Below are 70,072 nucleotides of genomic sequence, written 5' to 3'. Positions count from 1 at the left end.
GAAGTTTTGTAATAACCATCTAAATAACCAGCTTGAGTAATAGAATAGCCGTTCGACGTCAAAAAAAAAAAACCATCTAAATAACCAAAATAGTATAGAACTCATTTTTTATTGTTAAAAATATAATAAAATAAATCAACAATATTTATGTCATTCAATAAATTTGATTTGGATATTTTTATACTTATTTAAATATCATATAAACCATTACATGATTTGGCTTTTTTATATATTTTAAAAGAAATTGTAAAGTTGTCAAATTTAAAAGTTTGGTTAATGATTATTTGAAAAAGTTAAAATTAATATTTTTGTTTTTGTTTATTTTACCATGTGAGCAATTTTTACTATTTTAATATTTCTTAGGCAGAATCATTTTATTTTTAATTGTTTAGGGAAGTTGTTACTGGCACGGCACTGCATAAGTCCGAACACTTTATGTTTGACTGTAGAACCGAGCCTTGAGACATTTCTTTGTCCAATCTTTTTTTTGTTGTCCAATTACTTTTTATGCAAAAAGAAAAGAAAATTAGAGCCCAAAACGACGTTTCTTGGAAGTTTACAGCTAAAGTGCTTGTAAACTAAGTAGCTCTGAATAATTAATTGAACTCTCTCTAAGCTTTAGAGTAAAAAATCTAAGCTTCGTAGAATAAATAAAGACCATAATGAAAGGCATGTCAAGAAAGGTCTTCTTTTGGATAATACATAATTTTTTCTCTTTATCTCTCAGAAGAAACTTTATGGTTCGTTTCTTTGCTTCATAGATTTTGCTAGATTCTGATTCCGAGTATTACTTCGACTCTAGACACTAAACCACCGGTTGATTCTTCCGCATTTTCATATAGAACATTCATCTTGTTGCCTTCTTCTGCCTCAAGAAATCGAAAAAAATGAACATTTTTCTTAGGTGCTTCAAACCCAAGTTCTACAAGAAAAGGTTAGCCTCTTTGTTTTTGAATGTTTTGAATATTTCTGATGTGGTTATTCATTATTGTTGTTGAAATGAAATGCAGCAAGTCTACAACCAGTTACATGAAGATTCGGCTGGATATAGTGAGGAAAAAAAGGATTGCGATGGTTAATTTCTTGGAAATGGACATTGTGGATTTTCTCAAGAATGGCCTAGAGTATAATGCTTATACAAGAGTAAGACTCCTTTCTCTAACTACAGTTTACGGTCCTAATCCAGTCAATCCATCAAAAGAATTTAACAGAAATTTGCCTCAAAATATATCCGCATAACATGTCTTAAATTTGAGTTCCAACAAAATTCTAAGGTTCCTATGAATTAAAGTTTTTTTTTTAATCTGCCAATAACTTGTTGTTGCAGGCAGAAATGTTACTCGAAGAACTTAGGATTATATCATGTTATGATATCATTGAACGATTTTGTGACTCTATATCTGAAAATCTCTCACTAATGCTGAAGAAAAGGTTCTTATATGTTTCCCTTTAATCTATTGTTTTCATTCCAAAGGCTCTCAACGTTTACTTTACTTATGTATTATTTCTTTTGTTTCCTTCACTTATTTAGGGAATGTCCTGAAGAATGCAAAGAAGCTGTTTCATCTTTGATACATGCAGCTGCATGGGTTCCTGATGTTCCTGAACTTAAGGATCTTAGAGCCGTGTTTACGAAGAGATTTGGGAGTTTCATTCATTCATCTGTAAATCATGAGGTTGGTTTATTGATTTTAATAAACCTACTATTTGCCTTGCACTGCCAATATCTCGTCTTTCTTGAAATTTTGCAGCTCGTTGAGAAAACTGAATTGCGAAGTAGACCATCACGTGAACTGAAGATTCAGACAGTGAAAGATATTGCTAAAGAGTTTTCGATTGATTGGGATCCTACAGCTCTGAATCTGTTTCTGCTTGGACAAACTTCATCTTCGCAAGTAAACTTGTATTCCAAGTTTTTAATATATAGAGAGAAAACACCAATCTCTCAGCCTTGTTTTGTTCTAATGTATGAAAAAACAAATGTGTAGATTGATGATAAGGTAGAGACAGGAACTGATGATTCGAAGATTAGGGAAGAGAAAAGTATAGTAAATGATCAAAGCGAGAATGAATCGGTTCTTTCAGAGAGCTGGACAAGGGATTCATTGTCTAAAGGTAGTTTGAGTTCTAGTTCGAGCTCGAGTCTTAGTTCTCCAAGAAGAGACTCTGAAAAGAAGAAGATTCTGCCTTACGGACTAATCTCTCCTCCACGCACGAAACCAGGAGGTAGAAACAATTGAGAAATCACAAGAGGAGAAAGAAGTAGACATATAAAATATAAATATGTCTATAAATACAAAAATCTAAGTTAACATATAAAATAGGGTATAATGGAAACCGGTCCAAAAAATAGTTAGCGTACCGTTTGATGTAAACCGGATTCAGGATTTCGGGCCGGTTGGTGAATCCGAATCTAATCCCCTATATATTAATTGAGGAACATTTGAAAAGATGTAACCTCAATTTTGTATTAATTAAAAGAGGCTCCAATGCATAGGTGGCACTCAATTAGATAGTCAATTACATTCAATTGAAAAATAAGTAGGTCCACATTCGATTTTTATATGTTGTTAGATACATAAGTTGGTCAAACTATATGATATAATGATATGATATGTTATTTTCTTTCCTTAAATAAAACCTACGGAATTACCATAAATGACTAATATATATATGACAATTAATGCTTTTAATAATAAAGATTTGATAACAATTTATATCTCCTCCATCATTTTTTGTTTAATTTTATATTATTAAAATAAATTAAACAATCAAATTAGCTATAAAAATAAAATTTAGATTTTTTCGTATATGTTATATTTTGAATTTTTAAAAACGACAATAAATGACTAAAACTATTAAAATTATTATGTTAAAAATTAATGATCAATGGTTTAACATTTTTATTATAAGAAGATACATATGATTTTAAAACCATATGAGTAAAAAATATCATTTAATAATAAATAAATATATATATAGATTAAACACTATATACCATAAGATTACATAAATATTTTAATATTAAAACTTTCAATGAATTTTCAAGAACATTTATAAATTATAAAATTATTAAAGATTTCAGATTGAAAATTTTGTTATCGATGATTTAAATATTTTGTTATAAAACGATATGAATGATCACAGAACCGTATGATTATAAATTCTTATTTAATAAATAACTATACAAAATATACTATTCTTAGAAAAATAGGTTGGTCCATCTTAACTTATATTACACTTTTTATAAAACTAACTATCGAATTGATAAATAACGTACCAAAAAATGTTTTGCACTTTCCTTAAATAACAGCTACGAAATTACCTAATATGATTAACGTATATGTGAAAATTAATTATTATGAATAATAAATATTTGATAACAATTTTTGTATCTTAGTTCTTTTTTTAATTTTATATTATTAAAATATATTTAAAAATCACATTAAATATATAATAAAAACATTTATATTTTTTCTTATATGTTATATTTTGAATTTTTCAAAACGTCTATAAATTATTAGAAATTTGAAGATCCCCACTCTGAAAATTTTGTGATCAATAGATTATTTTTTGTCATAATAAGTTACAAATAATCATAAAATTGTATTAATATGAACTTTTATTTAATATTATAAGAAGATACACATGATTTTAAAACCATATGAGTAAAAAATATCATTTAAAAATAAAACACATATATATATATATAGATTATACTATATACCATAAGATTACATAAATATTTTAATATTAAAACTTTCAATGAATTTTCAAAAACATTTATAAATTATAAACTTATTAAAGATTTCACACTGAAAATTTTGGTTATCGATGATTTAAATATTCAGTTATAAAATGATATGAATGATCATAGAACTGTATGATTATAAATTCTCATTTAATAAATGACTATATAAAATATACTATTTTTAGAAAAATAGGTTGAAGTATCTTAACTTACATTATATTTTTATTAAACTAACTATCGAATTGATAAATAATCTATCAAATTTGTTTTTGCACTTTCCTTAATTAGAAACTACGAAATTACCTAATATGATTAACGTATATATGAAAATTAATTATTATGAATAATAAATATTTGATAACAATTTTGGTATCTTAGTTTTTTTTTTAATTTTATATTATTGAAAGATATTAAAAAATCACATTAAATATATAATAAAAATTTTATATTTTTTCTTATATGTTATATTTTGAATTTTTCAAAACGTTTATATATTATTAGAAATTTGAATATTCCCACTTTGAAAATTTTTTGATCAATAGATTTTTTTTTGTTATAATAAGTTACAAAAGATCATAAAATATAACGCATATGAATTTTTATTTAATAAATATTCAAACTAAATAATATATATATATATATATATATAAATACTAATGATCTAAAGCAACAAGATTAGCTGATCAATTTAGTCGTCCAGTTGAAATCTTTCAAAAGTATGTGAAAGACTAAAGTCAAAGTAAATATGGTTTTAGAATAGTAATTATATTTTACTAACCGAAATACCGAAAAAACCGAACCGAACCGAAACCAATCCGATATTCGGATTGAACACCCCTAATCCAAATGAAGCCAAACTATTGTTTCATTCTCCAAAATATAATAAAAAGAATAACTTAATCCCGCGCAAGGCGCGGATCTTATTCTAGTTTAAAAGTAAAAAGTAAAAACTTCTAACCCCTTCAGAAGTCAAATATGAAGATGATGTTCTTCCACATAATCAATGATTAACTAGTTTAATAATAAAGTTTAATCATACACTCAACTAAAAAATAAACAACATGGCATCTATATGATGTTATACATCGAACCTTACCAAACATCTCATCTCTCATGAGCCATGGCCGGAGATTATGATCCTGAAGCAACTCCGTCTTCGCCGGAATATAAGCCCTTACCTTCATCCAGCCGCGATCTAGACGGCGCCGTTCTGATATCACATCCTTCTTCGATCAGACGACGTCGTTTCATCATCTCTTTATTTCTCATATCTTTTGCCTCGATCCTCAGCTACATCTTCTGGCCGTCAGATCCACGCATCAAAATCGAACGGGTCAAAGTTTCCCACGTGCACGTCCACCGTCGACCGGTGCCGTCTATAGACATGACGATGCTCGTTACGCTCAAAGTATCCAATGCTGACGTGTACTCTTTTGACTTCACGGCGCTTGACGTTGCGATTGGTTACAGAGGGAAAACGTTAGGTCACGTGAGTTCGGATGGCGGGCACGTGAGAGCTATGGGTTCGTCTTATCTTGAAGCGGAGACCCAGCTTGACGGCGTCTCGGTGTTTGCTGACGTCATTAACCTGATACATGATTTGGCTAAGGGCTCCATCGAGTTTGACACCGTTACCGAGACAAACGGGAAACTTGGCGTTTTCTTCTTCCGTTTCCCTTTAAAGGTACTTCAGCTCAAGTTTTACGCAATTATTCGGTTTATTAATAACAACGAAGAATACCTTTATTTGATTCTTTTCATTAACGGCTTCTTCTTTAATTGATGAACAGGCGAAAGTGGCATGTGGAATTCTAATAAATACAGTTAATCAGACAATTTCTCGTCAGAGCTGTAGATCTATCTGATTCAAGAGACATCATCTGATATTTTGTAAGATTTTTTAGTTCTTTTACCTTTATAGTTTAATTTATAATGCAACAAATGAGTAATCAGCCAAAATTTTAAAGTACTATAATTTTCAACTACGCTGAATCATCGCATTTAATAATAATAACATTTTTTATGTATTTATATATTTTTGTTACTATTAGAATGACACCATAGTTGTTTCATGATAACTTTTGTGTTGTAATTTGAACCCTTAAGCGCTTAACAGATATTGAGAAAACCTATTTAAGATACACGACGACACATTAATACGATAAACAATATCCATTAGCAAAGAAAAAAATGATCACCTGAAATAATAAAACCAAATATAAAATAAAATTCAAAGGTAGGGCTGTTCAATATGGTAAAACCGAACCGTACCGAACCGAACCGAACCGAAATAGACAATATGGTTTGGTTTTGGTATATACCATATAAACCGAATGCATATAATTTTATAAAAACCGTAAGATTTGGATATTGTTTGGTATATAACCGATTAAACCGAATAAACCGAACAAAACCGATTAAAAGTAGAAACATGTAAATATGTATCTATTTTATAACAATACATGAAAATATATTTGTTACATAAGTTAAATTTGTGTTAATAACTATTACCATAATTTTATAATAATAAAAAACCTTAATTTGTAAAACATTTGAACTATAACTAAATAACAATACATCGTAATTCAAACATCTTATTTTCTAAGTCTTTTTTGATCTTTTTGCTTTTTTTAGTCTTCACTAAATTAATATGAAGATTATAAATTTGATGGACAATAATTAATGGAAAACTTTCAATTGAAAAAGCATGACTTTAATGAACATTAAATATGAAAGAGTGGAAAAACTTTTCTTTCATGTTTTTGTTTTGTTTCATATTTTTATTTTCAAAATTTCAAGCTTTGATTTTAGTTATAGATTTGATTATTTTATTTGATGTTAGAAGCATTTTTAATTTTTTGTTCATTTATTTGAACATGTAATATATTTTTAATAAATAACGGTGTTGACAATATGACTCTAAAATTCATATAATATGATCTCAAACAAAATAATTATGTTTTTTGGTATAAAACCGAATAAACCGAAAACCGACGGTATATAAACCGAACCGAACCGAAGTAAATATGGATTTAGAATGGTAGTTATATTTTACTAACCGAAATACCGAAAACCGAAAAAAACCGAACCGAAACCGAACCGATATCCGGATTGAACACCCCTAAATCAAAGGTTTCTTAGTGTGAATAAAAAAATAAACATTTAGTAGTAAAAGTGAAGAAAAAATAAAAGATAACTAACAAAAATAATATTTCTATTCTGATTTGAAAAATTATTTAAAAGGAAAAAGAGAGTCAGAGCCCAGGTTTTAGCGGCCTCTCGTGCTGTCCAAGCCCATCTGCAACGCTCCTAGTCAAGCCTAGAAAAGAGTGATTGGAAGTTGGAACCAACATATGAATGTGGACAGTGGACCAATGCTTACAAAGACACTAGTGACCATTTCTTAACTATGATCATTATCCCCGAGCCGCGTGTTTCATTCATGGCTACGAAAGCTCCTTAAATGTTCACCCCAAAGATCAATTTTAAATCAGTCAAAACTGTTCTTGATATCGGAACATGATGCTCCGCATAGTTGATAAGTATGTCAAGCTTCCCGAATCGTTTGACTACAAAATCAACCGCATTGATAATATCGTCTTCTTCTGCTCTAACATCACTATGCATGAAACAAAATATGATGGATTTTATGTCAATCCGTGTAGACATTACGTCTTTTATTAGGATCAATTTTGGATAATTTTTTGCTTAGTTTGGACCGACATATTAAAATTAAATTCCGTTATTACATCAAAGTTCATGTGCTTCCATGTTTTTCTAAAAAAGAAAACTGAGTGATCGTAAGTAAATCCAATTACATCGATTAATTGTTGCTTTTTCATAACTCGGTAACTTGGTGATTAGTTAAGAGTTCTTAATCAGTCATGTGACATCATTTTTTCATCTTTCTTTTGTAATTAAGATAATAATAATTTTTCAAAGATAATAATAATTAAAAAGTTAATTATACAGGAGCCATAGTAACCGCTTATTTGTATTCCCGTTGTCGGCTTGTAAATCTTTGGGAAACAACATCCTTTTATAATGATTCAAAGATAGTCTATAAAAGATCACAACATGCACGATTTGCACTTTGATTAAATTAACAAATAACCACTAATCTAAAACTATATTTACTGATGATTATAAGTTGAAAACCACAAAATGCAAGATTTATACTTCGATTAAATCGACAAATTAGCCATGAATATAAACTATGGTTATTGATTATGAATAAAAATCACAACATGCACGATTTATACTTTAATTAAATTAACAAATACCCATGAATATAAAACTATAGTTATTGATTACATATTGATGTGTCATTTTTGGAGTGAAGAAGAAGAAGACGGAGAGGAAGAAGAAGAAGAAGAAGAAGAAGAAGGAAGCCATTGATATTCATGATGATGATACCTACACTTGAACGATCTTGGATGCTTCGACGGTGAACATACACACACCTTCTTTTCACCGCCGTCGTCACGGACACTCGCGATGGCTACCACCTCCGTCGTCACCGTCACTTCTGCCGCCGGTAACTTTGGCGGTGGAATAACAGGTGGGAGAATCTTTTTGTAGCACATTTTTGTTCGTTTCAGACTTTAGTTAAAACTACAGATTCTTCCTTTTTAAGATTTTGTGTTTGTGGTTTTACCAAAAGAAAGAGAAGTCGACTATAAATACTAGTCATGCTTAAAATATTATTAATTACATATTTATCCTTTAGTATTGTGTAGATGATACGTCGCCAGACAAAAAAACTTGAAACGTCACACGTGGTTAATGGTTTTGGTGCACGTCTTGATATTTGTACAAAAACCATGAGGTCAGAAATTTATTCTAGGATATATCCTGATCTTTATAATTAATAAAAGGAAAATGTAAAGGAAGTATTTGATTTGATATTTTAAAGAACTACTCCTTTCGGTTCCTTAATGATAAACTTTTTTAAAAAAATATTTATTTCAAAAAGATATATTTTTGTATTTTCTATAAAAAAATTATAAACTTCAAGAAAATTAATTGGTTTTATTGAATTATTATTGGTTTAAAGTTATTAAAAATTGAAAATTGAAAATTATAGAAAACGATATACTGTATTTATTATGATAGTTTAATATATTTTTTTAATATATGTGAAAATACTAAAAAAATTTATCTTTTAAGAACGGATGGAATAAATATTTATTGAAAAAAACATTCCAGGACTTGAATTCGTATCAATTTGATCATTAGCTGGTGGTAAGTGTTTCTATTACAATGCCAAGCATATGATTAAGCATTATAGATACTAATGAATGACAATTGACAAAAAATACTTGACCATTCACGAGTTTTGGTTCGAGATTCTCCATATATAAAGAAAAATACTTGACCATTCACGAGTTTTGGTACGAGATTCTCCATATATAAAGAAAAAGATGTTTTGTTTTAGCTGAAAAATGTGAGCCCATATGAAATGGTGGACCATACTCTCGTATGAAACAAAACGGGATTATATGGTAAAGATGAATTGAGAGAGAAGTGATTGGAGACGATATTGCGGTGGGAGTGGGCCGACTACGACATCACTTCGTCTCCCTTTGAGCTTCTCGTTGTCACTCATCTTCTTTGGATAAGCTTACCTTTTTGAGGTTATATATCACAACGAAATTAACTATTTATAGTGTTTTACTTCTTATTTTGATATACTTTATCTTTTTCTTTCTTAATTTTGGATATGGTTTTAAAATTTTTGGCCTATTTTAGTTTCAATAATCTTACCAAAAATCATTTTGTCATCGTTATACGTCTTTGTAGTACAACGAATAAATCATAAAAATATAAAACGTGATCCAAGTAGGAATGCAGTATACAACTTTAATCTACTTTATAAAAATATGAACATTGTGTTGGACCTAACTTTTAATCATGTGTTATATTTAATTAAATGTTATTTATGATTAATGAAAATATAAGAACTACATTAAGATAATTACAAAAATAACATTATATTACTATCTATGTGTCCAAACAATATAAAATATTAAGTCCTACCTTTTTAATAACTTTTATTAATCACTAGATCCTTTCTCCGCGCTACGCGCGGATAATATATTTAAATTTGTTACATTTATCATTTTTATTTGTATGCAAATTTTTCTATATTAAATTATATATAACTAATTTTTAAATTTGATTTTTTTTTATATTTTTAGTTTGAAGTAAATATTTCTATTATATGTAACATAATTAACTAAGAAAATATGAAAAATCAAGTCCGAGATTTTAGAGTTATGTAAAAAAAATATAATTATGTATAGAACACAAATTATCTTAGTTTAAAAGATCGGAATCTCATCTCGAATAAATTTACGAAAAGAAAAAGTACTCCAGTAACCTACTTAAAATATAAAACCTCCTTTTAAAAAAAAGCGTACTTAATAATATTTTTTTACGTGTAATAGTTGAAAACTGACAATTGAATATCGATCTAGAATATTATTTTAATATATCTAATGTAAAATATTAATTGTAATAAACAAATTTTGAATTTTGTAATATTACATGAATTAGAAGTCTTTAAAATCTAAAATCTATTTTATTAACATACTATATATTTTATTCATTTATTATTTTTACGTTACAAAATATTGCTTTAGTTTTATTTGTATATTATTTTTTTAATAATTTAGATTATTTTTAAGTAATTTTAAAATTATCAAGAATATAATATATTTAAAATTATTTATTTAAATATATCCAAATATGATGTCTCATTTTTATGTGTGTTTGCGTTGAGCATATTTAATTTGTAATTTGTATATTTAATAACACCTTATTGCGTGTCGTTCTATGGTTTTAATAAATATGTTGTCATCTCATTTTTATTACTACTAACATGATTTTTTAGTGATCAGTGATAATGTATTTTTAACGTTATGTATTATATTTTATTGTATATTTTTTAACTCTTCGTGCTGGCACTTTTTTTAGAATCATTTTAATTATATAATAGGTTTCAAGATGTAAATAAAACTGTGTATGTTGTAAATTTAGATTTTTTAGTGTAGCTGAGCACTATAAATTATAGAAATTATATTATGATTTTATTCTACTAAATCTTTCAATCTGTGTATTTTTTTGTTTTATTTTGTATTTTTACAATTTTATTGCATTATTCTTTAAATACAGAGAATTGATATTTCCAATTTTTGTTTCATATACCTTAAAAGTCTTCGGTTGATTTTTGCTTGTTTTCTTTCTCTAATTATAATGTACAGTTCGACCGTTTCTTCTTTTTTTTGGATCAAACTACTAATATCATCAGATAGAAAAGCTTAAACTCTAAGAATTGAGTGAGTATTTGTGCTAGAGAAAACTGATTTAACCAATAATATAGTGAGATATTATAATATTAGAAGGTATGGAAAGTCTTCTATGTTGTCCTACGCTGGACATAATTAAGTTATTGCCAATTGATTATATATTTGTGATAACTGGAAATACATCTTTATGTCTTCCTTACATCATCCTTAATTGATTTATGGTTTGACTATTTCTAATATACTTAGAGTAACATAAAATTAGATGTTGATTATCTCCTCCCAATTAAGAATGTACAGAATGAGAGAAATTCAAGATGAGATCAGTTTACAATTTTGTCTTCATATCTATATAGAGTTAGTTTATAGATTACTCTATATGTTTCAAAATGTAATCAATTTTAATTAAAATATGTAATATTTAAAAGTTATTACTTTAGAAATCTGTTATTTAATATATAAATTTAATCAATTACACAGTAATTTACATAATTTAATTGGCTACACAATATCTAATAAATATAAAGTTACATTGAAATATAAAAACAATTTATATAGTGAAAAAAAAAATATTTTTAAACCATTATGTTATAAAACAAAGAGAATATTCAAATTATATTGAACATTAGAATAGTAAAAATCAGAAAAGCTGAAATCTCAACGTCGATCATTTACGTTGGCTATGTTATTAACTTTGAAGATAACGTGAATGATCAAGAACAAAAATATTAATTTTAGCTTCAGTCTTTTTTTTAATCAGATTAATTTTAGCTTCAGTCTTTTTTTCAATCATTTTACCAAAAAGAAAAAAATAACAAAAAGATGACTAATAAAAAAAGATACAAACAAAGTACTGCAAAAAGGTGTTGATCACAATAGCAAACATTATAGTCTCAAAAATAGTCAACTTTATATTAAATATTAGTCAAAAATAATAAAATATATAATATTAATAAATTTCATTTTAAATATAATTTAACTTTAAAAAAATTTATCATTGTACATGGTGCAGAAAAACACCTAGTATTATTTGAATTTCAAAAACTATATGATGCACTAACTTTTTGTGACAAATCAAATTTAAGGAACTGGGCAAGAGATTGAGAAGAGGGATGCGGAGAGGTACAAAGAGTCTTCACTTGATGAGTTATAATGGAGCATTGAAGTGTCATTGTTGTAGTCGTAGAAGTTATACCGGTGAAGTTGGGTAGACGAACAGATTTGGAGTCGCTGGAGATGTCTGAGGCAAGTTGGCTAAAGAAAAGGAAGCTATAAGTTATACAATGGGCTGGCTATTTTGACGGGTTTGGATGGTTCGAGACCCATCATCTAAACATTCGCGATGACGTGGCAGTTTGATTGGTAGAGAATATTTTATCCTATGTGGCACTCCTAAGAAGCCTCAAAATTAGTAACTTTTATATAGTAGGATTTTTAGAATTATTTGATAAACCAAATGACTAAAATACTCAAATAATTTATGAAACAAACAAAAATAAATATAACTATTTTTAAGGTTTAGATACTACCAAAATTTTTTATTTAATATGAAATTAATTAAATTAATAGATTATTTTATTTATATTTTCATAATTGAAATTACAGTCATTTAAACTTAAACAATCTTTTCTATTAAATTAAAATCGGTCCGCCCTGCAGGCGGGATATATTTTACTTGTGACCTAGATTATTATTTTTGTATAATTTTGTAGTTTATGTTTTAGGATTTCATGTGCAAGAAATGTGTATGATAATGATTTTTGTCTTTTAGAAAGTTTTAGGTCGAGAGAGATTATATGTAATAAGATATATTCCTTATGAATGGTGTATTTTTATGGGAACCATAAGGAATTGGATGTTCCTTCTCATTCTCTTGGTCACCAATCATACCTAGGAGTCCGACTGGTGACCATTCTGGAAACAAGAGGAACAAATAAGAAAAGAACGTAGAAGAATAAAATTGCAGGAATGAAAAGTAATGGTTGTTTCATCCCATATTTAACAAGGAATAACTTTGTTTTTTATTTATCTACAAAAAAAAGGAAGTATGGAATGAGAAGAAAAATTTATTCCTTGTGAATGGTGATTTTTTTTAGGAATGTTAAGGAATATGATTTTAGAGAATAGAGAGATTAAAGGAATTGTATTGAGTCGTTATGAAGAGATTAAAGGAGAATGGATAGTGATTTAGAATGAATTGTGTATGAATGTCATGATAACTTAAAGATAGAGAGATTATGAGATAAACTCGTGTGTTGTTTTCATTAATCCTCATGAGTTACAATATATAGCAAAGGAAAGACTAGGGTTTTGACATAAGAGATAAGGTAAAGCATGTGTAGTCAAGACTGAAGGGAGCGGAAGCGGATCATTTGAACTAGCCAATGGGGTGTCTCACACGCTTTTGGCATATTCCAAGATGCTGATCACTTTACAGCTGTGCCAGCATGTCTCCTCCGCGTCTCCTGTCCTCCTTCAATGGTCATAAGCTTCCTCAATACTCAAGGTAACTCTCCAAAGTAACTCGGGTAAGGATAGTAAGTTTTGGTCGACCCGGAATAGTACGGCTCGTACGGCCTGTACGGCTTGTACGGCCTGTACGCCCTGTATGGTCGACTCTAAACCTCAAACCCTCCTCAACACATCCTCCTCATAATGTCTCCACATACCCCATCACTTCTCTTGCTTATACTCAACTCATTGCAACAGGGAATGCATTATTCCTCGTTGTTCCTTGGTCACCATTCATAGCCATGGTCGAGAGTTTTGGTTCCTCGCTTGCATTTACTTCCTTTGTATTCATCATAAGTATACATTAGGGACACTATTTTAAATCCTAAACCCTAAATTCTAACCTTAAATTCATAATCCTAAACCCTAAAATCAAAACCTTAAACTCTAAAACATAAGCCTTAAACTAAAAACCCTAAACCCTAACTTAAAAACGCTGAACTCAAAACTTTAAACTCTAAACTCAAAACCTGAGATCTATTTATAGATGCATCTCCTCTTCCATTAACACTTGTTTTTTTTGTTATATAATAGTAACTGAGAGTTAAAGATTTAAATGAGTGGATAAAATAAATTGATTTAAGAAAAAGTTGCGAAAGTTTGTGATGTATGTTCTCTTAAACTATATACTAAAACTCTAAACCAAACACTAAACCATATTTCATATACTTTATACCTTAAGCCTTATGCCTATATACTAAATCAAGCACTAAAGCCTAAAACTTTAAGGTCTAAACCCAATGTACACCGGAGTGTACGCTAGCGTATACCCTATATCACAATGTACATCGGAGCCTAGACCTAATGAATGAAGGAGCTTACACCTAGTATACACAGGAGCGTACACCTATTGAACACAAGAGCGTATACCAACGTATACCGGATCGTACACCAGAACGTACACCTAATATACACTGAAACTAAATCAGAGCATACATCTAGCATAATTCATAGTGTACTGTACACCGTAGGACACATAAATACATACCATAATGTATACTTAATTATATATCATAGCATGCACCATTGAAACCTTTCCGCTTCTAAAGCAAAAATCAAAGCTAAAGTTATAATTTAATTAATTAGCTAGGCTTAAGTTTTATTGTCGAATTACTCTCCAAAACCTAAATAAAACTCTCACCTTAAAAAATAGATTCTATATCCTAAAATCAAAATGACACTTTAAGGATATCTTAACTCCAAAACCTAAACTCTAAACCCTAAATAAATAAACCTAAACCAAACACTAAAACCTTGAACATTATACACTAAAGTCTAAACTCTATACCAGACATTAAACTCATACAATTGATTCTTTAGATAAAACCATACTGTTGGACCCAATTTTGGTTCGTATACTAATGGGCCGCGATCAAAGGCATGGGCCCTGAAAAGCCGAAGCCCACAACAAGAATATGAGTTCGAAGAAGGGTCGTCGAGATCGTCGGAGATCGCGGAACAAGAGACGAAGATCTCGGAGCCGTTACGAACATCACGGGGTCGACTTACTATAAAGGAGGAATGAGGAACACGGAGGGAGACACGTTGAAAACCCTAGAGAGAGCTACACACATACATCGACCTTGTTTTATCATGTTCTTAGATCCTTTCTTTTACCGATCTCACTTGTGTAATTCGATCTAGTTCAACTTATTGTATTCGATCCTATTCATCAATAAAGTCCATTTTTGTCTACTGGAAACTGTTAACATCGTTATGTTCTAAAGATATCGTTTCCTACATCTTTTGTCTTCCCTACACTACAAAAAAATAGCGGTATTCTGACAGACATTCCGACGGAAAATAAAATCCTCGGAATATCCCGAGGAATTTCCGAGGATATTCCGAGGAAACACAAAATTTAGTTTCCTCGGAATATACCGACGGAATTCCGAAAAAATATCATTCAGTCGGAATATTCTTATGGAATACCGAGAAAAACTGTATTCCTCGGAAAAAACCGATGAATTCCGAGGAAATATTATAGCCGTTAGAGAGCCGTTGGAGAGCCGTTGGGGGATTTTAAAAATTCCGAGGAAATTCCGACAAACTAGCCGTTGGCATCGGAATTCCGTCAGAATTTCCTCGGTCTGTCGGCAGGATTTCGACTATAAATACAAGCACCCCTCTTCCTCTTCATTCACTCCATATCTTCATCCTCCCTCTCACTCTCTCGGAAATTCCGTTATTTTCCTCGGAATTTTCTCGGAATATTCCGAGGGAATTCCGAGGAACTAGGGGTTTTTAACCGAAAACAACGTTTTTGCGGATTGAATAACACGTATATAACCTTCATTAAGTGTCTTAACCAGATTATGAAGTCAAACTTTGGTGTTTTACCCAATAACAAACACTTTTACGATTGCATGAACGAAAACCACACAACATAAGAGAAACACTTATACACTTTAATAAACGATAAAGGGAATACTTACAATTATTTTTGAAATTTTGTTATTTCATGGTTTATGATCATCTATACAAAGAATCCTCAATGATATACATTATAATTGTATAAGAAATGAAAAACGGCAAAAAAAATCGATGTTTTGAAACCCCAAACCCTGGTTCCTCAGAATTTCCTCGGTAATTACCGAGGGTTTTCTGAGGAAACCTGGTTCCTCGGAATTTTTTCATTTAACCGGATAAACCAAGCCGCCAAATATTTCGCGAAAATTGAATTAATGATTTCCGAGGAAATTTCGACGGATATATTAAATAATTCCGAGGAAATTCCGACGGATAGTTTCCGTCGGACGCGTCATTTTATTAGGTCGAACCAGATCTTCTTCCCCATTTCTCTCCGCCTCACTTTCTCTCCCTTGCGATATCCGGCGACTCCTCTCTTCTCCCTTGCGATTTCCGTCGCTCTCTCTCTTCTCCCTCGCGATTTCCACCCTAATCCTCATGTATGAACCCTATCCCACTCTCTTAGGTTAGATTTGTATGGTTTTTAAGTAGATTTGATGATTTTGGAATGAGATTTATAGATTTTTGTTAGGGTGAATGGTAGAATTGTGTGAAATCAAGGTTGATTATGTATTTCACTTGATTTGGATTTTTTTTTTTAGTTTTTATTAATTTTGTGGTTATAAAAATCTAATTTGTAATTATATATATAATATGAAAACGTTTTTTGTATATAAAATCTATTTTTGCATTATAAAATCATTTATATATTTATTAAACATTTTTAAAATTTATAAAACTTTTTTTGTGATTAAAAGTTCCGAGGGTTTTCCGAGGAAACCTGGTTCCTCGGGATTTTTTCATTTAACCGGGTAAACCAAGCCGCCAAATATTTCGCGAAAATTGAATTAATGATTTCCGAGGAAATTCCGACAGATATATTAAATAATTCCGAGGAAATTCCGACGGATAGTTTCCGTCGGACGCGTCATTTTATTAGGTCGAACCAGATCTTCTTCCCCATTTCTCTCCGCCTCACTTTCTCTCCGTTGCGATATCCGGCGACTCCTCTCTTCTCCCTTGCGATTTCCGGCGCTCTCTCTCTTCTCCCTCGCGATTTCCACCCTAATCCTCATGTATGAACCCTATCCCACTCTCTTAGGTTAGATTTGTATGGTTTTTAAGTAGATTTGATGATTTTGGAATGAGATTTATAGATTTTTGTTAGGGTGAATGGTAGAATTGTGTAGAATCGAGTTTGATTATGTATTTCACTTGATTTGGATTTTTTTTTAGTTTTTATTAATTTTGTGGTTATAAAAATCCAATTTGTAATTATATATATATAATATGAAAACGTTTTTTGTATATAAAATCTATTTTTTGCATTATAAAATCATTTATATTTATTAAACATTTTTAAAATCTATAAAACTTTTTTTGTGATTAAAAATCATATATATAATATTTAAAATCATTTTTTGTGTGGTTATAAAACGTTTTATGTATTTTTATATATAAAATATAAATTTATATATTTATTAAACATTTTTAATATTATTAAAACTATTTTTGTAATTATTAAACTATTTTTTATTTATTAAAACTATTTTTTGTAATTATTAAACTATTTTTGGGATTTTCTAAAACTATTTTTTTAATTATTAAACTATTTTTTATTTATTAAAACTTTTTTTTTGTACTTATTAAACTATTTATATTTTTGTGATTAAAAACTATTTTTAAACTCTTTTTTAAACTATTTTTTACTTAAACAGTTTTTTTTTTATTAAAATTATTAGAACTAATTTTTAAATATGTTCTTTTTAATTTTCAGGTCTAATGATTATCAGACCCGACCTCGACAGCGTCGTAGCCGGGGTGGTATGGGGAGCCAGTCTCGGGGTTCGTCCAGCCATATTCAGGATTCCGTTTCGCCCCACAACTCCTACCATACATCTCCCTCTCCATTACCCGCTCCTGCTGCTCCCGCTCCTGCTGCTGCACCCGCTCCCGCTGCTGCACCCGCTCCTGCTCCTCCAGGTCTTCCGGGAGTGATGAGTGTTGCGGAGTTGGTTCGACAGCCTAGTCATGACCATCTTCCCTATCTCACTCCGTATCCACATGGACGGGGTCAAACATGGTAATTAAACTTTTTATTTTTTTCATTAAAATTTGGTTCATTATTAATAATTTATTTATTTTATTAGGTTCAACCGATCCGGGAACGGGATCAGCGCATGGATCAACCGTATGATGGACTCGGCCCTCGACAAGGGACATCCGACTTTCACTGACTTCCCTACCGAGAAGCAGCATCTGTGGTTTCGTCAGTTTGCGGTAAGTATTCTAATTTTTTACTTATATTTTTTATTTATTAAAACTTTTTTTTGTAATTATTAAACTATTTTCTATATTTATTAAACATTTTAAATATTATTAAAACTATTTTTTGTAATTATTAAACAATTTTTGAGATTTATGAAAACTATTTTTTAATTATTAAACTATTTTTTATTTAAACTGTTTTTTTTTCAGCAAGAATTCAACTGGAATTCCGATGATACGCTCTCTATCTATCACCACTTCGTCCATAAAGTTATGGACAACTATGGGAAGCAAATGTACGAGTGGAAGAAAAAGTGGGAAAGAAACAAGGTAGTTTTTAATTTATTAAATAATTTTTTAATTTATTAAACTATTTTTTATTTATTTAACTATTTTCTTTTTTTTTTTAATTAAAAGGTCCCAAAGTCGATGAACGACACGGTCTGGAAGGTGTTGTGTGCGCATTGGGATAAGGAAGAGACGAAAGAAACTTCTTCCACCAACTCCAACAACCGCAGGAGCGACCGTAAAGGGAAGGGCATCTACAAGCATAACTTGGGTGCTCAATCTATTGCCACTCTCGGGGATCGCATGGTAAGTTCAACCGCTTTTTCTTCAATTATTTAAGTTTCAGAATTTTATTTTTTTGTGCATTTCTTCAAATTTCTAATGTTTTTAATTTATGTTTTTTTCAAGGCGGAAGAAAATGAGGGCGAGCCGGTTGATGATCTCGCCCTAATGAAAAGGGCGTATACCAACAAGAAGACCGACCAGATTGATGATGGTCTCTTGTGAGGGACGTGGTCAGCCTGGTCCAAACTCAGGTGCTAGACGAAGTGTCTCAGCTTCAAACCGATGATGACGATTCGACGGCTTCGACCAACTTGTCCCGGGTTCGAATCAACGAAATAGTTGAATCGGTAAGTTCTTTTTTTTTTAAGTTCAATTTATTTATTTCTTGATTTTTATTTTATCATCTTTTTATATTATTTAAATTTGGTTATTTAATATTTCAGTCGGTTCCAAAGAAGAAGAGACGTTTGGTCGGTTTGGGTCGTCCCTCCCGGTCGGCTGCTCCTTCTTCTGCACCACCGCACTATGTTGATCCAGAAGTACTTACGGCTCAGTTGAAGGACAAGGATGATCGCATATCTGCGTTGGAGACCCAGATGGCAGCTCAACAGGCGGGCTATGAGACACAGAAGAGGCTGAACGAGCAAATGATGGAGATGATGAAGAGGATGTACCCGAACGAGGTGTTCCCGAACATTCAAGACCCGTAGTTTTTTTTTTTTCAAAAACTCGGAATGTTTTATTTTTATTTGTACAACTTTGAATATTATCTAATATGTTTTCAATTTTAATTTTATATTTTCGAATTTAAATTTCAAAAACTTTAATTTAAAAAAAAAAAAAATTTAAAAATTAATTTTTTTCGAAATTCTGAGGAAATGCACCCTCGGAAATTTCCGACGAACATTTCCTCGGAATAAGTCGTCGGAATATACCGAGGGACAGTTCCTCGGTATTTTCCGAGGGCAAGATTCCTCAGAATTTTTCGACGGCCACGTTCCTCGGAAATTCCTGATGAAAATTCCGAGGAACGTTTCGTCGGAACTTCCGAGGATTGGACCATCGGAAAATCCATCGAAATATTCCGAGGAAGTCGTCCCTCGGTATATTCCGAGGACTTTTCCGACGAACTGGTTGTCTTCGGAGTTTCCTCGGAAATTAGTTTCCTCGGAATTCCGTCGGAAATTTCCGAGGGATTTCCGAGGAATAATGAATTTCTGAGGAGTTTTTTCCGAGGGATTGTTTCGTCGGTATGTCGTCGGAATACTGTTATTCCGACGACATACCGACGATTTTTTCCCTCAGTATGCCGCTGTTTTCTTGTAGTGCTAGATCAAACTCCCGATTACTATCAAATACTTAGTGTATAATTTAGGTTCTACACATACCACAAGAACTAGGCAAATAGATAAAGCGGAGAAGATTGACATTTTGAGTACAAAGCACATGCAAATGGGAAGATTCAATTATCTCTTACACCTTGCGTTGAACCTACCTGCCCTATCGCCATTACTAATATCCCAGGAAGCTCATGCTATTTGATCTGCAAATGGAAAACTTTAATATCGACTTTCTCCAGAGCAACAATATAATAGAAATTAACAATGATGCAATAAAAGGGTAATACTAACTGATGAAGGAGAAAAGAGAAGAAACCCACATATGTGTTGGCTAATACATGCATTAATTACTCAGAAACAGACAATCAAAAATGGTTTCTTTCTTTGGTTTCAATCGAAATACTTATAAAAAAATAAACAGAGATCAGAAAGTCACTGAACTAAAGTTGATCGCAAACACAATCTAATGAGTCCCTAAATCAAAGCTACGGTTTATACACTCGAGTGTACATGCTCCGTGTACACACTCCGGTGTACATGCTCGAGTGTATATGCTCCGGTGTACATGTCTGAGTCTACACGATCCGGGGTACATGATAGTATACATGCTCTGGTGTACATGTCCGAGTCTACACGCTCTGGGGTACATGATTCGAGTGTACAAGCTCGAGTGCACATGCTCATGTAGTCATGTATACACACTCTGGTGTACATGCTCTAGTGTACAAACTATGTTGTAGAAGCTCAAGTGTACACATTCCAGAGTACACGCTCCGGTGCACGTTCCGGTGTACATGCTCAAGTGTACACACTCCGGAATACATGCTCCAGTGTACATAGGGGCGGACCCATCAATAAATTTGATTGTGTTCAAAAAGATTCAAAGGGTTTTTGGTGGTAGTCGAATCCATGTTTTTATGGGGCCAGAAGTCATAATTTACCAACTATGCTACCTAACTTTTGACAATTACATATACAAAAGCAACATATTATCATTTTTTTGTGGTGTTAGGTGACCCCACTAGTCATACGGTGGGTCCACCCCTGGGTGTACATGCTCGACAGTACATGCTCCGGAATTTGTCTTACATAATACTTGAGAAGATAATATTATTTCCATCTAGTAAACCTACTTATAGAAAAAACTAGTAGTATTCCGGCGCTACGCGCCGGGTTCGTATGTTTTGTTCGAATGTGAAATATTTTTATGCGGCTTAGGGAAATATCATTATTGTAAGAACCTACTAAATCTAAATTCTGCATATATTTTGTCAATTTTGATTTGCCAACTTTTTACTGTTAATTAATTTGAATCTAAAAGAAATATGATTAAAATGAAATCATAGAAAAATGTAAGCTATTCCGCTTGATTTTCATGGGATCGTAGTTCTATTAGTCAGAGCATACCTTGTCAAGGCCAAAGCTGCAGCTTGAACCCCATCAATTTGGTGGATTTAATAAAAAATCTTTGTTTTGATTGTATATATTATTTTGGTTTCCACCATTTTCTTTTTAATTCTCTTTAACTTATGTTTAGTAGTAAAAAGTTCAGTGTGGTTCATTGTAATATTTTTTATTTGTGAAATATGAAAGCAATATAAAATTTAAATTTCCTACTTTTTTGTTCTTATGCATTTTTTATTTTATTCTGAAAATTTATATACTTTGAGTTATATTTTATTTTATTTTTATTTTATTTTATTTTTATTTTTATTATTGTTTATTTTTTATATTATATATTTTTATTATGTATTAATCTTTAACTATGGTTATTAACCTTTTTCTTGTTAATTCCTTTAACTTTGATTTTGCTTACCAAATGAACATTTTTTTCATGCGATTCATTTTTTTAATTGATTTGGATTTTATAAAACATGTTAAGCAATATTATAAATGAATTTCTCTTCTTTTAGTTTTTATTAGTTTTTATTGATTTCATATTTATTTTATTAAGTATTTTGTCTAAATTTATTATTTTTTAACTAAGCTTTTCACCAAGCTCAGATTATGATTGTCATAAAATAATCATTTTTGTTTGTTTTGTTTTGTTATTTTTATTTTCGAAACAAAACTAAAATGTTTTGATTGTGTATTAATATTTAATTATTATTTTCTTTCTCTTTTTATAATTATCTTCTCCACATAGCCAACCTGAGTCAGTAAAAGTAAGAGCATGTACAACAGGGGTTTTTAATAAATCCTAAAGTACAAATCCTTCACTATTAACCATATAATATTAATATTAAACTCATATTGCTTAAGGATCAATCCTTTCCTAAAAAATTTTTTGCGTGAATCCTTGTTGACGTGGCAGTTGAGTTTTGTCTATCGCGTGAAGGGTTTTTCTGGTTCGTGTCATTTGTAGTGGAGAGGAGAAAAAAAAGTTTGTCTCTGCGATTGGCGATTCGCTCTCTCCGGGTAGGGTTGATGAATCGACGGGTTGTTATGTTCTTTCTCCTCTGATTCTTTGGATTTACATAGGGTTTCATGTGGTTTTCTTCGCAAATTAGGTTACGGAATTGGGGATTAGGGTTTTCAATCGAATCGGGTTTCATCACGATTTATGTTTCAATCGATTTTGGGTATCTTTCGTTTGTAATAAAGGTTTCAAATCGATAGAGGTATCATTCGATAGGAGTTTAATAGGGTTTTGAATCGGATTAAATTTTGAAAGTCTTGTGTTTAAAAATGATACCAGAAACATATTACCAATTGATGAATGATTTGATCGAAAATATTTGGAACAAATTTGGTGATGAAAACTAATAATTGTTGTATTTCATATTTAATCATGTATTAAATAAATATTTCAATTTAATAAATAAATATTTCAATTTAACATGTTTTGATTTTTTTTTTTAAAATTAAAAATATTTTCAAATTTATTATTTTTTTATTCTTAAGGATTCCTAATGAATAACACCATTGGACATAATTATTTGATTAGAATCCTTAATTATTTAGAAAAAAAAATAATATAATATACCTAAGGATTCCAATGGTGAGTACACCATTGGAGATGCCCTAAGTTAATGCAAACTCACGTCTGGTTTTGTATACAACTAAAATAGTAAGGTGTCCTATATTTGTTGTTTAATCAAAAGAGAAGCTACATCTACTATTCCAAAAATTTATGATGATGAATCAAGTATTGGAAATTAAAAAAATTAAACAATTTTAGGAATATGTAATAGCTAGAGCCGTAAAAAATTCCTACAGTAATGAGATCAACGTATTTATATATGATATAAGTATATAACCAAGCAAACTAAAAAGACGACAATCTATATAATGTAGAAAAATTATTGACTCAAACTTAGCACGTTCAGTGTGGAATTGGTTCTTCACCTATATTAATATTGTCATGGATCTCTATGGTTGGAGATCTCAGGCTCTGTGGTATCCTTTCGGGTGCTAAAAATGCATCAGGTTGGGCAGGTAGTACTGCTGACTCAGCCATGCTTCCTTCAAAAATTGGAGCAGTGTTACTTCATGTGGTATTATGTGAACCACTGCTCCCCATCACATGAGAGGGTTAATAGTGAGAGTCACAGCATCCAGAATATCATTTCCAGGGTAGTCACCACCTCCTTGTAAGCAAAGCTTTAATGATGAAGCATTGGTCCGTCAGTTTTCTCAATGTCATCGACTTGGCCAGTGCAGTGGAATTCTACCGTACCGCCTTTGCGTCCACAGATGAAAAAAAAATGAATGCATCATATAAGTTTAGAAAACAGAGACGAATAAATGCAGTCTAACTAAGTTAAGAGTACATACCTGAGGTGGTGAATTCACGACACAGACAATAAACTCCACAATTGTTGCTAACTCAATTTTCTGTACACCGCCATACTTGGAAGGAGTGGAGGAGCTATCAATGTCAGATCCACAAAACCTTGCAGAATTGTGTTGTACAGGGTATTGGTATAAGTACGCAAGTAGGAAGCAAGTTTTGTCAAAAGTTTTAGTTTGAATATACTTAGTCTTGTAGAAAGCTCTGGCTGGTTACACTTTCTTGGTAAAAGTAGAAATGTGTTCCGGAGGTTGCATTGAGGAAAAGGCGGCCTGCAATGCTGCGTAAAGTTAGCATGAAAGCTGTTATGATAATATAACTGGAAATAGACGAATATTAATTTTGGTTTTATGTTCGTTGCAACAAAGACCTTAGGCTCCACAACACTACGCACTTATGTCTCATGGAACAGACTAACAATGATATCAAACACACTTACGCACACAGTGGTTGCTCTGCAGAGTTGGTACCAGTTAAAACCAAGTAACGTAAAACACCATAACTTAAATCAAAGAACTGTTTTTAGCAGAGATTTTCAACCTGGAAATTTGTTGGGGTCAAAAACGGTCACGACGGAATTAAAATCCGAAAAATCCTCGGAAATCGTATTTCCGAAAAAGATAGTAAAAAGAAAGATATAATTTTCGTAAAAAATAATCAATACGAAGTTTTTACGAAGAATTATCCTTGAAAGCTCGAAATAGACAACTCAAGCTAGATCATGGCAAAACTACCGCGCATGCACGCTATCCGGTCGCTACGTAGCAACCAAGTCCAAGCCAAAGCTCGGTCGCTACGTAGCGACCAAGCGTCCGTTCCGCTCGGTCGCTACGTAGCGACCGAGCTCGAGCCAAGACTCGGTCGCTACGTAGCGACCGAGCCCGAGCCAAGCTCGGTCGCTACGTAGCGACCGAGTCACGTAGCGACCGAGTCACGTAGCGACCGAGTCACGTAGCGACCGAGCGTCCGTTCCGCTCGGTCGTTATGTAGTGACCGAGCTCGGTCGCTACGTAGCGACCGAGCGCTCGTCCCGCTCGGTAGCTACGTGGCGACCGAACTCAAGCCACAGTTCGGTCGTTGCGTAGCGACCGGGCTCTTCCGAACATCGATACGACACTAGTCCAAACCTTCAAATGCTATCTCCCGATGACCGTAGCGAGTTCAGTCTATGTTTTCCGCTATTCTAAATCATCGATCAAACTTTGCGGATTAAAAACCGCGGAAAGTTCGTTCTTTATCGAAAGAAATCGTAATAAACGTGTCGAGTCGGAAGACGGCCCATAGGGACCTAAGACACGACTCGAGGTCCATCCTACGATTTCTTAACCAAAGGCCCGTAAGCCGCAACACGGTTTACGCTTGGTCCATAATGAAGGATAAATGTCAAGTTTCCGCGGATAAATACGGAAGTTTTGAAGATAATTGTGAAGATCGGGAAAAACGGAATATCTCCATTTTTATGCTATGACGGCTTAAGGGCAGAAGAGTAAAAGCGTAAACCAACCTTGGAGCTAGTATATAAGGAGTCCTAGGCGAGGAGCATAAAAAGAACTTTTTCAGAGCAAACTTAGCACTTAGAGCAATTTAGGCAATTTTCCGTTTTTGTTATTTCGAGCTGCGACTCAATTAGGTTTAGCCGTCTTAGGGTTGCTAGAACTAGGAATCTCGCCGACAGCTCTCGAGCCCAGGCTTATACCTTGTTGTAAACGCTCATACACAGATTCAGAATAAGATCTACTTTGCTCTCTTTTTTCGATTTCTTATTCTTATCTTTGTTATTCTCGTGTTCTGATTGCTTGACGTGTGATAATTAGCAGATATCCAGGTCCTCTGGGAAATTAGGGTTTTCTTAGTTTCTTTATTTAAACGGAAATCGACAGTGCGAATTTCGGTTCCCACAAAATTTAATTGGTAAACCATTATAAGTTTGAACAGTCTGGTTCTCATTATTAAAGGTGGTTTTGATGCCTTTTATTTTCCCACAAATTGTCTAAAAGAAACAGTGGAAACAATGGTAGAGAAAGAATGTGTGAGAGAAACAGTGAAATTAATATAGGTAATACTTGAAAAGGATGGAAATAAAATCAGACCTGGAAAAAAAAATCTGTGTTGGTGTTGGCCAAAACCATAAGGTGTTAGTAATTGCAAAACCCAAAACTCTCCACTGGAATCGGTTTCAGCGACCTCAACAAACACGGTTTGCTCCGTAAATCTAATAGAAACATGGATTTCTCCAAACCGGAAGTAAGGGTTGCTCCTTCATATGAAATACAAAACATTAAGCTAGATACTTCATTTTTTTAAGGTGTTGAATAGTTGCACATTAATTGATTCCTGGATTTGTCTATCCTGAGAAGAAAAAAAGAATATAACATTGATATACTGCAAATAAAAATAGGAACCATCATAAGCATATCAATACCCATCAGCTCACCTCTTTTCATTACTTTATTGGCTTCCGAGAAACACATAGGCATCTTGCCTGAACTGACTGTTTGTAGCCGCCTCACTCAAATCAGAGAAATAAAACTGAGAAATTGCCAACTATCGTCCATTAAAAGAGAACATGGGCGATATATTTATAGGTTTTATGAAAGTAAGGGAATTGCAGGGGGCTCTCAGAAGGTGTAGATATACACAAAATTAAGCTTTAAAATGTGTAATTAAAGAAGCAATGAAGAGGGGTGGTTGTGAGTTTAGTGGGATAACGTGATTAAAGGTCATAACTACATCGTTACATCGCAGGAGAAAGTGAAAGGGAATCGGTAGGCCTACAGTTTCTAAGAGATGAAAAAGATTATGGTTAAACCTGGCTACAACTTAAAAGCCTAGTTAAAATTAGTATAACAGTAATATAAAGACAAATTAAACGAAGCCCAAACGAAAATAAATCTATTTTTAAACAAAGACAAAACAATAGGCCCAGCCCGCTAGAAATAACAAAAGCATTTGAAATCAGAAAATAATTAACGTGCCACGTGTCAGAAAATGCCCCTCCCTCCTTGCTGATGTAGACACTTAAGGAGAGACAAAAGTCTCATTTATTGTATAAGACATGCAATGAACTGCGACGTGTTTCAGCAGTATGGATGCCCGATAAGAGAATAGTGTTCTGGAGACCCTAGACCAGATAAATTAGAGAAACCATTAAAACTATAAGACTGAAGATAAACAGAGCTCAAGGTTATAGATTGGGCTAGGCGTAAAATCCAGGACCAATGCAAAATCACCGGTCCGGTTCAGAAATCATCATTTCATTATATTTTCTGATTTTCTATGTATTTTTTTTATCTTATCATAAAACTTGCCTTAAAAAAAACGAAAAACTTCTAAACTTCTAAACATGATCTTGACAAGTTTGTTTCTGACTATACAATTCACATGGTAGCAAACTCTACTAACTTTGAACCCTCATTATGCAATAATAATACAAACTAATATGATAAGTGTGTGGTCAAAAACGCATAGATTTTGATTCAGAAATCATATTAAAGTAAATGGATAAGCAAACCATCCAGAGGAAAATAAGTTGTGTCTTTGTGATTCTCAGAAGCTTAACAAAATTAGAATCAAAGTTCTTTATTATTTATCTACACAAAAATAATAATGCTTTTACGCTTCAGACGTTAAGAACTTGTTTTCACATAAAGACAACAAAAAAACATTCACGGATCCAAAGGGCAAATTGCAAACTTGGCCACGACCCATATTGCCAATTTTTTCATGTGATTAAAGCTAAGCGATCAGATCCTCTTTCCATTATTCTTTTTCTCCTTGCTTAAGAATAGGTCTCTCAAGTCTAAATTTAGAAACTACAAAGATGAATTATTCCCTATCTTTAAATAACTTCAAATCTGGCTGGTTGAACATGGACATAGGGCGATGAAACAATTCCTCTACTCCTCTTCTAAATTTCAAATAATTAATATAAATAAATCTTATGGTTATTAAATTGTATAAATATTTTAAAATTAAATTTATCTTAAAATATTTGTGGTTATCTAATTTTTAGAATCATCCAGTAGAACTAAAATAGGAAATGAAAAAAAAACGACCACAATGGGAGTCTAGCCTAACTCTCTCGTTTGAGTCTCAAATACTTTTCACTAGTTTTGTAGTCAAGAAGATGAAATAAATTCAATTTTTTTTTACCTTTTAGGTGAAGGGTAAAATTATTACAGAGTCAATCAGAAAGATTATCTAAAACGTTAATCTAAAATGGAATTTTTGTAGTTTGATGGTTATGAGATTTTCATGTTGGTGAGATATCAGATAAACTTCATCTACAGTGAGGTAAAGTCAACTTAGTCTCAATGATTATATTCTTTGAATTGTGTAGCTTTTCCCTTGCCCTTTCTACTGGATTCACCAACACAATTTAAAAGTTAACAAGAAGTTTAATGATTTAAATTATCAGATTCTTAATGGTGATGATTAATCGTTTGTTTCTCACTTGGAGTGATTGGCTTCTCAAGCTTCTTTTGAGCTCAAACACGGTATCGATCTCCGTTTAAGTCATACCCATTTAAACTTTCATCCAATTAAGATATATCTGTTGTGTCTATATGCATAATACATATGTTATCTTTATTCTTATCGGATATGATTGAATCGTTTATGTCGTTATGACAACTTTACTTCAAACTTCCACATATAGGGAACCACAGTAGATTTATGCTAAATGAAATGGAGTATTATATATTATGTGGATATAATGTTGGGTTTTAGTGTTGCTCTTTTGCTGCTGTTGTTGTTGTTTATGATATTAGCTAAATTGGTACTTTATGTTTCAATATAAATGATGTTTTAAAGAGTTGTTTTTGTTTCACAGTATAATTTGTAGTCACATATTTAGGTTATTTTAGCATTATCAATGTATAACCAATTGTATTTTGGAAGAATTCAATTCATTATTTCGGAAGATAGATCATTCATCGCTAGAAAAGTTATTTCATAGCGGCATAAAAAATGCCTATAAAGACCTATGTTTTAATCAAAATAAATTAATCTTAGATTATATTGTTAGTGCTGATTTTGAGAAAAAGTAAAGACTTTTAACATGTGTGCACTAATGCAAAACCATAATATGATCCATTCACTCTCTATCATTAGTCGGATGATATTCCAAATTCAGATCAGACAGCATGGTAGTTAGTTCACTCTGTAACACTGAATGTGTTCCTCCAAAAACGGACTTATTTTCGGATAAAATCACCTCTATAAATGAGTTATCCTCGATTAAGTTTATTAATAAATACAATCGGGGCTGTTGACAAGAAAATAAAATACAAAAGGCCTATGAAGAGCCCAACTGGTAGTGGTTATTTCGTAATATCTTACTCATCTGCTCACTCATTCATAATTGTCGAGCAAAAAAAACTGAGAGATTCCTTTTTATGAACTAGACTAGATAGACGTTGTTCGTCCATCGATCTCCGATTTGCAGATTTCAGCGATTATTCGAGATCCGAAGGGCACAGCTTCCTTCCGCCTAATCTGTAAACATGGTGAGTAGTGTAAATCTTTCCTCTCTTCAGATCTCGAGTTAATCTGTCTATCTCGATTTCCTGTATATTTTCCTCTGTTATTGTGAGTGAGAGATCGTGTAGTAATCTCAGATCGCTTGTTTCGCTTCGATTTGTTTAAAATCTGATATTTTAAATCGATTGTACTCTGTCTCTCTTTGAAGTAAGGATCATGGCCGAAGGATCTGGAATTGTTTCAGTTGGGTTTTAGGATTTTGGTAAAGTTTGTGTGTTTTGAATTCACGAATGTGTGTTAGTACTGACTGTTTACTGGTTTCTCTGTCTTTTTTTGTTGGAACAGCCTCTCAGACTCGAGATCAAGGTACTGTTGTTTTTACTATTTGGATTTCTTTTAGTAGGCTGTGTTTGATATAATTCGATTTGCTTTTTTTTTTTTTTTCTGGATCAGAAAAAGTTTGCTCAAAGATCTGAGAGAGTCAAATGTGTGGATCTGCATCCTACAGAACCATGGTACTTTTCAAGCTTTAGTTCTGTATCTTTGTTTCTTTATGTTTGTTCATATTTTTTTCCTTGTAGTGATTGAAAGACAATTTTCAACCACTTGGTATCCTTGGTTTTTGTGGAGAGTTACACCATTTTCGTTGCTTTTATAGGGTTTTTTACCTTTGTTTCATGAATGGAAGGAACCTGATATCACATTATCTTGCAGGATTCTAGCAAGTTTATACTCTGGAACCTTGTGTATTTGGAACTACCAGACACAGGTCGGTGAATAATTTGATTTCCTTTTTCTATGCACTTTGTTTTTCAATGAACTAATTTGTGATAAGCTAGAATGACCAAAAGTGCAACTGAAAGATTATTTTCCCTCTGTATTCTGTGAGGTTTCAGTGTCTTCTCATATACTTGTAGTCTGCTTTTATGATTCATGGAACTTATTCTAATCTGAATCTTGCTTGATAATCTGTAGGTGATGGCAAAGTCTTTCGAGGTGACCGATTTACCAGGTATAAATTTTTCTTTCTTCTCCTTCTTTAGTTTTTCTTTTTGTATGTACTTATGTAGTCTTGTCGTGTTTGTTGCTTATGCTGATTTTTTTTATTATGACTTTTCAGTTCGGTCAGCTAAGTTTATAGCACGAAAGCAATGGGTTGTGGCAGGAGCTGATGATATGTACATCCGTGTATACAATTACAATACTATGGATAAGGTTAAAGTGTTTGAAGCTCACTCAGACTACATTAGATGCGTGGCTGTTCATCCAACCCTTCCATATGTGCTATCATCTTCTGATGATATGCTCATAAAGCTTTGGGACTGGGAAAAAGGTTGGGCTTGCACTCAGATATTCGAGGGGCACTCGCACTATGTGATGCAAGTCACATTAAATCCAAAAGACACCAACACTTTTGCCAGTGCATCACTTGATCGCACCATAAAGGTGCTGAAATCGTCTATGCTTGTTATTTGATTATGGCTTAGTCCACATAAGGTTCTAAGAAGTGGTAGCTCATTCTATATTTACATGCTTGCTCATCTTCAGATCTGGAATCTTGGTTCTCCAGACCCAAATTTTACATTGGATGCCCATCAGAAAGGAGTTAACTGTGTAGACTATTTCACTGGTGGTGACAAGCCCTATTTGATTACCGGCTCTGATGATCACACTGCTAAGGTCTGCTTCTTGTTCACTACTCTGATAGATGATACATTTCTACTGGACATTATGTGCGTTCAGGTTATTTACAAGTTTTGTTTCGTAATCAGGTCTGGGACTATCAAACAAAAAGTTGTGTCCAGACCCTGGACGGGCACACACACAATGTTTCTGCCGTATGTTTCCATCCAGAGCTTCCAATTATAATCACAGGTTCGGAAGATGGTACCGTTCGCATTTGGCATGCAACTACGTACAGGTATTATAATCTTAACATCTTTTTTTAGTTGGAATTTAACAATTTAATTCTTCTTGTATGCCTACTGGCTTCTTTACCTTGCCGTCATTACCATTTCTTATATTGTCTTTCCGTTTGTAGTCTAAATTTACTATTGTCTGCTTTTTTCTTGCAGGCTAGAGAACACATTAAATTATGGCCTCGAGAGAGTTTGGGCCATTGGCTACATTAAAAGTTCACGCCGGTGAGTTTTTGGATTTTCGCTCTCTCCTATAATGCATTCCTTTCATTTAAGACGAGAAATTGACCTTACTAATAACTAGAGTAGATGTTCTCTCTCGGTTGATACTAAAACATCATTCATTGAATCTGTGCTTCTGGCGTTCAATTTATTGACACACTTGTGGTTGTTTTTGCTCTTCCTAACTTCGACTATATGTAAAGATTAAAGTTCTTAGATACTGAAAGTTTACTTGTTTTAGTACTCCAATGAGTTGTCCTGCAAAACCATAAACTTTATTGTTTTAACTTCACAGGGTTGTGATTGGATATGATGAAGGAACAATCATGGTTAAACTTGGACGAGAAATTCCTGTCGCTAGCATGGACAATACCGGAAAAATCATATGGGCTAAGCATAATGAAATTCAAACTGCGAACATCAAAAGTATTGGTGCTGGTTACGAGGTATAGGCCGTACTTGTAACTACTGTGCCATAGGATGACCTATATGTTCATTTGTTTGCCTGATGTTGTTATCCCTTTTTCTCTATCTTAGGTTACTGATGGAGAGAGATTGCCCTTGGCTGTTAAAGAGCTGGGGACTTGTGATCTTTATCCACAAGTGAGTGTTACTAGCAGCAATTAGTTCAATGGGGTTTGTGATGTTTTGGGCTATTATATAATTCATTTGGATAAAAAAATTCGTTAAGAAGTTTGATTTTCAGAATACGTACTTGTTCTCGCCTTATCTCAGTCTCATATGTGGCTATTCTGACTCTCAGAGCTTGAAGCACAATCCGAATGGGAGGTTTGTCGTAGTCTGTGGAGACGGGGAGTATATAATCTACACGGCTCTGGCTTGGAGAAATAGGTCATTTGGTTCTGGACTTGAATTCGTTTGGTCGTCTGAGGGGGAGTGTGCGGTTAGAGAAAGCTCATCAAAGATCAAGACGTTTAGCAAAAATTTCCAGGTTCGTATTCGCCTTCTGTCTGTTCTAAGACGTTTTGTTAGAAGATGTTTCTATGGTTATTATCGTTACTTCTCATGGAGATGGCTATTTTTGGATCTGGCTCATTTACAAAATAATGTTTTCAGGAGAAAAAGAGTATCCGCCCTACTTTCTCAGCTGAGAAGATCTTTGGGGGAACCTTGTTAGCTATATGTTCAAGTGACTTCATCTGTTTTTATGACTGGGCTGAATGTAGGCTGATTCAACGTATTGACGTCACTGTAAAGGTATCCTGGTTAACTTTTCTCAGTTTGTTATGAGAAGTTTAATTCAACACATTTGATATCACCTTCAGATGGAGGTTGCCCTCGTTTGTTTTTTTCCTTATTCTTATTTTTGCTATGTAACGTTTGCAGAATCTTTATTGGGCTGACAGTGGTGATTTATTAGCCATTGCTAGTGACACGTCATTCTACATCTTGAAATACAACGTGAGGATCCTGTCCAGTAACACTCTTAATCTGTGAATTTCTCTATACAATTCTTAGACTGTCCAAGCTCTTACTATTGTTTTCCTGTTTTACAGCGCGACTTAGTTTCTGCACATTTTGATAGTGGAAGATCAACTGAGGAAGAAGGTGTTGAGGATGCATTTGAGGTTCTCCATGAGAATGATGAACGTGTTAGGACAGGTCTATGGGTTGGTGACTGTTTCATCTACAACAACTCTTCTTCAAAGCTTAACTATTGTGTCGGAGGCGAGGTATTCTGCATATATCTTGGTTACTTTATTTGACTGTTGTTATGAACAGACTTTGATGATATTTGCTAAAATCTTAATATCAGGTAACTACAATGTATCATTTAGACCGCCCAATGTATTTGTTGGGCTATCTCGCAAGTCAAAGTCGGGTGTTCCTGGTTGACAAAGAATTCAAGTAAGTGCCTAGATTTGGTGTGTTTATTTCAGATTGATTTTGGAAGTTTCTGATGTCTATCCTCCTGTTCTTTTTTGGGATGCAGTGTAATAGGATACACCTTACTGCTAAGCTTGATTGAGTACAAGACTCTTGTGATGCGAGGTGATCTAGACAAAGCTAGTGAAATCTTACCTACAATTCCCAAAGATCAGCATAACAGGTAATTGTTGTCAATTAGTATCTAAACTTCTATGCAGTGTTCTTTCCTCAGCCACTTGATCTCGGGCTGTGTGATGTCTTTGGTAGTTTAAACATTCATATCTACTCTTTTTATTTATTTTTGAAGGGATATTATGATTACTTACTCTTAGAGAATTGTCGTGTCTAGATCTGCTCACTCTAATGTTTAACATAGCTACACACCTAACAATGGTTGTTTCCTTAATGTTTCTCTGTATTTATTTCGGCGAATTTTCTACTTGTTAGTGTTGCTCATTTCTTGGAGTCACGAGGAATGATTGAAGATGCTCTGGACATTGCAACCGACCCTGACTACAGATTTGAGTTGGCCATACAACTGGGTAGACTTGAAATTGCGCAGGTGTGATATAATGTGATGCTGAATAAAATGTGTTTTTAATTCTTTTATATTGGCGATATACTAATGTATTTTCGATTCTATGGATGTAGGAAATAGCTGTAGAAGTACAGAGCGAGTCTAAGTGGAAGCAATTAGGAGAGTTAGCCATGTCCTCTGGGAAGGTATATCTTTCTCTCTTCACATTTCTTTCTAGCGTTTTGTAACGTTAATAGAAAGACAAAAACTTTCGAGTGAATGTTATATCAGTTGAGTAAAGAGAGCAGTATTATCTTAAAATAGTAAAATATCTGTTTCATATCTGATGTGCAGATTTGCATCTAACTCCTTTCGTTTCTATGTCATGACCACAGCTGAAATTGGCAGAGGAATGCATGAAGTATGCGATGGATTTGAGTGGTTTGTTACTGCTTTATTCTTCTCTGGGAGATGCTGAAGGCGTGTCAAAACTTGCAACACTTGCTAAAGAGCAAGGGAAGAACAATGTCGCCTTTCTTTGCCTATTCATGCTGGGTAAATTGGAAGATTGTTTGGAGTTATTAGTGGAGAGGTAATTCATTAGTAGTGTTTGGAGAATCGAATTCGTGCACCTTTTTGGTTATCTGTGTGTGTGACAATGATTCTTTATACAGTAACCGGATACCAGAAGCTGCTCTGATGGCAAGATCATATCTTCCGAGCAAAGTATCTGAGATAGTAGCTCTGTGGAGGAAAGATCTGAGCAAGGTTATCTTTTTGAAAAAGCTTTATTGCTAGTGTATTGTGGATTTGTGGTCAAGGATATGGTTTAAAGTTGAGTTTTCACTTGTAAAACAGATTAATTCAAAAGCAGCAGAATCTTTGGCTGATCCTGAGGAGTACTCAAATCTGTTTGATGATTGGCAAGTAGCTCTTTCCGTCGAAACAAAAGCTGCAGAGACAAGGTAATCACGCTGTGTATCACTTGTACCTAGTGCATCCTCCGCATGATTACACAGAGAGATACTTAGACCTCGATTATTCTTGGTCTACAGGGGAGTTTATTCAGCTGCAGAAAACTATCCTGGCTATGCTGATAGATCTTCCGTGACCCTGGTGGAAGCCTTTAGAAACTTGCAAGTTGAGGAAGAGGAATCATTTGAAAATGGAGACATGGATCATGAGGTTAATGTAAGTGACTTATATACTTCCAGCGCTGAGTTATCCTGAGCTTTGTTGTTGTTTTACGTAGCAGGAGGTAGTAGCAGAAGAAAATGGAGAAGAAGAAGAAGAAGAAAAGAATGATGAGGAAAAGCATGAAGAAGGAGTAGTTGTTGATGGTGACTCAACCGATGGAGCAGTGCTTGTTAATGGAAGTGAGGCTGATGAAGAGTGGGATACGAATAATGAAGGAAACCCATCAGCTTAATAGCAAGTCGTTGCAAGGCCAATATCTGAAAATTTTGTCTTGAGGTGGATTAATTTGATTCCCTGAAGATAATAGCATCCTTCATTGCAAAACCTGACTTGGGATCTTTCTGGTTTCTTTGTGTTTGTTTTGCAGTGAGCATAAGGAGAATGGCCAAAGTTGAAGCAACAATGGTGGTGAGGTGACAAAGTTTCTATTCTGAACCACATGGCTCAAATATTCGAGCAGCATGGAACCAGATTCATTGAAGAGTGTTTGATACCCATTGTAATAAGAAGTTTTTGAGGATTTAGATGAAAGGAGAGAGAGAGTTGCTCAAAGGAAAATGCTAGTAGTGTTTCTTGTTTGTCTCTTTTGCACTGAGAGGGAGATTCGTTAGTATTACTATTTATTACACATGGTTTTGGTTTATCTTACAAATTAGTTAAATTTTATTACCTTGCATGTAATATGATTTGTTTTATTTTTGTCGTTGTTGCAAAATATGATTTACTATCTATTATTAAAGTTTGCCAATCTTTCTGATTGTTTATTCTTGCGGTTTTGTTGTAGTTGTTTCATGTTCTAGCAAAAGTTTTGAACCTCGGATTGAGTTCAGTAGAAGCTGAAGCAATGAGAGAAACCAAAAATTCATTTTTCAATAAGATAACTATAATCTTTAAAAATCGATTTACATGTATTTTCTTGAAAAAAATGGAAAAGTATGTACCTAGAGTGCAAATTCCAATAATAATAATAATAAATTCACACATACATACGTTGGTAAAATAAAAATATCGAGGAAGAAGTCCTTCTTTCTAGTGTTAAGCTCTTTCTCTCTTCGTATCTGACCTCTTCGCTCCTCCGGCATTAGGTAAGTCCTTGTCATTTTTACCCTTCGCGAGTCACTTTCGTCGAATCTGAGGCGGTTTCTTGGAAATGATATTTTTCTCTCAGGGTTTTAGATTCTAGGGTTTTCACATCCTCGCTAATTTCTTGATTGGGCGTTGGGATTAAGCGGTATTGCTTGAGATTTTCGGAACCAGTAGGAGCTTTGAATGTAATCATCCCCTTTGATTTTCGAATCGAAAATTGGTTCATCATCTAGGGTTTTGATTGGACGAACAGTTTATAGATTGAACAGTATTATTATTGGCGGTACATGTCTTCATTTTCTCTAATAATTACATGGAAGAAGCTTAGATGTGTTCTAGCACTTGTGGATAATATATATTCACAAGACTGTATTTGGTTCTCTGTTTTTATTTTATATATATATATATATATTTTTTTTCTTGTGTATTTTGTAGGTAGTTTACAAGTATTCTCTCCAACAACACTTCTCAAATGGGAGGAGACTCAGAAAACGCTCACCAACCTTCTAAAAAGAGAGGTGCTTTGAAGCAGCTGTCACGTGAGAATCCAGATGCTGATGATGATGATATTGGTTCAGCTGAACTTGAGAGTGGCACTTTCAAGAAGGCCAGTGATGAGGTGTTGGCCACCAGACGAATTGTCAAAATCAAGCGCAAAGAGCCATCACCAGCTGCAGCTTCCAACCCATTCGCTGGAATTCAATTGCTCCCTACTGCACCTGCTTCGGGAACAAATGCTCCTCTGGCTGAGTCTAAAGTGGCTCCTGCTGAAGCTGTAGTTGAGGACAACCAAAAGGCAGTTGATGCTGAAGACGGCGATGAAGTTGACAGTAAGAAGGTTGATGTCAAAGAGGAAGAGTCTGAAAAGACTAAAGATAAGGATGTTGATGATAATCAGTGTGGAAAGACATCTGAGGACCAAGTCACTGATGCTGGTGTAGACCAGACGGTCTCGGGTGTTAGCGTAGCTGTAGAAGGAGCAGATCAAACTGAGGATCATGTTGAGAAGGAATCAGGAGGTGATCAGACTGTGATAAAAGAAAAAAAAGGCGAAGCAAGCGTTGAAGCAGTTAAGAACGGTGATGATAATAATAATAACGGCTCTTTGAGTTCGTTCCAGCAGCACTCAAGTAGCAAAAACGCATTCACCGGACTTGCCGGCACACAGTCCTCTGGTTCTTCCTTCTCATTTGGTGTCGTTTCTCAGGATGGTAGTTCTGGACCTCTCTACGGCTTTGGCCTCGCAAACAGCTACAACACTTCTTCCCTCTTCGGTGCGTCTGGACCTTCCATTATCAAGAAGAGCGAAGGCACTGGGTTTCCTCCAAAGCAAGAGGTTTCCACAGAAACAGGAGAAGAGAACGAGAAAGTCGCCTTCTCAGCTGACTCGATCATGTTTGAATATCTTGATGGAGGGTGGAGAGAGCGTGGCAAAGGAGAAGTCAAGGTCAACGTCTCCAGCAATGGCGGTAAAGCAAGGCTGGTTATGAGAGCTAAAGGAAACTACAGGTTGATCCTAAACGCGAGTCTCTACCCGGAGATGAAACTTGCCAGCATGGACAAGAAAGGAATCACGTTCGCTTGTGTGAATAGTGAAGGCAGAGAAGGTCTCTCTACGTTTGCACTCAAGTTCAAAGATCCAACAATCGTTGAAGAGTTTCGTGTAGCTGTTGACAAACATAAAGAAAGTAAACCAGTAGAAACGGCTCCTCCGCTGAAGACACCTGAGAACTCTCCAACAGCTACAGATGCTGCCTGAAGAGAAAGGTAAAAGAAAAACACTGAAGAAACTCTCCTCTTTACCTTTTGTGTCTTTACTTTCAAGTAGTTGAATTTTGAGGCAGAGAAAACTAGAGATTCGAACAAGTTTGTTTGTTGTTGTTTTCATTTTAAACAGTTGTTGAGACTTTCTGGTTGGCATAAGACTTTAAAAAAATCTGCATCAAACCCTCTTTATATGAACCATTTGTTTCATATAATCCGCTTCCAGTTTCACAATTTGATCTGGTTTGTAAGGCTCCTTGTTTAAAAGATAGATTTACAGTTAGATCAGGACTAGACCGAAACAGAGTATGATCGGACCAGTCAACGAACTCTTATGGGGCTTCCAAATGTAGCTGTTGTATTCAGTTGGATTCTCGAGAGTTAGTGTTAATGTTTCTCATGAAGACAATAGCATGTTTCAAAATTTGTAGTTGGTATACAAAGGTTAGTTGTTCAAATGCCTCAATTACATTGTTTCACTTTCATTAACCTTTGATAATGTTGTTTTTTTCTTTGATAATGTTGTTTTTTTCTTCAGATTGAACAACATATATATTAGGACAAATCTCTCAAGTAATTTTTTTAAAGTTTTTGTCATAAAAATAACTTTCAATAAAAAAACCATAATAGTTTTTTTTTTTATTTTGAAAATTTTAATTTTAATTTTTAATTTTTAAAAATTTGAAACCATGTACTCAAAATCATATCTTTTAACTATAAACTCTAAAAGTTTAGAATAGTTAATCTTAGGGTATAAATGTATTTTTACTCTTTAATAAAACTTCTTTCGATTATTTTTCTCATTACTATATTTGTGACATAAAATTAAAAGCGCTATCTTAGAAAATTTTTCTATATTATTTTTATTCAGTTTATAAATTTGAATCCGACTTTTTTATATTTAACATTTATGTTGATACTTGTAAAACAATTCTATCGAAGTATGAAGTTGGTTGGGAAAAGAGCATTTTTCGATCCCTACTATTTGTATCGTATCTTTTTGTACCCAAACAAAAGATAAGTGTTAAATACGACCTAAACTAAAAAATAATTTGAATTGTAGATCTAAACTCTAAATCGTATGCATAAACCTACCTTAACTAACATCGCCTTAGTCAACCACTGTGCTACGACATTTTTATTGTCTCTTTATTAGATTGAAAACATCTATATTTCGATTTATATATTCTAATGGAAAATGATTTTTGTTTACAATTTTTATTAAGTACAAATTATAATTGCATCAATAGTTATCTAATTAGTTTTGTTTTATTTTTGCTTACAAATTTTATTTAGAGCTATTTTAAAATGACATTTCTCAAATAGTTATATAATTTAAAATATTTAAATTTTAAAAATCTATATATAATAGTTGATTATATTTTTTTCTTAAAAATCAGAACCTAACTTTTAAAATAAACAATGTACACAAATCTTAATTTCAAAAGTTAGGTTTTGATTTTTAAGAAAAAATTATGGGGAAATTACATGTTTACCACTTTCATGGTACCACTTTTCATTTTTACCACCACTAATGAGACATTTTCAAAAATATCTTCTTCATTAAGTGGCAAAAGACTCTTATGCCCTTGTTATTTATATATATAATAAATCATTATTTAAATAAATAAAAATTTATGTTTTCGATTTATACTTTTTCAAATTCGAACTTTTTTATAAATTTCTTTTTTCGAAACTTTTTTTTCGAATTTTTTTTTCTTTCCAAATTTCTTTTTGAAAAACGAAAATTATGTTTGAAACTATATATTTTTTAAGTATATATATATTTATTAGAATCATAAATTTCACATTCCAAAAACCCTATTTCACCCCTCAACTCTAAACCCTAAATCTAAATTAGTTAACCCTAAGGGTATAATTGTATTTTACCTTTCATTAAAAGTGAGGGTAAAAGTGGTTAGTGTAAACATGAAAAGTGGTACTATGAATGTGATATTTGTGGCAATTTCCCAAAAATTATATATAGTCACTGTTATATATAGATTTTTAAAATTTAAATATTTTAAATTAGATAACTATTTGAGAAATGTCATTTTAAAATTAGATTGAATAATTTATGAAATATCATTTTTAGTTTCATTATATGTGTAAAAGTGTAAAAAACTTAAAATATAAATTATTGATGCAATTGTAAATTGTATTAAATAAAATTTGTAAACAAAAATAATTTTTCTCTTAAAATATACAAAAAAAAATAGATATTTTAAATCTAATAAAAGAATAATAGATGTGTTGGCATGACTCCAGGACCAAAGTTTGATTTCCAGCAAACACAACTTTTTAAAAAAATGTATCCATTATAAACGATACATTTTGTCTAACATACCATTTGACTAACACAATGTTAGTCAAGGTAGGTTTATGCACACGATTCAGAGTTTAAATCTACAATTCAAATTATTTTTTTAGTTTAAATTGTATTTAGCACTTATTTTTTGTTTGAATATAAAAATGTACAATACGGATAGTTAAGGTCTAAAAAAGCCTTTTTCCCGAAGTTGGTTGGTTCCAAAAATTTCAAAGTGATAGGTGTGGGTGTCTCTATCGGCACAGTGGGTTAATGATTCTCTTCAGAAACCACAATATTTTCCGGCTTTATATCCTTCAGAAAGACAAAAGCATTAATGTTTTTGGTGACTTTTCAAGGCCATTTACGACATGGCAAGTGAATTGTTTTCTTAGTGTACTGCTGGTGACTTTTCAAGGCCATTTACGACATGGCAAGTGAATTGTTTTCTTCTCAGTATACAATAATGCAAAATTCCATTTGGTGGACTGGTCCCGTCATTAACTCCATTTGTTTTTTTTTTGGTAAAAGTTAACTCCATTTGTTCTAAATTGAAATAATTCCAAAATGAAATTGTTTGTTTGGACGGTTTTTGATTTCTGTTTTTTAGTGTAGACTTTAGTTTTTTGAGTTAGTTTTGTAAAACTCGATGGTAAATTAGATTTTGGAATTTCGTTTTTAGTTTTTGTTTTCAAAATAATAATATATAATATTATTAAAACTATAAATAGTTAGTTTGAAGAATATAAAAAATACAATATAATATCACCAAAACACACATAAACATTTTATACAATTCAAATATAAATATTATAAAAGAAATATTAATAGCAAGAACTTTTTTTGATGTAATAATAGCAAGAATTTAAAACAATTATTTACTACTAAACTAGCTAAAATTATCAATAGGTAAATTTATACAACTAAATTTATACAGCTAAATTTATATATAATTTTTTGTATTAGCTAACTTTAAAAAATCAATTTATTATTGATAAGTTTAAATTTTTTTTATGAGTTATTTTGTAGTTTAATATATTAAAGAAACAAATGTGACATCGGTTCATTATTAGATAAAATAATTCAACTTTAATAGTTTTAGTAAAACTAAGCTGTGCTATAAATATTATTCTTTCTAAATTTGATTGTAATTATATTTCTACTAAAAATATTAAAATATAATTAACAAGGCGTTTAAAAATCCTACAAAAAATAAAAAGCAAGAAAATGTTTTTACTAATTATTTTGTAGTTTTAGAATTTAAATCTAAATACTAGACAAAAAATATTTTTTTTTGATTATTAGTAATTTTAAATTGTTACTACTTATCACTAATCTCTTTTTATTTTATGCTATATTAATGCATAAATATAGAAATATTAATATTTCAATAAAAATAAAAAGAAAAATAAAAAATCATGACTTACATTGCCTAAGAAAACCAAGAAAATATGGTTTTGGTTTTTGCTAAGAAGTCGGTACTTATTTTAAAATCTGGTTTTCTAAAGTTTAAGGAATCTATTTTGCAAAAAAAATATTGACAGATAAAATTATTTTTAGAAAATCAAAAACCAAAACCATTTTAAAACCTACAAACAATCAACATCCAATTATGTTCTTTGTTGGAAATAGTGAGTAGAAAAATTGAGTAATAAAAAATATTTCTCCATTGTAGAGTAAATTACACTTTATATTCCAATTTTAACTGGAGAGTTACAAACAAACAAAAAATCAATTTTTACTGAAAATAGAACAAGTTAGAATATATTTTTTGTTTTGCTAAAAAATACTTCAGAATAATGTTTGGAATGGAAAATAGAGCGGATAAAAGATGCTCATGGTGTTTGTTAAAGTGTTTATATCGAAGTCTACGACTAAAATATATGCAAAAAACACTGCACACTATAGATTTCTTTTTTTTTTCTTTTTTTTTGCACACTATAGATTTCAGTTTCTAAGTATTTTGTTAAAACATCTGTACGAGTCTACGACACCTTTTAAAAAAGCTATAGTAAAAGATTTTGTTCTCTAGCATAATTTATATATTTTTATTTAGAATTACAAATCCAGTGTTCCTCTCTCTAGAAACCTCTGCCTTCTCACTGGATCTTTCAAATTTGAGTTTCTGTTCTCCGACTCCGGCTGCTTCCATAGAGCCGGAGTCGGGTTTAAATCGCTTTTCGGTGCATGCATAAACTAGTCCGATTTGATTGAGTTATGTTTTTGTCAAAATCCTAATTTGATGTTTGATCTTGCATGTCGATGTTGAGATATCTCTTTGCCTCGTTCCTGGTTCGATCTTCAGCCTTTCTCGGTTCTCGGGAGTGGTTGAATCCAGGGTCGTTTTCGAACCGCTCCTTGTCATTACCTCTCAGATCTGATCGAGATCTAATCATTCGTCATGCTCCAACTTGGCGTTTCAAGTCGTTACCTCTCCGACGTCGCCTCTACCGGTCAAAGGCTTAGGAACTCGAAGTTCTGTCTCATCGGTTTTGGAGCAATGGTTTTATTTGTCTGTGCTATTCACTATAGGTGGGTTCTTCGATGGTTTGTTCCCAAGATTGGCTCCATCGTCTTCTCTCGCAAAGTCTCTCTGTTATCTCCAACATGCAAGCTGTTCTTAACCGTTTGGGTTTCTTTTGATCAATCATTATTGGTTCTAGTTTGTGTATGTTTCTAAGTGTTTCAATTATCTATGTTTCTCCTCTTGCTTCCCCTGTGTGGGCATCTGTTTCTGGAGACTATTGTTTAGTCTGCCGGCTCTGTTTCCGGGATTTTCTTAATCGCCGGCGTTGTAATGTTGCTTTTGATAATATAATTATCCTCATGTGTTAAAAAAAAAATACTATTAAATCAGCAGTGTGACCAATTGATAAAAGTATGATCCACGTTTTTTTTAAGAAAACTGATTTTTATAAAGAGATAATTTGCTGTATATACACAAAAACAACCGAAATTAGGAAACTACCCTAAATGCATGAAAACTTCCAATTTATGTAGCAATATACACATAAAATGACTGTTTTGCCCCTGCCCTAAACTCCCTTCCTGCCATTTTCTCTTTTTTCCCGATTGATCTCTTCCTTTCTCATTTTTAATTTTTAGTGAAAACAAAAATTTTTTCAAATAATTCATTATTCTTTCTAAATCCCAGTAATCATTGTTTGCTTTGTTTTTAACATTAATCTTATGCTAATCTCCTCTTCTTCCCACTCAATTCGTCATCGTCACCATCAGATCAATAACACTGATGTTTGAAGCACCATGTATGACAGTGAATCATGGATTCAAAGAAAGCCAAACCTCCAAACATGTTTTCTGGGATATCAATTCAAACGACTATAGATTTTTCTCCCAAGTTATTTATTTTACAATTAAATTTCTGAAACTGAAAAATCAATGGGAGAACTAGGGATTGCAACATAAATTACATAGATAACGATAAAGTTAGAATGATAACCTATTTTGTACCATCTAACAAATTATGTATCAGCTAATGGCAATAATTTTGGACATCTCACCACTCATTTTAAAAAGCGTCTAACATGTTTGATATCATCTAACTAAACATGTATATGCTAAACATTAAATTATCATGTTAACCTATTATGAAACATCTAACAAACTATGTATCATATGAACACAAATATTTTGTACAAAGGAAGTTTAACACTAAGATTTAACTCAAGAAGTTATATAAATTGTTAGTGGATAACTTATTTATTATAAAATTATCCTTATCATATAACGAAAGCAATGATCTAAATGTAATATTTTATTTAGCACGTAAAACATATGGTAGATGTAACTTATTAGTTTACATATGATACAATAATGATTAACCGACAAAAATGTAGAGGCTAAACAAATAGTGATTAAGTTAGCCTGATAACCTATTTTGTAGCATTTAACAAAGCATATATAGCTAACACAAACTACTTAAACATCTTACCCATAAATTTTAAAAATATCGACAAGTTTTGTAACAGCTAAAAAACATGTATCATTTAATAACAATACATTATGTAAAATTAACAAATGGTGGAAATAAGAGAAGAAGAAGAATCCATTTGTTTTATGTAAGAGATTAGGAGAGATACAAAAGAGAGAATGAATAGTATTATTTTGAGAAGAGATAAAAGGATACGAGAGAGAGAAGGAAGAAGAGAGTTTGGGCAGGAGCTGGTAGAGGCAGGGCAGAGCAGGGCAAGAACAAAATTGGGGTTTAAAAATATCAATAGTGTCTAGGGTAGTTCGCAAATTATAGTCACAATGGTGTATATACACCCTAATTTCTCTTTTATATAACTGCATCTATTATATCAACACTAACCACGTTCTATTTTTCTATACCAAAAACAGTTGGATTATTAGTTTTTGATCCTACACATGATTTCTCGTGATCATCCGATATGGAAGGCCGGAGCAAACAAAACGGTTATTTAAAAAATATGAGAACAAGTTCCACCAAAAACCAAAAGGAAGAGTAGATCGGCTACTAAATCGGACTGCTCTCTGTTCGAATTAGGTTTAGTATACACTTTTTTTGGCATTGTTTAGTATACGCTATTTGTTATTGTTAACCATGGATGTTTGTTTTAAGCGGAATCATCGATTTTTGTTTTGGTTTCTAGAAGTTAAAATCCGGTATTATATGTCAAATCTGCAAGATTTAATCATAAAAATCAACAAAAACGCATAACAATCGATGGATATTATAAGAAAAACAATGGCTGCTGTAAAACTCTGTTCTGTGAAACCTAATTCGACTGGAGAAGAAGATAAAGAAAATTACGTTTATGCCATTACTGAAAGAAAAAAAAATGAAAAACACAAAGGGAGCGTTTCGAACCCGGGACATGCGAACAGGTGTGTGCTGTGTTTGCTCTAGGCCACATAGCTTTTTCTATGGTTTATGTTACTAGCTGGTCATCATACATATATATGTATATATTGATCAGAAGTTTTTAAAAAAATACTCAAAACTAATCAAACAATGTCCAATTAATCATGCTATTAATAATTAATCAAAATTAATCGAACAATGTCCGATTTTATATCGGAAACTGTTGATTTTATATATTTATAAAAATATGATAGTTGATAAAATTTATCCTATTTAACCTATTTAGCCGAATATAAAATCATGCACTTATCAACAAAATTTAACCTATTTAGCATAAACAAAAGAAAAATTATAAGATTTTACATGCATCTCCTCATTTTGTAAATATATATCTCATTAAAGTTTCAGGTGATGTAATCTATATCTATTCTATTAAAACAAGACCATGATCTATTAATAAATGTTATGTCTAACTATTTATTCTTTTTATTTAAGGAGTTTCTTATTATTCTTTTTATATAATTGTATCTAACTTTATTTAAACAATAATTAGAGAAGTTATCAAAGTAAAAAAAAACTAACCCTACGTTATATAACCCTATGTTTTCTATAAATATATACTAACCACTACACTAGGATAATCCTACGCTATATAACTGTATATAAATTAAATTTCTTTAACATATAATAAAAAATTACAGAAAAATGTTACATATTTAAGGAAACATTAAAAAAAAAATTACAAACAACCATTATATCCACATGTCAAAATTTAAAACATACAATATGTTTACACATGGAGATATAATTGTAAAGAACCGAACGTATGCTAGATCAACTTTTAAATTGTTATTATTTTATAAAATATATTATGATTAAGATATATACACAAATATGAATTAAAAAACACAAATCTAATTTCAAAGAATACACAAAAATATAAAAATTAAATTCTAAAAAATAAATAAAACAAAAAAATATATCCGCCCTTTGAAGGGCGGGTCAAAATCTAGTACATTAATAAGTTATGAGTATGTTAACATCCGAATTTTATTTGCTTTTTTCATATTGAACATGTAAGTTCGGATGTAAAAAAAAGAAGAAGTAAATTACATATAAATGATAACCAAAAAAAAAATTGAATATAAAATATATGTCTATTTGAGGTTCAAAAGAAAAAAATATGTCTATTTTGGATCCAATAGAAACTAGACTTTGGAGGCACCAAGTACATCCAAAACTACAAAGTTAAGACTGCAACGTTTAAGCTACCATCACTTAATTAAAATTGCACAATTATAAAATGATGTCATATTATATATATATATATATATATATATATTTGTATATTCTGAATTATCATTATGATAAATAATTAGAAATTAAAAATAATAATAATAATTAGATATTATGTTTTAGTGTCCCAGTTGTGAATTACGTTTTTAAAATAATAACCAGATATTAAAAATAAATAATTAGTGCCCACTTTTTTTTATTAGTGTCAAGTTCGCAACTTCGCATCATCTATTTCAATAACAAAATTTGCAAAATAGTACATTTACAAAAAAATTATAATACGTTTACGACATAAAAGACAATTTGGTGCCAAATTTACAGAATTTCATTTGTTAATTAAATTTCAATCGTGCATCTATGGTGACCTGATGTCTTGTTAAAAAGTATCCCGAATTATTTAGGAAGGCAACACTTTATTTAAAGAAAAGGAATCTCATGTTCCCATGCTTCGTGTAACACTTTATTGTAATATGTAACGTTAGATAAGGTTACAGATATATGATCACTTTGGAATCATTTATTCCACCAAACTTTTAGATACATTCATCATATAATATAACTTATAAATGCATATGCAAATACAAAGTTTGTGAAATGACTACATAGCACTTCTAACTAAAAAGAGAGTAGAGCTTTTGTTTGGGCACGTTTTTTTCCCTCTTCTCGTGGTGGTTAATCCTACGTAACTAACCAATGATTCCATTTTTCTTATTTCACAACGGTATTTTCTACCTCTCTTGGACTGTCGGACAAAGTTCCAAAAACATACCAGTTTTTTCAAAGGAGAATATTCAATTGCCAAATAATTGTTTGTTGAGTTATTTATTACTCAAAATTTCGTGTCAGTTACAGATTACAGATTAATCTTTTTTTTTACATTAGACTGAATCACAACAACCTGACAGACCCGGTTAAGATCTAATCTTCAAAAGAGAAGCCATGGTTCCTGAATGTGGAACTTGCCAATAATACCAAACTGGTTCCTGAATATGTGAAGAAACCCTCGTGGTTATAGTAAGATAACTTAACACACTTGTGCTTGTGAACTTGTGGTGATTGGTATTATTAAAATCAGAATAATACAACAAATATTCGAATCTGCACCACACTAAATTTTCACAGCGCGTGGCCACCGAAACTTTCACATTATCTCTCCGGAAAATGGTTTACCATTTTTTTTTAATAATACAGCAAATAACTATACATGCGATGTGAAAGCTTCCAATATATATATAGGTTCTACAAACAAGTCATTTAAAATCTTATATATATGATTGAAAAGTAAATTACCGTATATATCATAAACAAGACTTACAAAAAGGACTTGTAATGAAAAAAAAAACAAGATTTATAATAGAAAAAGAAAACAAGACATATAAATGACTGCCGCTCGTAAATAATAATAAAAAGCGGTCTCTTTTTGTTCCCGGACCGTTGTAACGAAGAAACACGTTTTCTGTTTAAATTTAAAATTCAACCTAACTTAAATTTCTTTTTTTTTTGACAAAAGACCTAACTTAAATTTCAAAACGCACTTATGGTGACGGTACTGAAATCACGAGTAGAACACTATAACACTTACAGAACACTGTATATAAACACAATCTCTCCTCACTTCATCTTCACCAATTCACTCAACCAGTCTTTAGAGTGAAAGAGAAGGAGAGAAACACAAAATGGTGAAGTTCGAGAGGGTTCCTTTACTGTTAGGGTTAGTTCTGGTTCTAACTTTGGTCGTAGCCAAAGCCAGTGAACCTGTCTGTCGTCAAGCTGAGAAGTTTAGCAGAGCTAGCTTTCCTGAAGGTTTCCTTTGGGGAACCGCAACCGCAGCGTTCCAGGTCTAACTTTGACATTTTATTTTCTTTCAAAAATATGTTTTATAAATTTGAATTCTATCATTATTCATTATTTTATTTTTTTTATTTATGGTTTGTAATATAGGTTGAAGGAGCTGTTGATGAGGGCTGCAGAGGTCCAAGCATGTGGGACACTTTCACTAAGAAATACCCACGTATGTATCTCTCTATTTTCTCTTTTGTAAATATACCTATAATTTATGCTATGCGCATAATTTATTTAAACAATGTTGAAATAAATTTCCAGATAGATGCCAAAATCATAACGCTGATGTCGCTGTTGATTTCTATCATCGTTACAAGGTAAAATATACATTACCATTAATTTTTACCTTGTGTTTTAATTTTATTTTTATGGCTAATAAAGTTTATAACAGGAAGATATCAAGTTGATGAGAGACCTCAACACTGATGCTTTTAGACTTTCTATTGCGTGGCCTAGAATTTTTCCGCGTAAGTTACATTTTTAAAATGTTCATCAATATTTTCTTATGGTTAAAACTATTACATGAAAATAATAAGTGGAGTTGCAAAATAATTAACAGATGGAAGAATGTCAAAGGGAATCAGCAAACAAGGAGTCCAATTCTATCACGACCTCATCGATGAGCTTCTTAAAAACAGTAATTATTTTCTGACCTCCAAATTTTTTTTATTAAAAATCTGTAATTAATACTTACAAATACTTCGCTTGTCTTTGTGAATATAGAGATTACTCCACTGGTAACAGTCTTTCACTGGGATACTCCTCAAGACTTAGAAGATGAATACGGTGGTTTCTTGAGCGGTAACATTGTGTAAGTTCTTGAGTCATGTATATAGATGAATTCTTTTCTGAATAAATGTTTAAATAGTTTTTAATAACTAAATGATTATTTTGGTATTGTTAATTTAGGAAAGATTTCACGGAATATGCAAACTTTACTTTCCACGAATACGGACACAAAGTGAAAAACTGGATCACATTCAATGAGCCATGGGTGTTTAGTCGTGCCGGTTACGACGTCGGAAAGAAAGCTCCGGGACGTTGTTCACCATACATTCAAGAATGGGGAAAGCATTGTGAAGATGGACGCTCAGGATTCGAAGCTTATCAAGTCAGCCACAACTTACTCTTGGCTCATGCTTATTCCGTTGAAGCCTTCAGAGCATGCAAACAGGTTCATCTTAAATTACACGAGTATTATCTTTTTTTTTTTGTTATTTGATAAACATTAATTTAAGTTTTGTCTCCTTTGTTATAGTGTGCTGGAGGTAAAATTGGAATTGCACACAGTCCAGCTTGGTTCGAACCAGCTGACCTTGAGAGTGTTGGAGCTCCCATTGAACGTGTGCTTGATTTCATCCTGGGATGGTAAAATAATTATTTAACACCTTAATATAAAGTTATACTAGTTAATTTCTAATATAAACTTATGTCACTAATTTATTAATTTTATTTTAAAAATCAGGCATTTGCATCCAACAACTTACGGAGACTATCCACAGTCGATGAAAGATCGCATTGGTCATAGATTGCCAAAGTTCACTGAAGCTGAAAAGAGAATCCTAAAGAACTCTGCAGATTTTGTTGGAATGAATTATTATACATCAGTGTTTGGAGCTAATATGCAGAACGGTGATTCTAAGACCCCGAGTTGGACGACAGACTCTCTTGTTCAATGGGAAAGTAAGACTGTGGATGGATACAAGATTGGTAGCAAGGTAGCTGAATCTTTCTTTTTCTTCTCATACTTGCCTTTTTTTTTTACTTTATAAATCGATAATAGTACTAATTAATATAGATTCCTAATATTAACACTAATTGAATTGTTTATTTCATTAATCAGCCTGCTGGTGGTAAGCTGGATGTGTATTCAAGAGGAATGAGGAAGCTTTTGAAGTACATCAAGGACAACTATGGTGACCCAGAAATTATGATCACTGAGAATGGTTAGAGAAAACGTTCAAAACTAAATACTATATCACAAGTTTACCTTGATAAAACTCAATTTGTCATTTTTCTTTAAAGGATATGGAGAGGATCTTGGAGACCTCCACAATGACGTTGCAACTGGAACAAATGATCACAACAGGAAATATTATCTTCAGAGGCATCTCTTGAGTTTGCACGAAGCCATTTGGTAAGTTTTTAATAAAAAGGAAACTAATAGAAACGTTATACACTAAATAAAAAATTAATATGATGAAAATGATTGTTTTTATATTTTTTTGTAGCGACGACAAGGTGAACGTAACGGGATACTATGTGTGGTCTTTGATGGACAACTTTGAGTGGCAAGATGGTTACAAGGCTAGGTTCGGGCTTTACTACATCGATTTCCTAAATAATTTGACCCGTCACCAGAAAGTTTCAGGCAAATGGTATGCTGATTTTCTTAAGCCGGGATTTCCAACTTCCAAGATAGTGAGGGAAGAACTCTAAGATCAAGTCCAAATCTTGAATCCTCTGAAGAAAAAGTTAACGTATTGCAAGAGTGTTGTTATTGAGGATTACTATCTGTTTTGTGTGTTTATGGATCATGTTTATCTATGGTTTCTTTCATGTTAGCCAGGTTTGAGGTTCTGTCGTAGTCATCGTACTAATAAAATGTTGTTTACGTCAACAAATATTATGGTGTTGCCTTCTTTTTAGTTCGTGTTATAATGATAACTTAAATTGCAGGAATGTTCGAACGAAAAGAAAGAACTATTGACAATATATCAACTTGTGTTATATAAAAAGGTTAAAAGTATATTAATATCATATTTCCTTCATAATACAAAGTTGGCTTTATTGATCAACCCGAAAATGAAAAAAAAAACAGTAAAAAAAAAGTTGGCTAAAATGCAAAAAGTCTAGCTATTATATACTAATTTAAGTTACCATATTACCGTACTTTTGCTTACTAAAACCAGCACGTAACCGTTAATGCAACTATAACAGTTAATCAACAATAGTATTTTGTTTGAGAAAAAAAAACAATAGTATTTTTATTTATGGTTGCATATTCTTTTCTTGTGGATGTACGTTGTAATCTTGAAAATCGAAGATGGCTACAAAAAGAATCTATTTATTTATCTAATCTATTAAAACAAATAGAAGTACATTTTATACTTAACCCTGAGTTTTACTCAATACTTATCATTCCATGCCACTCCTTTTAATTAAAGATTATCTAATTAAATATAACACATACACAAATAATATTTATTATCAGGCCATGCAAATCCAAAACATGATTCTCGAACATATATTTCGCTTTAATTAACTACATTGCCATATAAATCAAAAACGTATTTATTATCTTGCCATATATTTCGCTATTATTAAAACTATATTGCCATGTAAATCTAAAACACGATTAATACTTTATTCTCATCTAAATAAACTACATTGCCATTATTATTTTCCAAATATATAGATCACGTCCTATGTGTGATTACTCCTAAATATCATTCCAATTTTTTTAATTTAAAACATCTCCAGGTACAAATAAATAATCCATTTTTATAATTTACAATAACTAAACTGAAAAATTATTATAATTTTGTATGTGAGTAACATAAATTCGACATAAACGAAAAATATCGAATAAAATTTTGTATTACTAGCTGTTTTATACGAACTAAAAAACAATTAATACACATATTAATATATAAAATCAATATGACTGCTTTTTAATGTTTAATAAATATTGAACATATATTTTTGTCAAAAAATAAGTTGTCCATTTATAATATAGATATAATTACTAATGTTAACATTTAAAATAGAGAAATTTCCAATAATAGCCCGTTTTAGTTTTCTATAATTGCCTGTTTTAGTTTTTACTAATTTTAACATGTAAAATAGAGAAATTTCCTATATTAATTTATATTTATATATTAAAAACCACTGAAGAGTCTTTTTTTACCTCCTTTAAACAATATTCTCTCAAATGTGTTTTAATCTTTTTCTTCTTTGAAGACATTTTGGTGATAAAAACTTTAAAAAAATGATATTGAGAAAATTACCTTTTTAAATATTAGGGTTTGAGCACAATATAAAATTAGCAGAAACAAAAAAATAATAATTATACTTGAATGTATTTGTAATCATTTATTTGTGATACTACTACATTCAATACAATAATAATCAAACAATAATCTAATATTGTTCGATCACAGTAAATAAAACCCAGTAATTACCAATAGTTTATAAGGTAACAATGATTTTACAAGTAAAAATAAATAGCCGCGTCGGCGCGCAGGTCAAACTCTAAACATGTATTTATTTAAAAAATCAAATAGATCAGATATGAACTTTATATATATATTTAAATAAAAATATTTGGAATGTAATTTAATAAAACTTAAAAGTATATCTAGATCTCTAATATTTACATTTTGTTGTTTAATATATCAAAATAAATTGAATAAAAGTTTGAAGAACGTGAAAACAAAATTTCTAATAATTAGGAAGCTAAACGTATTGAACATGATACACACATGTCAAAACTAAATAACATATTAATCTACAACATGAACACAAAAAAAAACAAGTTGATAGCATTAGAAGAAATTAGAATATATAAAAACATAAAATAAATACCCGTGCAGGCGCACGGGTCAAGCGCTAGTTTATATTATTATAAAGAACCGTTTGCTTTCTCCTCATTATACAACGTTGGATTCTACTTAAGAAAGTCATTAAACGGGGAGATGCCACGTGTTCAGCGCCTCTGAACATACAGTTTCATTTAGCGGTTGATTGTTTGTAGTTTTTGTTTTTTTGATTTTTGCTTTTGTAAAAACCATTTTTTATCCAATCAAGTTTTTAGCTTTTATTTTTTGTTTTTGTAAAAACCATTTCACTTGCCAGTCAAGTTTTTTTTAACAAATAGATTCCCTAAGATTTAGGAAAACTAGTTTTTCAAAATTTCAACCAATTTGTAAAGAAAAGTCAAAAACCAACTTTTGTGGGTTTTCAATACAAAAACGAATTTTGTTTATTTTTCTTATAAAATACTATATTTTAATTAATTAATAATTAAGTAAATAATATTTTCATAAAGATAAAATTCCCATACAATTTTTTTAATCATTTAACATTAGTGTAAAATTATTTATGTGTTTCATATATGTAAATAAATTTAGATAATTTTAGTATTAGTTGTAACCAATTACTTATTAATATCTATAAATAAATTATTGAATAATTTTATTATACATACAACATACTAAACAACAGCTAAAAATTATAAATTTAAAACATTTTATTAATACAATATATTTTATTAATTTGAAAAATAGCCATTCAAGTTCTAAAAAACGAAAAATATTTTATGTAATAAAATTTATAAATAGTTTCAAAATTTTAAAATATTTTAATTTTAATAATTTATAGATATTTTATTAATTATATTTAAGTATAACACTTAAAAATAAAATAATTTAAAACATGGTAATGTTTTTATTTTAAATAACAGCCATTATATTTGATAATTTTAATGGTATTTTTTAAAAAAATTATTATTTTAAAACAATGTATTTCTTATTTTATAAAAAACTAAGAATACAGCAAAACTATAATCTAAAAACCAAAAACCAAAAGCAGAAAATCAAAAACCAAAATCTAAAAGTTAAAAACCAAAAACCAAAATCTAAAACCAAAATCTAAAAACCAAAAACTAAAACCAGAAACTAATGAAAACAATCATCACCATAAGCGATCGTGGGCTTGTACCGTGTATTCATGTGCTTGGGCTCCGAATTTGTGAGATTTACCCGGCCCGCTTAAGTTGAAGTCGGCTCTAACCCTAATACTATTGAATCGAAAACAAGAAGTTTGACTCTCCTGATCGTGCGGTGACCAAGACGGTGACCTCTGCGCTTCTTTTCACGACCTGAAACGGTCTAATTAATAGCTTCGTCATAAATCCTATTCGTTCTCCGACGATGTGTGGATTTGGTATAAATATATGTGAGATTCCTCCCTTTGAACTCATCTTCTCTTCTTATCTCTTATATCTCATACTGAATAATTAGGGGGAGTAGTTTGGCTCCTTGCGGCGGTTGAGAGGACGTGATTCAGAAGGTGGTGGAGGAGGAGCATCACGTGGTGCGGTGGCAATCCGTGTTGTGGAGAAGCGAGGGATTGGTTTGAGGAGAGGGACACTACAAGAAAACAGCGTAATTCTGACGGACATTCTGACGGCAAATGAGATCCTTGGAATATTCCGAAGAATTTTCGAGGAAATTCCAAGAAAACCTAAATTTTGGGTTTCTTCGGAATTTTCTCGGAATATACCAATGAAATACCGAGAAAATCATATTCCTTGGAAAATACCGATGAATATCCGATGATATATTATAGCCGTTAGAGAGCCGTTGAGAGATTTTAAAAATTCCGAGGAAATTCCGAGGAAAGAGCCGTTGTCGTCGGGATTCCGTCAGAATTTCTTCGGTACTGTCGGTAGCATTTCATCTATAAATACCCGCACCCCCCCCCCCATTCTCTTCATTCACTCCATTTCTTCATCCTCTCACATACTATATTTACATACGAATTTGATTGAAAAAAGCATGTCTTCTTCAAATTATTATCGCTCTTAGATCAATCGGCCTCATTTGGATCCGAACACGAGATTTCTTACGGAAGAATTAATGTCTTCCTCATTTTTATTCTTCTTTGTTTATTTTGTTTGTCATCTCATTTCTTCTGTTTTTATTACTTTTCTGTCACAATTCGTTAAGCACAATCATGGACTTAATAAATTTCTTTTCATCACTTTTTGTGTTATTTATTAAGAAAAATGAACTGATGATTTTGTTGGAAAAAAACTTTCATATTTATAATGGAAGATTAATACAAAAAAATGAATGAAGGGATCTATTGAATGTGAAATTGTGTGAGAAGTAGAGAATATGTATTAATGCGAGCATGTTAATAAAGATGCATGAACCAAGTTAATTTCCATAACAGTGCCGGATTAAAAAAGTATATTCGCAAAAAACAATGGCTTCCTACTAACATTGATCGGAATCGTTTGTCACCGATAAAACCGTTGAATTTTTATTGACAGTTGACTGAATAGGAATTGTTGCACAGCGGCCACTTTTCCTAGGTTTTGTATACAATTTTTTGGAGAAGATGTATTTAAGCCGTAGTAGACACATAAAACCCATTAAACTTAAGAATAAATGAAACATTAAGTATTGATTGACCGTAACACGTGTCGCCACCATAAACTTCGACTTAATGACGTGGAATCTGATGTGGATGGCATAGGAATGAAGGAATCCCTTCTTTATATATATGGATAGATAGATTTCAGTAATAATATGAAAAAACTCTAAACCATAAGATCGTTAATTTAACTGGCAGAAATATGAAAATTTTAAAAAATAAAAATCTAAAAAGATAAAACACATAACACATTCTAGAATGGTTAAATCACGATAACAAACATTTCTTAAACGTATTTCAAGCTAGTTACTTTGAAATGGCAAAATTCACTTAAACAATATATATATATATATATATATATATTATTTTCCTTTAACATATAAAACCATTACTTAGGAGGAAAGGAGTTCATATTTAGAGGCATCTGAATTTTTTAAACACTGGTTAATTTTTAGAGTTAAGATACTTATTAATATATATATATATATATGTGTATAAAATTTTGTTTAAAATCAGTCGAGAAATATTTTGATTATTTATAGCCAGCATATATCTATAATATTTTTGGAAATTTATGTATGATGAGTAAAATTGTAATGAATTAATACTTTAGTAACACTAAATTTCAAATATAAAACTAATACTAGTTATATATTTTTCGAGAAAGCATAAAACTATATATTTATATACTAATTTATATTTAGATTATGAAACCGATAAGAATTCATCAATAAACTCTAGACACCTCTAAGAATTTAATCTACCAATAGTTTCTCCTAGTATGGACATCACATCAAATTTAATTCATTATAATGATGTCGCGACTAAAAGTAAAACCTAAGTTGATTATGAACTCACGTACACGGTGTCTCATTCATGTCCAAAGAACACACCAGTACAATTAGTAATGCATACACACAAATATGTATCACATCACATTTTCCAGGTTGAAATGATCCTCTACTGTAGGCCTGGGCGTTCGGGTTCGGGTTCGGGCCGGTTTCTTTCGGATCCGGATCCTTCGGATCATAAACATTTAGATCCAATAGGTATTTAGAAATTTTCGGTTCGGATCGGTTTTTCTCGGATCCAGGTCGATTCGGATCTATAATTAAAATACCCATAAAATACTCGTAATTTTTCGGATCCATATCGGGTCCAGATCGGGTTCGGGTTTTTAGGATTCTAAAAGGACATGACATATCTAACTCCATCAATTTTAGTCGATATTTGTCATATATATCTAAAATTTTACAAAATAACTTAAATGAAACTATTAATAATTAAAATAAAACATTTGTAAACTCTAAATTTTATATTTTAAGGCTTCATATTACTTAAAAAATGTTATAAAAAATAACAAATGTAGTTAACAAAAGATACTTCAACTAAAATAGAACACCAAAAATTATAGTTTTGGATATACATATTTTTAAATCGGGTACAAATCGGTTCTTATCGGGCCGGGTCTATTCAGATCGGTTCTTTTTGGGTCCGGATCTATTCAGATCGGTTCTTTTCAGTTCCGGTTCTTTCGGATAAAAGAAATTTAGACTCACAAAGTACTTTAAAATTTTTTTGTTTCATTCCGGATCGGATATTTTCGTCTCGGTTCGGGTTCGGATTTTCTGGTTCAGGTTAAAATGCCGAAGCCTAGTCTACCGGTATTAATTGTTCACTCTTGAATGCGAGGACACAGTAGGTATAATACTATAAAGTTATAACCATCACATAAAACCTGAACAAGGTGAAAAAATTATAAAGTAATTATAACTATCACGTTAAATGAAATAAAATGTAAATATTAAAAATGAATAAATTAAAAGTTCTAAGTTCAATCCTAGTAGGGTGAGTGTATAGATTCGTTTAGCTCTAGTGCGTTTGGATTATTTTATGCATCTGTTTAGATTTAGGGCTTATTTGCTAAATAACCAAAAAAATAAAGGAAATTAGATTTTTAGAGAGAGAAAATAGGAGAGAGTAGGTGTTTTTAGTTAGTTAATGAATTTTGGTTTTTGTTGTGTATAGTGAATGCAATTTCCCTTAGATTTACTACACACCACACACACCATATGAGTTCTCTAGAAGAGCCATGAGAAAGAAAAAAAATATGACACACGTTTGAGTTAGTTACAACTGTTTTGTATTAAAAAAACGTTTCCACTGCCCTTATGCTTTCTTCAAGCTAAAAGATTGCGACCTTTAATGAAAGTATCCGCCATGAGAATGAATTTTCTTGCTCTGGGTTTGTCTCTGTGTCTTGTTCTTTCGAGCTTCCATGACGTTTCTTGTCAGGTAACACACAAACCATGTACCTTTTTTTTCTGCTTCTTTCAACCCTGAAGAAAAATGATTCATTTGGTGTGTTCTTAGGATGATGGTGGTGCTAGTAGGCTGAGTCATTTGGATCTAATTGAACGTGAATACCAAGGTAAAGATAATACCTAGAATCATCAAGATTCTCCCTCTATTTTTTTTTTCTTGGACTGATTTGTTTTTGAATTGCAGATAGTGTCAATGCTCTTCAAGGCAAGGAAGATAAAGATCAGTGTAAACTTTGTCTCTCTCTGCCTCTTTATTGTTCTTTTCTCACTTCTGTTTTCTTCAGCTTCTGTGTTTTTTTTTGTGTCTACAGCTTCAGATATAGTGACTGAGAACCAGAAGAACACTACAGTGACTGATCAGAACACTATTTCTCTGTCTCTGTCTGATGAATCTGAGGGCACTACTTTCAGTGATTCAGCTGATAACTCAAACCAGGTTGGGATTCAGATTTAAAGATGAATCTGCCTAAGAGATTTCTGCAATTCATTATAGAACTAAGGGGCGCTTTGTCTTCTTTTGTTTTTAGGTTGGAGCTGTTAGTGATGAAAGTGTTCAACGTTCGAGTCTCTTAGATCAAATAGAACTTGAATTTGAAGGTATGTTAAGATCTTAATCTCTCTATTTCTCATAGTGATGGTGTTATAGGAAGAAAAGGCCTTCTAAAGATAGAAAGTCAAACCTTTGTTAAGTCCATAACTAATTAGAAGTTGGTGTTTAGTAAAGTGATTGTTTCTTGATTAATTGCAGCCCATCTCAATGGTCTGAACCAAGCTGGATCTGATGGTGCCAAGGACAGTGAAGAATTATGTATGAACAGCTTTTCTCTCTTACACTTTTCTTCATGAGTTGTGTCTTTTGCTGAGGTGGTTGTTACCTGCCTCTTGTTTCAGCTGCTGAGAGACAGAAGATGTTGGAAGAAATCGAACGAGAGTTTGAAGGTATCTCATAGATTCAATCCATATGGTTATAGTTAGTTTATACAAACCTCACTAATAAAACTGTCTTCTTTTGCTTTTCTTACTTTCAGCTGCTTCAACTAGTTTGAAACAAGTAAAGACTGATGAAGGAAATGATGAAGAACAATGTAAAGAACTCTTCCTCTCTTACTTTGTATTTGTGATTCAGTTTTATCCTTCATTGATGCAGCAGCATCTGTGTCCTTGTTACAGCTGCAAAGAGACAAAGTTTGCTGGATGAGATCGAACGCGAATTTGAAGGTATATTCTTAACATACCCTTTGAAACCTGTCTAAGAATAATTCCTCTATTTTGGAATGTTTAATCTAAAAGATTGTTTTGTCTTCTATTTAACTTCCTATTTGTAGCCGCTACAAAGGATCTTGAACAACTAAAGGTTAATGACTTCACTGGGGACAAAGATAATGAAGAACAATGTATAAAACCTCTTCCCTCTCAAATTTCTCTGATCCTTTGTCTTTTCTTTAGTAGTTTGTAAATGGTTTTGTCTTTGTTACAGCTGCAAAGAGAAAAAGTATGCTTGAAGAGATCGAACGCGAGTTTGAAGGTTTCTTCAGACACCATTACTATTTGTTCCTTAAGTTTCATTGTGAACAAAATGTGGGTAATGATAAACAAAAAGAGTTTACTTATGCATTTCTGTTTGATTTTCCTACTTTCAGCCGCTATTGAAGGCCTTGAAGAACTCAAAGTTTCTGATTCTACCGGAAGCAATGATGATGAAGAACAATGTAAAGTCTCATGAGCTATTTATGTTTACTCAGATACATTGTCTCTAAAGCTGCTTCTACTTCTTGTTACAGCTGCAAAGAGACTAAGTATGCTTGAGGAGATAGAACGCGAATTCGAAGGTACTAACTGCCTTAAACAGGTTTTATCTATCACTAAGAAAGTTGTATGTTACTTAAGTATATGTTTATGTGTTCTGTTTTCTCATAGCTGCTACAAAAGGTCTTGGACAACTCAAGGCTAATGATTCAACCGGGGACAAAACTGAAGAAGAACAAGGTATATACTCCCCTCTTCTTTATTTGTACCCTTTTGCTGTATATGGTTTTCTTGATCTTCATCTTGATGTTAAACAGATGCAAAGAGACAGAGTATATTAGAAGAGATCGAACGCGATTTCCAAGGTATCTTACACATAACATTTACTAGTTTTAACTAAGTTCATATCACATCTCTGAGTGTAATCTGAGAGTCTTGTCTCTTGACAGCTGCTACAGAGAGCCTTAAGCAACTTCAAGTTGAAAGCTCCAGTGAAGACACAGAACAAAGTAAACACACTCTTCTTCCCTTCTGATCTGCTTCTCTTTCCCCCTAGGGTTAATCTCAGACAAGTTTTGATGTATTTGTTACAGCTGCAAAGAGACAAAGTATGCTTGAAGAAATTGAACGTGAATTTGAAGGTATCTTACTATCAATAGAACCAAACATGGTGAATAATATTCTAACAATGGGTCTACTTGCAGCTGCTACACGTGATCTTAAACAACAAAATGAGTTCACTGATGATGATCAATGTAAATACTTACTTTTTCCTGTGTGTTGTCGACTCTTTCTTTCCTAATATATTCACTGACTTATGATTCTTTTGTGTCTTTGTCACAGCTGCAAAGAGGAAGAGTATGCTTGAAGAGATGGAACGTGAGTTTGAAGGTATCCTCAACATATCATTATCTGTCTAATGTAAGCTCATATGCTTCAGAGGAAATCTTGAACCTGTTCAATATTCTACTTGCAGATGCTATTCAAGGTCTTCAACAGATAAAATCTGATGATTCCATAAACAATGAAGAACAATGTAAAACTCTCTTCTCTTTTACAACCTTCTCATGCAAACATTCAAACCCTAATCTATAGATGCTTGTTACAGCTGCTAAGAGAAAGTTAATGTTGGAAGAGATCGAACGCGAATTTGAAGGTAACTTCAAGATTACACTAAGCAGTTAATATAATTTTACAATGTCTCATTCCACCTTGTTGTGCAGAAGCTCAGAGTGTAATGAAACAGAGGGGTTCCATTACACCAGAGTTTCTTGGACTAGGACAGTCAGGTGTCTGTGGCTGTTTCAATCAAGACAATTCTGGTTTAAAGCAAGATGAAGTGGCATCAATCTCTATATCAACACAGTATAGCATAGAAGAGATCCTCTCAGAAGAATCTGAACTCCAGGTTTTGTTTTTGACCTTTTCTTGAGCAGCAAGAAACAAATCACAACCTAATTTCAAAACCCTAATTTATGCAGGGAACAGAGACTTCTTCTAGTCTCACTAAGTCTTTGACTCAACTAGTTGAGAATCACAGGAAAGAAAAGGAATCTCATAATGTTCTCACTTCATCCAGAAGTGAATCAGCAGCCACATCAGAGACTGTAGAGAGCCTTAGAGCTAAACTGAAAGAGCTTCGTGGCTTAACCGCTCGTCAGCTCGTGACACGTCAAGACTTTGATAAGATTCTCGTCATGGCTGCAACTTTCGAAGAGCTAAGCTCAGCTCCGATCAGTTACATTTCTAGGTTAGCTAAGTACAGAAACGTCATCACAGAAGGACTTGAAGCTTCTGAGCGTGTCAACATCGCAAAGGCACGAGCTACAATGCTCAAAGAGACTGCCACTGAGAAGCAAACCTTCGTGGACGCTAACTTCGAGGAGGCTAAAAGGCTTGCTCAGAGAGGAGACGCTTTGTACGTTAGAATCTTTGCGATCAAGAAACTGTTGAAGAAGCTTGAAACAGAGAGAGAAGCTGTTGACGTGAAGTTTAAGGAGGTTGTGAAAGGTCTCTCTCATCTTCTTGTTGATGCTTCAGAGGCTTACGAGGAGTATCATGGAGCTGTGAGGAAGGCGAAAGAGGAGCAAGCGGCTGAGGAGTTTGCGAGAGAGGCAATGGAGAGTGCACAGATCATATGGGTTAAGTTTCTTAGTTCTCTTTAGGGAGGAGCTGAGATTCTTGGTTGTGTTTAGAGCCAATGTGGAGGTCTTGTTTGGTCTTGTTTTGTATTTTATGTTGATGTTTTGTTTCAGACTTTGTGTGTTGGTTATATCAGGAGAGAGAGAGATTGGAGATAGACACTAAAATAAATAATGTTTTTTCAGATTTCAAATAAAATAAAGATTTCAATAATTCATATGTCAATTAGATCATGATATAGATGTCTAATTCAAACTCCTTTTCCTAACAGGATCGGAGATAGAGGGAAAAAATAAATAATGTTTTAATATTTCTAATAAAATAACTTTAAAAAAGGGCAAATCTCCAAAATAGCACATTTCTAAGTTTATATCACAAAAATAGCACTCAAAAACTAAAATAACCAAAATAACATTTTATCTTTTGAAAAATTTAAATTTTTTTTATTTTTCAAAATTTGAAATCTTATCCCCAAAACCTCACTTCTCAACTCTAAACCCTAAAACCTAAACTCTAAACCCTAAACCCTAAATTTAAACCCTAAACCCCACCCCTTGAGTGCTATTTTTGTGACTTTTGGCCTTGAGTGCTAGTTTGGAAACAAAAACTTGATTTAGTGATATTTTGGTCTTTTTCTCTTTAAAAAATTCAAAAATAAATTAGATCCTGATATGTAAATTAGATCATGATATATTATGTCTAGTTCAAACTCCTTTTTCTAACAGGATGCGAGATAGAGAGAAAAACACATAATGTTTTATGATTTCTAACTAATAAAATAACTTTTAAAATTTTCAAAAATAAACTAGATCCTGATATATAACTTAAATTCATACTCCTTTTTGGGATATGGTGGTGATAGAGACGAAAACAAGTAATGTTTTTTTTTTCAGATTTCTAATAAAATAAGTTTTCAAGAATCCATAAACAAATTAGATTCTGATATATATTTCCAATTCATACTCCTTTTTGGAATATTCATACCCCAAAATAATTCCAAGAACCCTAATCAAAGTTGATAATTATTATTGATTATATTCTAAGATATTTTATCATCAAGAATTATATATATATATTTTTAAATTATATATGAAAGCATAAGAACTCATGAGAGCATTGATAAAAACCTCTTATTAAAATATTTATAATATAATATTAATATTACAGTAAAAATTAAAATATACATATTAAATCAATGATAAAAAAAGTTTTTATATAATTTAAAAATATATATCTCAAAAAAGACATTTATCTTTTTTCTTCAATAATATCTTTCGTATTTATTACATTATGTTAATTTTAAAAATTCATTGATAAGGTTGTCCTGAAAATTATAGGAGAAGTTTCTAACCACATGTAAATTATTAGTGTAGTTATTTTAAGAAACCTAGAAATTAATTACCTACATTAGTCGTATTTAAATAATAATAATAATTTATCAAAAGAGGAATTCTTTTTTTATTTATTTTTTTATCAAAAGAGAAATTCCTTTTAAATATCCAACCAATCCCGATAGTTATTTTAAAAGATAATTAAGGAGATAAAGGTAAGTAATTAAAAAGGAAACAAGTGGCTAATCCTCAGGAAACAAATTAGAAGAAGAAGAAGAAGCAGACACTCCTCCGCACTCTCTGCGATAAATCTCTCATCTCCGAAGAAGAAGAAGACTAGTAGAAAAGGTAAGAAGCTTCTCGTTTCTCATCTCTTTCCACTTCGTCTTCACTATTCTTCCGATCATTGACTTTCGTGTTTATAAATCACAGATTGCTGCTGCCAAATTCGCGTCAATTAGCTGCCTTCTTCTCGCTGTTCCTACTTCGGAAGCTCATACATTAGCGTATCGGCGGGGATTCATACTCAGCTTCTGGTAAGTTTTAACTGACCGATCGCAATTATCTGAGTTATGAGTTTTCTCCAGATTTGGTTTTGAGATACCTAAATGCAGCTCAAGGGAGTGATTATATCTGAGAATTGTCAATAGATATACGCTCTTCTAGTATCAGAGAGTTTGATGATCTTGATTTAGAAGAGAGCTTACTATATATAGCATGTCAATCTTTGCTACAAATCGTATTATATATCTACAGAGATGATGATCACAACCAACTCTTGTATAAATATGATATGATCAATTGAATAATATAATTATCAGTTACTGATTGCATCATGTCTTTTTTTCCAGGTTGCTGTGTTGAGGCTATTGGATTTGATTTTGTTTTTGTGTATGGAAGAGGTTCGGTTGTCGCCGCTGAGGCAGATAAGCGTTAAGTCTTCACTCTCTGGGAGGTCTACTCCAAGGGGTTCACCTAGAGTGCATTCTTCTGGTAGGACTCCTCGTAGAGGTGGTGGAGGAGGAGGAGGAGGTGCGGTTCAGTGGTTTCGTAGTAGCCGCCTCGTTTACTGGCTGCTTTTGATTACTCTTTGGACCTATCTTGGGTTCTATGTTCAGTCTGGGTGGGCACATGATAACGAAAACAAAGTTGAGTTTTTACGGTTTGGAGGCAAGCTGAGAAAGGATGTTGTACATGTGGATGTGGCGAAGAGCAAAGGGATGGGTTCCGTTGCTAATGACACTTCTGATGCTTTGGTGAGTGTTACTACCGGTAAAGATGATGCTGGCGTTAATAAGAGGACGGATGTTAGTCTGAGCAAGAAAGATGACGTGGCTTCTCGCCGGAGCTTGAGTTCCAGGCGGAAGACCAGAAAAGCTAGCCGGACTTCACGTGGTAAGCAGAAGGTGACTAAAGCGGTTGAGAGTAAGGCTTTGGAGGATGAGCAAGACCCGCAACTCCCAATGACGAATGCTACTTACGGCAACCTTCTTGGTCCGTTCGGGTCACTAGAGGATAAAGTTCTCGAGTGGAGCCCGCATAGACGGTCCGGGACTTGCGACAGGAAGTCAGATTTTAAACGCCTTGTTTGGTCGAGGAGATTCGTTTTGGTTTTTCACGAGCTCTCGATGACTGGCGCTCCTATTTCGATGATGGAGCTGGCTTCGGAGCTTTTGAGCTGCGGTGCAACAGTCAGTGCAGTTGTTCTCAGCAGGAGAGGTGGGTTGATGCAAGAGCTCACTAGGAGAAGGATCAAAGTGGTTGAAGACAAAGGAGAACTCAGCTTCAAGACTGCCATGAAAGCAGATTTGATCATCGCAGGGTCAGCAGTATGTACATCATGGATAGGTAATAAGGATTCATTATCCCTTAATTAACAATCAAAGCAAAGCAGATCTTTATTAACTGTTGTTCATTTTCTTTCAGATCAATACATGAATCATCATCCAGCTGGTGGAAGTCAAATAGCTTGGTGGATAATGGAGAACCGAAGAGAATACTTTGACCGAGCTAAACCGGTGCTTGACCGAGTGAAGATGCTAATTTTTCTATCGGAATCACAGAGCAAACAGTGGTTAACATGGTGCGAAGAGGAGCATATAAGGGTTAGATCACAACCAGTGATCGTTCCTCTATCTGTTAACGATGAGCTGGCCTTTGTAGCTGGGATACCTTCCTCACTCAACACACCAACACTATCCCCAGAGAAAATGAGGGAGAAGAGACAAACACTACGCGAGTCAGTCAGAACGGAGTTAGGATTAACAGATGCAGATATGCTCGTGATGTCTCTTAGCAGCATAAACCCAGGAAAGGGACAACTTCTTCTCCTCGAATCTGTTACCTTAGCACTTTCTGAGAGAGAACAAGAAGCTCAAAGGAATCACAAGGGCACCGTAAGGAAAGAGAAGGTTAACCCCTCTAAGAAACATCGTCTAAGAGGCTCATCTCGACAGGTGCAAAGTGTTCCTCTCACGCTTGGTAATGCAGCAGGAAGACAGAAACAAGAGCTTAAATTACTTTTGGGATCAGTGGGTTCAAAGAGCAACAAAGTTGAATACGTTAAAGAGATGTTAAGCTTCTTATCTAGCAACGGAAACTTATCTAAGTCAGTTATTTGGACTCCAGCAACCACTCGTGTTGCTTCATTATACTCTGCAGCAGATGTCTACGTCACAAACTCCCAGGTAATATAATCCTCCTCAGACCTCTAAAACATTATTCTTTTGCATTATCCGGTTTATGATTTGATTTTGGTTTAGATTTTCTGGTTTTAGTTTTATCGAGTTTATGGAAATTGAAACCAAATAATGTAATCCGGTTTGGTTTCAGTTTGTTTTTGGATTAAGCATATCGGTTTTGATTTCAGATTGATTTTGGTTTACTGACAAATTCATGTTTGGTTTAGGATTAAGCTTTTCGGTTTGGATATTATCTTTACTTATATAAGGTTTATTTTGACCACCTATTGCATGTCTTTTGTTCAGGGAGTTGGTGAAACATTTGGGAGAGTGACAATCGAAGCAATGGCGTATGGACTTGCAGTGGTGGGCACAGATGCAGGAGGAACAAAAGAGATTGTGGAACATAACGTGACCGGTCTACTTCACCCAATGGGACGATTAGGCAACAAAGATTTGGCTCACAGTCTCTTGTTTCTACTTAGAAACAAAGATGCAAGGCTACAAATGGGGATCCAAGGACGGAAGAAGGTTGAGAAGATGTACATGAAGCAACATATGTACAAGCGATTCGTCGACGTACTTGTCAAATGCATGCGACCATAAACACAACTTTGTATCTTATATCACATCCCATTGATTCTTTTACCAACTTGAATTTTTAGGTGTTTAATTTTACGAGGTTCTGAATTAAATTCTCTAATTAGATTTCATGTCTCTTATAATTATTCCATTCACTGATTTTCGAATTGTTATAATAGTGATGTTTATATGGTCATGAAACAATTACCTAAGATCCTGAGAGACGATAAAAGCTCTGCAACTACCAACGATTTTGGTACTGTTCTGCAACATTTTCCCTCCTCGAGCAACCGATACACCCTTCTTCGTCCGATGATCATCCTTTGCTATCCAATAATGATCTGAGTATTCACCATAGAAATATAAATGGAGGTAGAGAGAAAACAACAGTAAATTATATTAATAATGAGAAAACGGTCATTTAAATTCCAAACTTTCACAGATTAGCCAAAATAAATACAGACTTTTTGTTGATCCAAATAAATCACAAATTAATGTTGACTTAGCCATAAAAGATACATGTTTGGTCAACTATTTTTGTCGTCAAATTTCCGTTTATTGTTCACGGAAGCTTGTACGGTATCGTTTTTAGAACATAACAAAGTTAAAAAAAATCCTCAAATCGACCCTTAGAACCCTAAGCCCCAATTCAATTTCACTCTTGTTCTCTTCCTGTGCAACCCGATTTTGTATCTTTTTGTCTTCTCTGCGACTTGATTTCATCTCTTCTCTTCTTATTACAGGCTAAAATCATGTGAAAGAGAAGAGTTTGATTCCGTTAGAAAAACGAGATTTTGGAAAGAGAGATTTGCCATCGAAGTGTGTGTTGTGGGTAGCTTGTGAGTTTCATGGCCTGCTCTCCTTTCCCTTGTGATTTTAGTTTTAGCTTTTCGACATTGCTCTTCAGTAACAGTCAAGTTGTAGGTTCTCTTGATCTCTTCACAAATTTCCTTAGCTGTGAGCTTAGGATTCAACCTTAATCTTTCCGTAAACAGCAGCGCAATTGATGAAGTCTTCAACATCTTTGAGGAACCAGAACGTACACAAGCATGTTCATTTACATAAACCATTATTTTCAGTTTATGTTTCCTCCTCTCATACGAGCAATACACTCTCCAAGGGCAATCATACTCAGTGTCAGAACAAACAGCACCAAGCTTCATTTGTGTTGTTATGTAGAGCTTAATATCATATCTTGTTTTCAGAGAATACCTAAGAAGAGCTTGTTTGAACTCAGATGCAGATGAAAACGTCTTTCCCAAGAATAAAACCTCATCAGCTGATGCTGCATCCTCACGAGCTTCCCGTCGCGCATCTTCTTCCTCATCATCAGATGATATAGGATCAGGTATATTAGCCTCTGTCCAGCAATCCTCTTCTCCACTGTCATCATTATCTTCTCCATCATTCTTTGCAACATCTCCAAAGTGTGATGATAAAACCTCACAAACTTCTTCATCAATTCTGACATCTTCTTCTTCTTCAACCTCGTTCGTTTCTTCTTCGAGTTTATCAGCAGGATCATCAGCAATAGCCTCACAATCATCACCAGGTATGAGTTCACGCTCATCTCCGTCAATTGCACTCGGCCCTGTTTCATCACCTTCAAAAACCAGTGGAGTTTCACGTTCTCTACCTCTGCCTCGGCGTATAGGAAACTTTTGGGGTCTCATCATATAAAGAAGAAAATATTTGTGGTTTTACATTCAAGGAGAAGATGAAATCAGTTCGTAAAGAAAAAACGAATTGGCCTCCACGTTAGGGTTATAAGAGTTTCAATTTAGTGATTTTGTAAGATTCTGTTCTATTTTTAAAATGACGACATAAGAATAGCGGTGAACAGTAGACAGAAATTTAACGACAGAAACAGTTGACCGAAAGTATATCTTATATGGTTAGGTCAAAAGAAGTTTGTGATTTATTTGGATTAAAGGAAAGTTTGTACTTTTTTTGGCCAATATGTGAAAGTTTGGTATTTAAATGACCATTTTCTCTATTAATAATTCGATAACTTTTCAGAAAAAACACTGTTTCTGGCATGTTGTACAATTAAATAGAGACACTTCCTTTTCTTATTTCCCAAGTCATTCTTCAAGAAGGTCCTTCTCAACCTTCCTACCAAATCTGTAACAATTAAATAGAGACACTTCCTTTGTAGCTCCATTTTTTTTCTTTTTTTGACTAAAACCCCTTTCTTTTTCGTAGCTCTATTTTTCGCCACTAAAATGATCAAGAACTAAAAAGAAAGTTTGATGAAAATCAGAAAAAAACTAGGGTTCACCGTTCACGTTGACTTTGAATACTCTTTTCGAGTTAAATTAGCTTGGGTTTTATTCGTCGTAATCATCAATATCATCCATTAATAATATTTTAGTCCAATTAGAATAAAATATCTTACAGATCTTGTAAATGCAATGAAATCAAAATAATAAAATACAAAAACTAAATAAGATAATTTTTTTTCATTTCGAATTCACCAGAATAAAAAATATAAATTACACCAATCTGTTAATCCATAAATCAGGCACAATTCCTCTAAAATACTACAATTTTCGCTTATAAAAGTTTCTAAGCTAAAAGCTGATAGGAGACCAAAGATGTTCGGTATTTTTTTGTTGAAATGTAAAATATTGATGAACAAAAAGCGTATGTACAAGTATAAAATTTGTATGGACCACTTCAAAAAGTCCAAAACTAGAAACCCCATCCAAAAATCAAAGAATTACGTAACTTCAAACTATCTTTTTAGAAGACCTGTCAGCTTATGAAGGAATCTGTAATCCAAAAAAAATATCCTATTTTTTACTGCTTTGGTGATGAGTTGAGATGTCTGCTCGTGAGAACTCCACATGCCATTATGACGTCTGGTGTTGCGTTCTCTCCAGAGAAAATAGACTGTTGATTGGAAAACCAAACGAAGGAGAATATGATCCATCACATTCCGACCTCCTCTCTGCAAGAAATTGAGAGTTTCAGTCCAATCTGGAAAAGCTTGATCTTGAAGTAATCCTCCCCCCACTCGCAGCCATACTGTGAAATAATACGGACATGCGAAATAGATATGATCGCACGTCTCGTCAGGCTCTCCACATAGCATACAGCCCTGAGTTTGCCCCCAAATTCTCATGCGGTCTCCTGTAGATAACCGGTTCCAGATAGATAACCAGGTGATGAAAGAATGTCATGGAACTCCCTGAGCAAACCAAATAACTCTGTCCCAAGCCACTTGAGGCTTCACCAAACGAATTTGATTCCAAGTGTGTCGTGCACTGAACCTGTCATTATACTCCTACTGTGAATGACGCCAGAGAACCTTATCCTTGTTGCCTTGGCCCGGGTTGATGAAGGGCATCGTTTAGATAGCTGCTCGTAAAGTCGGGAACTGTCTACTACGTGAACAACGAGCACGCCATCGTTCATTACCCAAAGTATCAGCGACTTTCGCATTCAGGGGAATGCCAAACAAGTTAGGACATGCCGGACCCGTTATGTCTATTAGCTTTCCCAATTGGAGCCAGTCATCGTGCCAAAAGAAAGTATCAAGACCATCTTTGATCTCAAACCTAAGAAACTGGCCAGATCCAAGATCCATTACTCGCTTCCCGAAGCTTAAGTAATTTACGCCAGAACCAAGATCCATTACTTGCTTCCCGAGCTGTCCAGAAGGGTTTCACCCGCAGAAGATACCTCTTTATCCATGCAACCCACAAAGAACCCGATAG

At 32.8% G+C, this 70,072-nt stretch overlaps 8 protein-coding genes and 1 long non-coding RNA gene across 20 annotated transcripts in view; 7 read left to right on the top strand and 2 right to left on the bottom strand.

Annotated features, from left to right (window-relative positions):
- The window catches only part of LOC103868512, a 3,004-nt gene extending 2,869 nt beyond the window's left edge, over positions 1–135 (top strand). For both annotated transcript variants that reach the window (XM_033291002.1, XM_009146606.3), the window contains one exon: positions 1–135. This exon is cut by the window's left edge and continues 486 nt beyond it. The gene's annotated coding sequence lies outside the window, so the exon portion shown is untranslated.
- A 219-nt stretch (positions 136–354) lies between these two features.
- LOC103868511 lies at positions 355–4,903 on the top strand. Its single transcript, XM_033290998.1, has 7 exons — positions 355–934; positions 1,011–1,143; positions 1,328–1,431; positions 1,532–1,676; positions 1,752–1,895; positions 1,989–2,418; positions 4,682–4,903. Exons 1-6 carry the CDS (start codon positions 888–890, stop codon positions 2,238–2,240), a joined length of 825 nt encoding a protein of 274 aa, XP_033146889.1. The 5' UTR covers positions 355–887; the 3' UTR covers positions 2,241–2,418; positions 4,682–4,903.
- Positions 4,904–7,916: 3,013 nt separating this feature from the next.
- Positions 7,917–8,487, bottom strand: LOC103868510. Its single transcript, XM_009146605.3, has one exon. It carries the CDS (start codon positions 8,335–8,337, stop codon positions 8,077–8,079), a length of 261 nt encoding a protein of 86 aa, XP_009144853.1. The 5' UTR covers positions 8,338–8,487; the 3' UTR covers positions 7,917–8,076.
- Positions 8,488–21,942: 13,455 nt separating this feature from the next.
- LOC103868508 lies at positions 21,943–29,060 on the bottom strand. Of its 3 annotated transcripts, none has more exons than XR_004457955.1 (5): positions 26,447–29,060; positions 26,103–26,361; positions 24,199–24,284; positions 23,997–24,114; positions 21,943–23,901 (listed from the first exon to the last, which is right to left on the bottom strand). It is a non-coding gene; the product is annotated as an uncharacterized LOC103868508 (long non-coding RNA). The 3 variants fall into 3 exon arrangements; XR_004457956.1 differs by having other exon boundaries at positions 24,199–24,292; positions 26,139–26,361; XR_004457957.1 differs by having other exon boundaries at positions 26,139–26,361.
- Positions 29,061–29,293: 233 nt separating this feature from the next.
- On the top strand, positions 29,294–35,972 carry LOC103868507 (coatomer subunit beta'-2). Of its 4 annotated transcripts, none has more exons than XM_009146601.3 (25): positions 29,294–29,519; positions 29,839–29,859; positions 29,947–30,008; positions 30,208–30,262; positions 30,469–30,505; positions 30,614–30,939; positions 31,042–31,173; positions 31,266–31,414; positions 31,569–31,637; positions 31,930–32,080; positions 32,172–32,237; positions 32,398–32,586; positions 32,712–32,852; positions 32,982–33,056; positions 33,152–33,328; positions 33,412–33,503; positions 33,589–33,705; positions 33,972–34,086; positions 34,176–34,247; positions 34,437–34,633; positions 34,716–34,809; positions 34,900–35,006; positions 35,097–35,226; positions 35,297–35,514; positions 35,606–35,972. In XM_009146601.3, the coding sequence occupies exons 1-24, from the start codon at positions 29,517–29,519 to the stop codon at positions 35,468–35,470; spliced, it is 2,751 nt and encodes a 916-aa protein (XP_009144849.1). In that variant the 5' UTR covers positions 29,294–29,516; the 3' UTR covers positions 35,471–35,514; positions 35,606–35,972. The 4 variants fall into 4 exon arrangements, with proteins under 4 accessions (XP_009144849.1, XP_009144848.1, XP_033146856.1 ...); XM_009146600.3 differs by having other exon boundaries at positions 35,294–35,514; XM_033290965.1 differs by having other exon boundaries at positions 35,097–35,232.
- Positions 35,973–36,202: 230 nt separating this feature from the next.
- Positions 36,203–38,303, top strand: LOC103868506 (nuclear pore complex protein NUP50A). 2 transcript variants are annotated; one of them, XM_009146599.2, is made up of 3 exons: positions 36,252–36,323; positions 36,407–36,509; positions 36,760–38,303. In XM_009146599.2, the coding sequence occupies exon 3, from the start codon at positions 36,797–36,799 to the stop codon at positions 38,081–38,083; it is 1,287 nt and encodes a 428-aa protein (XP_009144847.1). In that variant the 5' UTR covers positions 36,252–36,323; positions 36,407–36,509; positions 36,760–36,796; the 3' UTR covers positions 38,084–38,303. The 2 variants fall into 2 exon arrangements, with proteins under 2 accessions (XP_009144846.1, XP_009144847.1); XM_009146598.3 differs by lacking the exon at positions 36,407–36,509 and having other exon boundaries at positions 36,203–36,323; positions 36,760–38,286.
- A 9,819-nt stretch (positions 38,304–48,122) lies between these two features.
- On the top strand, positions 48,123–51,055 carry LOC103868505 (beta-D-glucopyranosyl abscisate beta-glucosidase). The gene is made up of 12 exons (XM_009146596.3): positions 48,123–48,376; positions 48,480–48,549; positions 48,642–48,697; positions 48,772–48,847; positions 48,940–49,017; positions 49,104–49,191; positions 49,290–49,554; positions 49,639–49,748; positions 49,846–50,098; positions 50,224–50,326; positions 50,406–50,517; positions 50,612–51,055. Exons 1-12 carry the CDS (start codon positions 48,215–48,217, stop codon positions 50,817–50,819), a joined length of 1,581 nt encoding a protein of 526 aa, XP_009144844.1. The 5' UTR covers positions 48,123–48,214; the 3' UTR covers positions 50,820–51,055.
- Positions 51,056–57,602: 6,547 nt separating this feature from the next.
- On the top strand, positions 57,603–61,969 carry LOC103868504 (TSK-associating protein 1). Of its 5 annotated transcripts, XM_009146593.3 has the most exons (23): positions 57,603–57,839; positions 57,918–57,975; positions 58,053–58,094; positions 58,180–58,304; positions 58,396–58,465; positions 58,617–58,676; positions 58,760–58,807; positions 58,897–58,953; positions 59,039–59,086; positions 59,194–59,262; positions 59,346–59,393; positions 59,509–59,577; positions 59,650–59,697; positions 59,786–59,854; positions 59,932–59,979; positions 60,064–60,123; positions 60,208–60,255; positions 60,319–60,369; positions 60,458–60,505; positions 60,591–60,650; positions 60,723–60,770; positions 60,838–61,022; positions 61,096–61,969. In XM_009146593.3, exons 1-23 carry the CDS (start codon positions 57,750–57,752, stop codon positions 61,777–61,779), a joined length of 2,133 nt encoding a protein of 710 aa, XP_009144841.2. In that variant the 5' UTR covers positions 57,603–57,749; the 3' UTR covers positions 61,780–61,969. The 5 variants fall into 5 exon arrangements, with proteins under 5 accessions (XP_009144841.2, XP_033146861.1, XP_033146862.1 ...); XM_033290970.1 differs by having other exon boundaries at positions 60,208–60,369; XM_033290971.1 differs by lacking the exons at positions 59,039–59,086; positions 59,194–59,262 and having other exon boundaries at positions 60,208–60,369.
- A 1,284-nt stretch (positions 61,970–63,253) lies between these two features.
- Positions 63,254–66,546, top strand: LOC103868502. Its single transcript, XM_009146592.3, has 5 exons — positions 63,254–63,435; positions 63,520–63,623; positions 63,939–64,935; positions 65,014–65,774; positions 66,075–66,546. Exons 3-5 carry the CDS (start codon positions 63,981–63,983, stop codon positions 66,372–66,374), a joined length of 2,016 nt encoding a protein of 671 aa, XP_009144840.1. The 5' UTR covers positions 63,254–63,435; positions 63,520–63,623; positions 63,939–63,980; the 3' UTR covers positions 66,375–66,546.
- The last annotated feature ends 3,526 nt before the right edge of the window (positions 66,547–70,072 follow it).

The sequence above is a fragment of the Brassica rapa genome, chromosome A05, assembly GCF_000309985.2.
Source record: "Brassica rapa cultivar Chiifu-401-42 chromosome A05, CAAS_Brap_v3.01, whole genome shotgun sequence".
NCBI lineage: Eukaryota > Viridiplantae > Streptophyta > Magnoliopsida > Brassicales > Brassicaceae > Brassica > Brassica rapa.
Note: the sequence above shows the minus strand (reverse complement) of the source record. Positions and strands in the feature narration are given on the sequence as shown.

Coding starts and splice junctions, on each gene's coding strand:
- LOC103868511 (XM_033290998.1), top strand. CDS start 888: ATGAACATTTTTCTTAGGTGCTTCAAACCCAAGTTCTACAAGAAAAG. Junction 1,432..1,531: donor TCACTAATGCTGAAGAAAAG/GTTCTTATATGT, acceptor TCACTTATTTAG/GGAATGTCCTGAAGAATGCA. Junction 1,677..1,751: donor ATTCATCTGTAAATCATGAG/GTTGGTTTATTG, acceptor GAAATTTTGCAG/CTCGTTGAGAAAACTGAATT.
- LOC103868510 (XM_009146605.3), bottom strand. CDS start 8,337: ATGTGCTACAAAAAGATTCTCCCACCTGTTATTCCACCGCCAAAGTTA.
- LOC103868507 (XM_033290964.1), top strand. Junction 30,940..31,041: donor CACTTGATCGCACCATAAAG/GTGCTGAAATCG, acceptor GCTCATCTTCAG/ATCTGGAATCTTGGTTCTCC. Junction 33,057..33,151: donor TCTACATCTTGAAATACAAC/GTGAGGATCCTG, acceptor CCTGTTTTACAG/CGCGACTTAGTTTCTGCACA.
- LOC103868506 (XM_009146599.2), top strand. CDS start 36,797: ATGGGAGGAGACTCAGAAAACGCTCACCAACCTTCTAAAAAGAGAGGT.
- LOC103868505 (XM_009146596.3), top strand. CDS start 48,215: ATGGTGAAGTTCGAGAGGGTTCCTTTACTGTTAGGGTTAGTTCTGGTT. Junction 48,550..48,641: donor TTTCACTAAGAAATACCCAC/GTATGTATCTCT, acceptor ATAAATTTCCAG/ATAGATGCCAAAATCATAAC. Junction 49,018..49,103: donor CGATGAGCTTCTTAAAAACA/GTAATTATTTTC, acceptor TTGTGAATATAG/AGATTACTCCACTGGTAACA.
- LOC103868504 (XM_033290970.1), top strand. CDS start 57,750: ATGAAAGTATCCGCCATGAGAATGAATTTTCTTGCTCTGGGTTTGTCT. Junction 57,976..58,052: donor AATTGAACGTGAATACCAAG/GTAAAGATAATA, acceptor TTTGAATTGCAG/ATAGTGTCAATGCTCTTCAA. Junction 59,263..59,345: donor CAAAGATAATGAAGAACAAT/GTATAAAACCTC, acceptor TCTTTGTTACAG/CTGCAAAGAGAAAAAGTATG.
- LOC103868502 (XM_009146592.3), top strand. CDS start 63,981: ATGGAAGAGGTTCGGTTGTCGCCGCTGAGGCAGATAAGCGTTAAGTCT. Junction 64,936..65,013: donor AGTATGTACATCATGGATAG/GTAATAAGGATT, acceptor ATTTTCTTTCAG/ATCAATACATGAATCATCAT. Junction 65,775..66,074: donor TCTACGTCACAAACTCCCAG/GTAATATAATCC, acceptor TCTTTTGTTCAG/GGAGTTGGTGAAACATTTGG.